Raw genomic sequence first — 72089 nt, 5'->3', positions numbered from 1 at the left:
GTAGCTCTTGCCACTGTTGATGTCAAAGTGCACGAGTCTACCATTAGAAAGAGGATGCACAAATTTGATCTACATGGGAGGTGTGCCAGGAGGAAACCTTTGCTGTCCAGAAAGAACATCAGGGCAAGACTAAAGTTTGCCAATGAACACCTCGGCAAAGACCAGCACTTCTGGAACAATGTGCTCTGGACAGATGAGTCAAAGGTAGAGCTATTTGGCCACAGTACCAGAAGACATGTTTGGCGAAAACCAAAAACAGCATTTGACCACAAGAACCTGATACCAACTGTAAAGCATGGTGGTGGAAATATTATGGTTTGGGGCGGCTTTGCTGCATCAGGGCCTGGGCAGCTCACCATCATAGAACCCACTATGAATTCTTCATTGTACCAGAGGGTGCTTGAGGATAATGTGAGGCCATCTGTCGGAAAGTTGAAGCTCAACCGAAGGTGGACCTTGCAACATGACAATGACCCTAAACATACCAGTAAATCCACCAAGGAATGGCTGAAAAGAAAGAAATGGAGGGTTCTGGAATGGCCAAGTCAAAGCCCGGATCTAAATCCCATCGAGATGTTGTGGGGGGATTTGAAACGAGCTGTGCATGCAAGAAACCCCTCAAACATTGCACCGTTGAAAGAATTCTGCATGGAGGAGTGAGCAAAAATTTCTCCCAGTCAATGTCAGAGACTGGTAGACAGTTATAAGAAACGCCTACTTGAGGTTGTTTCTGCCAAAGAGGGCAATACCACCTATTAGAGCGAAGGGTGTACTTACTTTTTCCACATGCGAAATTTGCATTTATGTTTATATAAATTATACAATGGACTACAAAATGTAAATGTTTCATGATATTTGTTATATTATATCTCCTTCATCTATCAATATTGTTGAAATGAAGATCAAATAGCTGTATGTTGAAATATGTTGAAAAAGTCAAAACTTTACATGGGGTGTACTTACTTTTTCACGTGACTATAAGTTACTAATAGATAGAATCATGACTACTGATGATTCATCAGAGGCAAGCAAAATCCAGGTTTGTGTCATTATATTGTATAAACAGAACGAATACAGTATAATGATACTATAAACACACAGGTGCTTCACCTGGAGTGTTCTCATCTGAACATTTTCTCATGATGCAGGAAACCCAGATTAAAATCCCATATACCACATGTGTTGTTGTTTACTAACTAGACTCCTTATAAATCATGTTAAATGAATTGATTTCTCCTAATGTCTTTGTCTTGAGTGATTTATTTATAAGCTCTCCCAAGGAGCCTTGGGTCAATGTTGAAAAAGAAGATGGATGTAAATTAATGGTGTTTGGAAAACAAAATTCAAATGAACAATGTTTAAGAGGAACTGTAAGTTGACTGTAAGTGTTCACATCAGGCTGATATTTCACCAGTATATCTTATATCTTTGCATTTACTGTGATTCAGATATGCCGAAAAAACGTTTTGCCTCGTGTGTCTGAACTTATTGTTTCAAAATGTAGGTATTTATGGAGAATCGGGCTCGAGGTGTCTTTAGTACAAAAATTGGAAATAAAAACTGGACTTTCATGTCATAAATCTTTATAAAAGGTCCTCAAAATGTTTTCAGAATGAGATGCAGAGAAGAAACAGCAACAATTTATATTACTATAATTCACCAAATGTCCGTCCATCCGTTCGAATGCACCGCAAAAACAGCTCAACCGATCGCAACGATATTTTGGGTGGGTATTCCTGGGACCCCTGGGAGTAAAATAGGCTATATTGTTTTTCCAATTTTTCCAAGTTTTCCAATTTTCCCAAACACGATGGAATAATATTTACCGATATGAACAGTGATGTGGCTTTTGTTGAAATTCTACAAATACTGTTTAGATTTTGATGAGAATTATGAGCCTGCTGCGAATGCCGTGACGGGTTCTACTTTCTAAACGTGAATTCGCGGATCGCCATATGCAGATTCGCCATTGACTGGGTATGGAACAAACGTACCCGTTTGCCACGGGTACGTTTTTCATGGAAGTCCTTCATGAACTTGCTGTCCATGTCTGACGTGCGACTGAAGGTGCTACAGGAAATTTGATATGTGGAAATTATTGGTTTCATGCTTTAGCTTTCGCCGTATCTGCATCATTGTCTGTTTGCTTCTGGCCTCCCACCCATGCGTAGCACGGGTACCTCACTAGTATATAAAATTACATCTAATATATAAAGCTATTTCTAACGAATGACTGACTGACTGATATTAATGTTGAGTGCCTTCCGGGTATCGTAGAAAGCTGAAATTTGGGATGCCAACGGACATTGAAGCCGGTGTACAGGGAAAAATCACAGAACCTTCATAAATGAAAATTTACGTCAACAAAAAAAAGCAAAATATATATATATATATCCTGAATAACTAGCATTTGAAAATTGAAATTTCTCTAACAGTAAATGTGAAATAAAGAACACAGGACCATCATAAAGCATCCGTAAATGAAAATATACATTTAAAAAAAGAAGAAAAAAACCTCAATATCTATAGCATTTCAAAATCTAATTTCTCCAACTGTAAATGTGAAATACACATGACAATCATTTCTGTAAATTAAAAAAATAAAAGCGCCTGCAAATGAAAATTTACGTTAAAAAAACCGTGAAGATGTCCGTAAAAGAAAACCTCAATCGATATCTAGCATTTGAAAATTGTAATTTTTATGACTGTAAACTGTGACATTAAAATCTCACTGAAAATTTACGTAAAAACCGTAAACACATCTGTAAAATAAATAAATAAATAAAAGAAAAAAGGCGCCGTACAAAGCATGGTACTGTACGTGCAAAAAACACCCCCCCCCCCCCCAAACCCCAAAAAGGTTGGCATGGATACATCAAATTGTCCATTTCATTATGATTAAAATTGACAATCTTAATCAATGCTCAGGTCATTCGGATGTAAATAGACGATTTTTCAGATGAAAATTGACGATTTTAGAAGTTTGACCTTGAGTTGACCTTTTGAGCTCAAAAATAGTTACTTTCTCAACTCACCAATTGAGTGATTCGATATTCAAATCCTGTTCAACTTTAAAGTCAATCGAATGAAAAATTACAATTTTAGAAACTTGACCTCAAGATGACCTTGACCTTTCAGTTCAAAATCAACAGGCTTCTCAGTTGTGACTGCCTCTACAACCTGGTAACGTTTCATGACGATCGGTTTGGAATTGTGACCTGTAGGTGATTGACATACAAACAGACAGACAGACAGACAGAATGAAAAATCACTCATAGAGTGACTTGGTAAAACAGAACAAAGTAGAATGGCACTCGGTAGAGTTACATCTTTTGGCCTCACAAATAATTGGTGGTTGAATTCAGTGACCTGATATGCAAAGCGTATTCAAATGTTAAGTTAATCGGATGAAAATTGACAATTTTAGAAATGCGGCCGATGTTGACCTCAAACATAATTGTTGGTTGAATTCAGTTCGCCGATATGTAAATCCAAATTCAAATTTCAAGTCAGATGAAAATTGAGGATTTTAGAAATTTGAAAAGGTTGTTGGTTGACCTCCGGCCATGTTGATCTTTTCGCCGACAATGACCTCAAAAATAGTTGGTGGTTAAATTCAGTTAGCAGATATATAAAACGTATTCAAATTTCAAGTCAATCAGATGAAAATTGGTGATTTTAGAAATTTGAAAAGGTTGTTGACATTTGGTCTATGTTGACCTTTTGGCCTATGCTGATCTCAAAAATAGTTGGTGGTTAATTCAGTTAGCATATATGTAAATCCAATTCAAATTTCAAGTCAATCAGATGAAAATTGAGGATTTTAGAAATTTGAAGTAAAGTGGTTGACCTTTGTCCTATGTTGACCTTTTGACCTAAATATATATGGGATTCTGTCGGACCACGAACTTTTTTTTTTTTTTTTGTATACTGAATCGAGGCTCGTGAAAGAGCTAACATTTATTTCACAAACAAATAAAACGGACAAACAAAATATATAAAAAGAGGGAGCGGAAGACAAGATGGGGAGAGAAGGGGAAGCACACAAACACAACATTTGAGAGCAGGGAGATGTGTGGGAGGGAGAGGGCTTGGGGGGAGGAGGCGTGGGAGGGGGGGGGGGGGGGAGAAGCATAAAACACAAGGACACCAAGGACACCAAGGACTTCCAGGACAGAAGTTGGTATTTCAAAAAAGTGGAATCGGGGTGAAATTAGCGGGGGTAGAAAAGATCAAGGTTTTGGATGGGGGAAGATAAGAGATGGTGGTGAACAGCTGTTTTAAAGACCTGGAGGGTGGAGTGGGATTGAAGAGAGTGAGGGAGTTTGTTCCAGAGGCGGGAGAAAAGAGGAATGAAGGAGTGAAGATGAGCAGAGAGTCTTGATTTTGGCAGTTTAACCATAAGAGGGTTGCAGGCAGATCTTGTGCGACCTGTAGGAATATTTGGGGGACAGAGCCCAGAGAGAGCTGGGGGGGGGGGGGGGGGGCAAGGCCAGAGAGGAGTCGGTAGAAGACGGAAAGACCACCAACCTGCCTGCGGTGAGTGAGTGAGAGGCCCTCAGAGTTAGCTTCATCGCGGGAGATTCCAATGATTCTGAACGCTTTGGTTTCAACAGCGTGAAGACGAGCCAGGTGTGAGGCAGGAGCACTAGCCCAGAGGGGACCATTTGGTGAAGGACCTCTACCATTGGTGAAGTTTCGTGAAGATTGTTTCAAAATTGTGACCTGTAGGCAAGTATAAGTGAGCGGACAGACAAACAAACTCACACACAAACAAGCACACACACACACACACACACACACACACACACACACACACAAACAAACACACACAAATCGGAGTGATCAACGTACCTGTTAAAAAAAAAAGTTTTTGCCAAGTAACAATGCACAAGACCAACCAATATACAGACTTGGCATTTAATATGGAATTTTTTTTCTTTCTTGACTTGGGTTTACTTTCTGAACTCGGTATATCAATCTGGTGAGTTTCTTTTACGCTTCGGTGATTTCTTTGTTAAAAGAACCATGTCACTGATTGTCTGTCGCAGCAAGAAGTCAATAACAGGATTATATCACAGGTGGCGTGACAAAATGTACGGACAGGTACATTTGACGATTGGCTTCACAATCGGGTATATAAGGGTTGTTGCGTTCTGTATTAATGGAAAACAACTGCTGCACGTCTACAAAAGTTATTGCCGCTTCCCCTGGAGATGGTCCGTCAACTCGACAATGCTGTTTGTCATTTAGTGGTGGCTTTACGAAATTCAAGGCATGAAACAGCGTGATATTGCTCGGCAGTATGGCATCACTCAAGGTCAGGTGTCAAAGATCCTGAAACGAAATGCTCAGAGGTGTGTCCCTACTCCAATACCGAGGTCAGGACGTCCCCGCAGAACCACAAGGAGGGATGATCGCCAGCTGCACCGGTTAGTCCGCAATAGCCGTACCAAGTCAGCTAATCGGCTTAGGGCTGAGTGGCAGCAAACTGACAAATGTGCCTGTATCCAGAAGGCTTGTCAACCAACGACTGGTTCAAGCAGGCTATCGTGCCAGGCGTCCCCTGAGAAAGCCACGTCTGGCCAGCCAACACCGCCAGCGCCGATTGCAGTGGGCCAGAGAGCACCGTCAGTGGCAGCCAGGACACTGGAATCACGTGATCTTCCAGTGACAAGTCTAGATTTCTGGTCTATCGTCAATATGGCCGTGTCCGAGTGCGCAAACAAGTGCATGAAGCCTACAACGAAGATTGTATAGTGCCAAGAGTCCAAGCTGGAGGTGGTGGGGTGACCGTTTGGGCTGCTTTTCATGCAGGGGGCAAAACTGACCTGGTTGTTCTGAATGGAAACCTGAACCAGTTCAAGTACAGGGCCATTCTGGAAGAAACATTGCTTCCATTTGTTCGTGCAGACTTTCGAGGAAACTTTGTCTTCCAAGATGACAATGCACGGCCTCATCATGCTCGCATGATCCAACACTTTCTTGCTGACTGTGGTGCAGAGCATATGGAGTGGCCTACCATGTCCCCGGATATGAATCCGATAGAGAACTTGTGGGCAGAATTAATGCGTCAAATCGACAACTTGGACCATCCGCCTGCCTCTGTGTGTGAATTGCAGCAGGCTATTGTCACTGCATGGCACACGATTCCTGTCCAAACCTTGGCAAATCTCGTGAACAGCATGCCTCGACGTGTACGTGCTCTCCTGAATGCTCGTGTGGGTTACACGAAGGACTGAACTGTAATTTTACTGTCCGTAATCCCAGTCGTAATTTAAGTTTTGTTAAAAAATTTTTTTGGCTAATGTGCAAAATAAAGAGATACTTCTGGAAAACGTACAGAAGTTTAACACAGTACTGTCCGTGAATTGAGTTCGATATCAGTTTACATCACTTTCAAGGATCAATTTATTTGCTTCGAAATGTCAAATGTGGTTTTTGTTTCTTTTAAAGGTCACATTAACAAAATCTCGAATAATTTCAACATAATTCCAATGAACTTTTGGTTCTCAGTCATCTTGAAAAGTAAGTTCACCCCCACAAAAAAATATTCCATATTAAATGCCAAGTCTGTACTTGAAAAATCTTGGAATTTGCAAGGAAAAACCTAAATTTATATCTCGCGGCAGGTCGGTGATGCTCGTCCATAATCATAAAGCTTCCATTTAGTATGTACCTACTTTCTATTTATTATGTACCTTCTACGTATTATATACTACATATTATGTACCAGCATGGTTCGTTATTGCTTACACCATGTGTAAACTATCCCACTAGTATGTATATTGTTACAGACGTGGCTTGGATGTTATTTACCGAGCGGTTTTATGGTATGACCATGTCTGCACAAGTTACCCGATTGTGCCCGAACGTTGACTAATCGCGCTATGCTAGACCAATGAAGGAAAAAGAAGACACACGGCTGGAATTAATACGACACGACACCAGGGATACGGTTCTCAAAGGTTGTTATTACAATAATGCGGAAGGTTTAGATTACAGGGACAAGAGGGAAACATAGGAAGGTGGGCACTTAAACACACTTATATTAACCCCAACGGACGACAGATAAACGGGACAAGGCTCACTCACACGGGGTTTGATGCAAAGGACAGGCGGGTAGCGATCGCTCCAGGTGCACCTGGGCTCAGGGCAGGATCACGTACGGTCCAGTTTAAGAGATGCGGTGGAGGTATTGCAGCGCTCGAGGGGTGGCGACTTCTCTCTCCAGGCTGGGGGCGCATCTGACGTCACATCCGGCGCGGGGCCGCGTATATCCGGCGGGGAGTGACACGCCCTCGGCTCGTTAGCTCCGCCTCGTGGAATCGGCACGTTGCTTCTCATTGGGTGCGTGGGGGGGTTACTGGCTCCGCCCCTGACGAGGAGCTGACAGCCAGCCCCTTCGGGGTAACGCCGTGGAGCGTATGGTCATGGCGGGTAACCGAGCCGGTGTGAGGACGCACACTCCCCGCCCCTCTGTTGTTGTAGTCGTAGTTGTAGTTGTAATTGTTGTTATTGTTGTTGTTTGGGGAAGAAGATGGGAGGAGGTATGGGAAAGGTCCTAAACTCACTACTGATGCCATATAATCACATTCTGGTGCAACGAAGAGTCATAATTAATGGAGACGAGGCCTTAACTGACATAGAATAAGAATAACTAGGAAGATGTCCGAAAGTTGTCTACGTGTGGTGCGGTGGACCTGGGCACGACATTTAATGGGGGAATAAGGGGAAGGTCGGCTCTACTGATTGTTATTTACATGCAATGGGACTAGGGAATGGGGGATCGGGGAAAGTTGGGGAGTATTGGAGAAAATAGGGGAATATTTACAAGCGGATATGGAGGCCAAATTCCATATTCGCAACATTGCACCCTTCTCTACCCTCGGGGCGTCCCGACCCGATAAATTTTTACCTACTTTAGTGTGGCACGCAATGTAGTTCCCTCTACTATTAACTCTACCCTGAGTGCGACAGTTTTACAGATATTCACAAATGAGTAATGTCCCCCTGCGACGTTGCACCCTTCTCCTCACAGAAACACACCCACAGGATAACCGAATCCGGAAAGAATCCTCAAACTAAACATACAGCCGGTAGGGAGCATTATTTACACGACTACGCTGCTATTTACACTACGATCCAGGACCTGTTTTTGGAGGAACACATGCAGATGTTATGCATAGAGAGAGCGCGCTTGCCAACATCGATACACCAACCCACGAGTGCTCTGTGGCCGACGGCCTTTAATAACGTGCAGAGCACCCTTCCCGAGCATCAACAGCACCACCCCACCACCAATCGGTGCAGTCACTGGTGTTCATTGGAATAAAAATAAATTCGACAACCCCTAACCCTGCAGGTGTCTCTTGCTCTTCTTGTGGTGCACTTGGTGGTAACTAAAAGTGGTTCACCTGTATGGCATAGGTGCCACGTTGACCCATAGGTCCATCCCCGGGTGGTGCTTGGCCGCAAACGACTGCGGTCCATTGTGGGTGGCCACAAACATTGCGGTCCATATGGTGTATCGATCCCGGCAGCAAACAGCGAAAGTGCAGGCCCACAACTGCGCAGCCAGCACCTCTCTCTCCTCTCTCTCTACCCCAAAGCCAGATCCTCGGAGGTGGGAGACAAAAGAAGCAGACAAGTGAGTAAGGTGGTAAGGGCGCAAAAGTGCACGCAATGTAAGGTGATGCACACTGGGGGCACATGGGAACCAGGTGAGACAGGTACGTTCCTATCGTACGCCCCCCCCCCCACCAGGTAACCTACATGGCCCCTCCCTTACCCCTTACTGCATCCACAAAACACAACACTACCCATAAACATCTACTTTACCAATCAACAAACATCCCTACTGTCTTCCCCGTTCCTCCCATATACCAAATTCGTCTTCTCTCCCTCCTAACCAATCAAATTTGCCATTTTCAACTCTCATCAAAATTTGCCATTTTCAACTCAACATCAAAATTTGCCATTACCAATTCAACATCAGTCCCTCCTAGGGAGGGAGAGATGGAATCACCCCAATGTCTCATCCACGTCGTGATGCGTCTCACAAATCCTCACAGCAATTCTCATTTCCTGCACAAAACAAAGAAAACACAGGTGTGGAGTCATCATCATCACCACAGGTAAGTGGCTGCGTATGGTGCGACAGGTTCATCAATCCTAACTATCTCCTAAATGACTTTAACAACTTTACACCACCCGGGGTCTTCCTCCGGCCAAACCATTGGCCCTCTTACACTATGGGTTCTAAAAACCAATTCCCATTGGCCAAACTGTGGTGCTCTTCAATTTGGGGTCTCACTCCCCCGATTCATCTCCCGGTGCCCTCGTACAATTTCTGGGCTGTGGCGTGTACCTCTCCCAGTGGGTCTACCCACCTGCACCCCTCCACCACTGCAGTTGCCTCCGAGCTTACCTGCTCCTTACCCTAACCTATCTACCTGGGGAAGGCCCTCTGGCGCTCTCCCCACTCCGTGCCCTCTCTGGCACTGGGCTGCCCGATCCACACCCGGGATCCTCAGGCACCCACTCACAACTACCGGCTCCCAGAGCCCACCTGCGGCCTCACCTGGCCGACATCCTCACAGTGGTGGAGTGCCCAACCAACTACACACACTAACAGGCTACACGCCCAGCCATTTCCACAACACTAATGCACCCATCCACAACACCATTCTGCCACCGCACCACAAATGCCAATATCCAACCACAATTTACCTGCACCCTCTACCTAACACTTACACTACCCGCCCCGGGTACTCGTGAAAGGGGTCCACTCTTCCCCCATCCACACCTTCGCACCACGCACACCACTCCATACCACTTACTCCAACTCTCTCCACACACCTGTACTTGCACACCTGTGCTCTCACACCTGGTGCCACCGGCACCCTTCTCTCCCCAAGCGCATTCGCGCTGATCCACACACTCACTACTCATACACTGCTCCACACACCTGTCCAGTTGCACACCTGTGCAATCACACCTGTTCAATTCTCACACACACAGCATCATCTCAGCTAACTACTCCCTTCTGAAACTTGCGCTTCCCAGTCGTCCCTTTAAACTATTGCGCTCCCACGTCATTATCATCCATACTAATCTACCTGCGTCCCCACTACAGGTATCAGTCACTAACTAAACTTAACGTTACCTAATGTCATCTGCTAGATCCCTACACACAATATCCTAACCCACCCGGGCTAGTTTTCACTGCCATACACCCCATAAACTATTGCTCCTTTGCCCCCCTTGTGAGGGATGGTGGATTTGCCATCCCACCACATCGGGGGTCTCTCACTACCAATTTTGCACATCAAATTTCAACAAATTAAAAATTTGCCAATCACTGCCCATCATCTGCCAATCACTGCTGCCAATCCCTTGCCAATCATCAAATTTTGTTTTTCTCTAATTTTGGGTCCAAAACACTAACCTCATCACCCAGTCGACTCACTAATACCTCTCGGTGCGCCAATTCCTGTCCAAAGCCCGGCTTCGTAAAGCCAAGCCATGAATGCTGGTTGTTTTGTGCCAGCGGCTGGATGCGTCCGGCACTCGGTGCAGGGACGGGGGCTTACCCGGGCCGAGATCCCACGCATCACCTCGGCGTGGAGCCATCCAATGTCCCGATCTCGACCTGCCGGAATGCCTCAACAAAAAGTGGTCGCCATGACGACCCTTCCTATCGGGCTGCCAGCTCCGCCTAGTGGAGCCTGGACACGGCCGTTCAAAGCGAAGCCCGGCACGCACCGAGGGCCTGCTTCGGCTAAAAGTCGCTCTAACCTCTAACCCGTGTAACGTCGATGCTTCACCTGGACGCTTACACCCCGCAGCCCGTTCCTTGCTCACACATCCAGCTGTGCCCATGCTCCTCGTACCCTTCCTTACACACCCAGGTACACCCATTCCACTCACAGCCTTGGTCACACACCTGACCACCGAACACTTTGGCACACATTCGTTGCTCGCACACCTCACCAATACACCGCTTCGCGCCCCCTCCTCTGTCACCTCCTCTGTGACAATCACAGGTGTGCCCTCATTCGCACACCCAACCACGTGCCTCACCACCAACTCCAGCGTGCATTCCCACTCACGCTCTACCATTCCAGGTGTGCATCCTTCCATCCCAGGTGTACATCCTCGCTCACCTGTCACAACTAACTCACGCTCCATGTCACTCTCACTACTTTCACCTCCACTCGTGACAACGCACTCACCCTTACTCTTGACAGCACACTCTTTCCTCATGCACCTGTCCGTCACACACCTTTCTCGCGCACACTCTCCCGTTACACCCTCTGTAACACTCACCACAGGTGGACACTCTTCCTTACTTCTGACAGCGCACTCTTTCCTCATGCACCTGTCCGTCACACACCTTTCTCGCGCACACTCTCCCGTTACACCCTCTGTAACACTCACCACAGGTGGACACTCTTCCTTACTTCTGACAGCGCACTCTTTCCTCATGCACCTGTCCGTCACACACCTTTCTCGCGCACACTCTCCCGTTACACCCTCTGTAACACTCACCACAGGTGGACACTCTTCCTTACTTCTGACAGCGCACTCTTTCCTCATGCACCTGTCCGTCACACACCTTTCTCGCGCACACTCTCCCGTTACACCCTCTGTAACACTCACCACAGGTGGACACTCTTCCTTACTTCTGACAGCGCACTCTTTCCTCATGCACCTGGCCGTCACACACCTTTCTCGCGCACACTCTTGCGCACACTCTCCGGTCACACCCTCTGTAACACTCACCACACCACGCTTCCATGTGCTCCCTCGCACACGCGCTACGACCGACTCACTCCCGCCAGCACACTCACTCCTTGGCACGCACTTTTTCCTCACACACCCCAGAGTCGGACTTTCTTGCACACCTCCATTTTCGCACACCAGACCTGTCGCACACTTCACCAACGGCCTCTCACGAACACCCGGGTCTATCTCGACCCCCAAGCTTCTTAAATCCCCTGGCGCATCATACGCACGACCATATTGGTCACCACTTACACCGGGTCCTCTTTCTCTTCGCTTCTCCTCCATCACCTGCGAATCCCTCATCCGGTTAATGAGCACATCATCACGATCCAAACACAGACTTTGGACCAATTCTTTTATCTCCTCTTTTATCTCTTTCTTATCCCCTCTCCGTCGCTTCTTAATTTCGCTCATCCCTTCTTCCACTTCTTCTAATTTGTGCTTCACCTCTTTTATTCCCCGGTACGTCTCCTCAAGCTCATCCTCTAAGGCTACCTTGACCGTTTCCATGTGCGTCCTCACCTGCCGGTCCGTCGTCTCCATTACCTCTATCACCTCGTCCAACCTCGTTGTCAGTCCCTCACGTACCATCTGACATTCCCTCTTTGTCGCTATCAAGTCGTTTTTTATGTCGTTTTGTGTCGCTTTCAACCCTCCTAATACCGCAGTGTTCCTTTGAACCTGCTCCACTAACTCCGTCTGTCCCACCGTCAGCTGCTCCACCTCCTGCGTCAGGTCCTCTATGCCCCCTTGTAACTTTACAGTCCCCTTTCTCACCTCCTTCTCCATGTGCTCCTTACAGTGCCTCACCTCCTCGCGCACTCCTCCGACCTCCTCACTCACTCCTCTTCTGATCTCCTCTCCCATCACTTGCATCTCCTGCCCAGATGCCACCCTCATCTGCTCCATTTCCTCCCTGTGAGCATCCAGTTTGGTTTCTACCCCCATTCTGACCCCCTCTATCTGCTGCTCCATTTGTTTAACTTCCCTTTCCGCTTGGTCCCTCATGTCCCTCAATTTGCCTTCCATACTGTTTTCTAACCCCTCTAACCCATTTTTCACTCCCTCTATCTGATTCTCCTGGGCAGCCATTCTATTTTCTACCCCCATTAACCCATTTTTCACTTCTTTTATCCCGTTGTCTAACCCCTCAAAATTATTGTCTATCTTCCCAAATTTCTTGTCTAACTCCTCAAAATTATTGTCTAACCCCTCACTGGTACCCCTCGCTTCGTCCCTCATTACCCCCATTTGCTCACTCTGAGCCCTCGCTTCGTCCCTCATTACCCCCAATTGCTCACTCCGAGCCCTCGCTTCGTCCCTCATTACCCCCAATTGCTCACTCCGAGCCCTCGCTTCGTCCCTCATTACCCCCAATTGCTCACTCCGAGCCCTCGCTTCGTCCCTCATTACCCCCATTTGGTTTCCCATTACCCCCATTTGGTTTTCCAATCGCTCACTATTCTTTTCCATAAGGGCCGTCATTTGTATAAAAAAAAGTTCCAATCTTCCCAGCGGCGCTACTTCGGTCGCGGGCACGGTGACCAGCGAGGCGCCATTTTGCGCGCCCGCTTCTTCGTGCATGACGGCGCTATTTTGCGAACCTGCCGCCCTCACTGCTTCGCTCTCCTCCTGTCCCTCATTTTGGTCCTGGATCGACCCTACCTCACTCTCCTTTACCGGACCCCAGCTGTCTTGATCCGCCATAGCGCGACTTTCAAAATTCGGTTTTTTATTTTTATATTTTCGTAAAACAAATTCAAATTTCGCCGTTATAATTTCGCGCGGGAAACGCGCTCCGAATCGATTCGGTCGAGCGCCGTACGCGCTCCGGCTCGATTTTCCCTCCCAAAATTTGGGCCTAACTAATTTAGTCCCGGGTTCGAATTCCACTCCTCGACACCAATTGTTACCGTACTAACACAATTGGTGTCCAAAATTTGGGCTAAATAAATTTAGTCCCAGGTTCGAATCCCACTCCTGACACCAATTGTTACAGACGTGGCTTGGATGTTATTTACCGAGCGGTTTTATGGTATGACCACGTCTGCACAAGTTACCCGATTGTGCCCGAACGTTGACTAATCGCGCTATGCTAGACCAATGAAGGAAAAAGAAGACACACGGCTGGAATTAATACGACACGACACCAGGGATACGGTTCTCAAAGGTTGTTATTACAATAATGCGGAAGGTTTAGATTACAGGGACAAGAGGGAAACATAGGAAGGTGGGCACTTAAACACACTTATATTAACCCCAACGGACGACAGATAAACGGGACAAGGCTCACTCACACGGGGTTTGATGCAAAGGACAGGCGGGTAGCGATCGCTCCAGGTGCACCTGGGCTCAGGGCAGGATCACGTACGGTCCAGTTTAAGAGATGCGGTGGAGGTATTGCAGCGCTCGAGGGGTGGCGACTTCTCTCTCCAGGCTGGGGGCGCATCTGACGTCACATCCGGCGCGGGGCCGCGTATATCCGGCGGGGAGTGACACGCCCTCGGCTCGTTAGCTCCGCCTCGTGGAATCGGCACGTTGCTTCTCATTGGGTGCGTGGGGGGGTTACTGGCTCCGCCCCTGACGAGGAGCTGACAGCCAGCCCCTTCGGGGTAACGCCGTGGAGCGTATGGTCATGGCGGGTAACCGAGCCGGTGTGAGGACGCACACTCCCCGCCCCTCTGTTGTTGTAGTCGTAGTTGTAGTTGTAATTGTTGTTATTGTTGTTGTTTGGGGAAGAAGATGGGAGGAGGTATGGGAAAGGTCCTAAACTCACTACTGATGCCATATAATCACATTCTGGTGCAACGAAGAGTCATAATTAATGGAGACGAGGCCTTAACTGACATAGAATAAGAATAACTAGGAAGATGTCCGAAAGTTGTCTACGTGTGGTGCGGTGGACCTGGGCACGACATTTAATGGGGGAATAAGGGGAAGGTCGGCTCTACTGATTGTTATTTACATGCAATGGGACTAGGGAATGGGGGATCGGGGAAAGTTGGGGAGTATTGGAGAAAATAGGGGAATATTTACAAGCGGATATGGAGGCCAAATTCCATATTCGCAACAATATATTGTTGTGGATATGAGGACTGTATATATATTTTTTTATTGTGTGCTGTATGATTATTATTATTGTTGTTGTGCTGTGCCTCCTGCCTCCGGAGCTGTGTAAGATCAAAAGGGCGTCCCATAGTCCACAAGCATACACGTCAGCCAATCATAGGATATTCATGTTCGATAGTTATATCTTATTCTGTGTTTTAGGATAAGGCTGTGTCTCCCATTAATTGAAATACTCCATTGCACCAGTGAAAGAGAATAGATCCCCTTCCATTCCCATCCCCAAAAATCCCCATTTCCTTCACATCCCCCTTTCGTGATTGCCGACCCTCGATTGCCATATTACATCCCCTCTCGTCATTGCTGAGCCCTCGATTCCCAATCACCTCCCCTCCAATAACCGCCATTGACCACGAGGCTCGAGTCAGGGAAGAAAGGCGTGTCTCCACCTCGTCAGAGGAGGGGAGGGGCGCGCCCGCCCGTCGTCGTCCGGGGCGGAGCCCGAGGGTCGTGCGACCAGCCAGGGCCGAGGTGAGCGCCCCGATGGGCGTGTCCAAAGCGCCGGGGGCGTGATCGCTGGGGGCGCTATAAAAGGGCGCAACCGGAAGTGGAGAGGAAGAAGAAGAAAGGGAGATGCACTCTGGGTTGGTCGGAGAAAGAGAGAGAGAGGAGGAGTTGGTTGCACCGAGAGAGAAAGAGAGAGAGAAGAGTTGGTCTGAGTCGGGTGCCAAAAAGGAGGGTCAGTGGTCACAGTTGGTTGCGGTGGTGAGAAGTCGGTGGTGAGAAGCGAGTAAGACAAGGCCTGGCAAGGCAACTGCAGGCCGCCGCAGCAGCGACACCCGGCAACCGCAAAAGGGGGCAGGAACGGCGGCTGCTGAACGCGCCGGTTGTGCGGCGGGACCCCCCCTTGGACCTCTCCCTCTCCCTCCAGCCATCCACATCCTGCGATTCCTGCAATTCCCCGTGTGAGTCGTCTTTGTTTGTTCTGTCCTGGGTAATAAGTTAAGTCTGTAGATAAGCTAAATTTGCACTGTGTCACCTGCGTCTTGTACTTGTAAATAAACTGAATTGCTTTTTGTTGCTTGTGTGCAAATAGTAGAAATAAATTCAGTAGTAATATTTCAAACCTTTTTTTTGTCTCCGTTTTCCTCTTGCATTGCGTCGCTTTTGTCTTTTCCCTCATTGAGCAGCTAGGGTGCGATACAACCAACGTTCGGGTGGAATCGGGTGAGTTTTGTTAGGTCGCGGTTTTAAACCACCGCTCGGTCTATAACATCCTAACCGCGATCTATAACAATATATATATATATATATATATATATATATATATATATATTATATATATATATATATATATATATATATATATATATATATATAATCAGTAAGCAAATACTTTTCCTCCTAATGTGTATTCATATATCGAACACTATAAAAACATTGACGTTTATTGGACTATTGCGAATACCTGGTCTGTTCTGAGCTAATCGTCCAGATGAAATTTTATGTGCGGAGTAATATTTAATATTCTTTCCACCAGACTGTTTCTCGATTCGATTCCCAAAGGAATCGGATCCGACTGCAAGCGTTCTGTAGGCAAGGTGTTGCATCAAGGAGTGTGATGTTCTTCGGAGGCAGTATTAAGCCGGCTGCATCGTCTGCTAGCACTCAAACCAGTTCAGCATATATGAGGATGAGTCGCCACATACTTCTGCATAATTGCTCAGACGTCACAACTTCGATGAGCAGCCATGAATCATCATCGTGAATAAAGGTAGCTAGCAGTATGTGCTCCAAAACATTTGCATACCAGGTTACGTGCCCACTCACTTGACAGATGAGATAACGACTTTTTTTTAATGCTTTCAGTATTGTTATACATGGAGTAGCATCTGGAGAGTCCAAATCGTTAAAACGCAATTCATATCTCAAAGCAAATACAACTGTTCGGTGACATGAATAATGCATTCTAAGCTTCTGTAATTTCTCTTTTTTTGTTTGTGAATTCCTGCGGTATTTTTAATAGGCAACTGTAGACTGTGTGATGTTTGAGACTTCAGTGACAAAACAAAAAAACACGAACACCACCACCGAGTCATAAATGCAATTGTGACTCATGTTTGCTGCAACGAGGGAATAACAATCGTATTATGTAAATCGCTGAATGAAACATGACAATTTTGGGAAGTTCATGTTTTTTACTTTTTATTGAAGACTATATGTTGTCAACATACATTTACACTTTTGAAAGAGATAGATTTATAAACAAACCATGAAAGTCGCAAATAGAACAGCACTCGGTAGAGCGCATTCCTCCGTCAGGCTGAAGTTTACGTTTTGTATCCACTGATAGGCCGGATCTGGATTCGGACCTGAACCAAAATCTATTCGGCTTGTTCTTTTCCCCTAACCAACTCGTCCACCAAGTTTAGTCATAACTTCTCTGGGAGTCTCCCACCATATCCCCAAGTTTGTTTGCAGACCTAGAGCCCTTTGTCCGTATCCTGCATGGGAAACCGAAGCAGACGTCCGTCAATACTGCCAGACACATCCTCTTGCAACATTTCACAACAAAGCGCCAAACTAATCCTCTGTGGAAAATCAAGGGATCATACCTGAGCATTCTGCCTCCATGCATGTGTGTTCTCTCCGAGAAAGTGAAGTGAAGAACCCTGGTTGTTTCCACGTGGAAAAGGACAACATCCGATCCCGATGCCTGGGAGCCCGAGGAGAAAGGATGGGGATGGATACTGGAGAATGGGCAATCCACCATGAAATGGTTTGAAGGTAGAAAGGTTCCAGAAGATGTTTGTCGTCAGATTGATAAGGACGCAGACAAAGATGATGAGTGATGGCAAAGATGATGAGTGATGACAAAGATGATGAGTGATGGCAAAGATGATGAGTGATGACAAAGATGATGAGTGATGACAAAGATGATGAGTGATGGCAAAGATGATGAGTGATGACAAAGATGATGAGTGATGGCAAAGATGATGAGTGATGACAAAGATGATGAGTGATGACAAAGATGATGAGTGATGAGAAAGATACGAGTGATGACAAAGATGATGAGTGATGACAAAGATGATGAGTGATGACAAAGATGATGAGTGATGGCAAAGATGATGAGTGATGGCAAAGATGATGAGTGATGACAAAGATGATGAGTGATGGCAAAGATGATGAGTGATGGCAAAGATGATGAGTGATGACAAAGATGATGAGTGATGGCAAAGATGATGAGTGATGACAAAGATGATGAGTGATGGCAAAGATGATGAGTGATGACAAAGATGATGAGTGATGGCAAAGATGATGAGTGATGGCAAAGATGATGAGTGATGATAAAGATGATGAGTGATGGCAAAGATGATGAGTGATGACAAAGATGATGAGTGATGGCAAAGATGATGAGTGATGAGAAAGATACGAGTGATGACAAAGATGATGAGTGATGACAAAGATGATGAGTGATGACAAAGATGATGAGTGATGACAAAGATGATGAGTGATGAGAAAGATACGAGTGATGACAAAGATGATGAGTGATGACAAAGATGATGAGTGATGACAAAGATGATGAGTGATGGCAAAGATGATGAGTGATGGCAAAGATGATGAGTGATGGCAAAGATGATGAGTGATGAGAAAGATACGAGTGATGACAAAGATGATGAGTGATGACAAAGATGATGAGTGATGACAAAGATGATGAGTGATGACAAAGATGATGAGTGATGACAAAGATGATGAGTGATGAGAAAGATACGAGTGATGACAAAGATGATGAGTGATGACAAAGATGATGAGTGATGACAAAGATGATGAGTGATGGCAAAGATGATGAGTGATGGCAAAGATGATGAGTGATGACAAAGATGATGAGTGATGGCAAAGATGATGAGTGATGGCAAAGATGATGAGTGATGACAAAGATGATGAGTGATGGCAAAGATGATGAGTGATGACAAAGATGATGAGTGATGGCAAAGATGATGAGTGATGACAAAGATGATGAGTGATGGCAAAGATGATGAGTGATGGCAAAGATGATGAGTGATGACAAAGATGATGAGTGATGGCAAAGATGATGAGTGATGACAAAGATGATGAGTGATGGCAAAGATGATGAGTGATGAGAAAGATACGAGTGATGACAAAGATGATGAGTGATGACAAAGATGATGAGTGATGACAAAGATGATGAGTGATGACAAAGATGATGAGTGATGAGAAAGATACGAGTGATGACAAAGATGACGAGTGATGACAAAGATGATGAGTGATGACAAAGATGATGAGTGATGGCAAAGATGATGAGTGATGGCAAAGATGATGAGTGATGACAAAGATGATGAGTGATGGCAAAGATGATGAGTGATGGCAAAGATGAGTGATGACAAAGATGATGAGTGATGACAAAGATGATGAGTGATGGCAAAGATGATGAGTGATGGCAAAGATGAGTGATGACAAAGATGATGAGTGATGACAAAGATGATGAGTGATGGCAAAGATGATGAGTGATGGCAAAGATGATGAGTGATGGCAAAGATGATGAGTGATGGCAAAGATGATGAGTGATGGCAAAGATGATGAGTGATGACAAAGATGATGAGTGATGGCAAAGATGATGAGTGATGGCAAAGATGATGAGTGATGACAAAGATGATGAGTGATGAGAAAGATACGAGTGATGACAAAGATGATGAGTGATGACAAAGATGATGAGTGATGGCAAAGATGATGAGTGATGACAAAGATGATGAGTGATGAGAAAGATACGAGTGATGACAAAGATGATGAGTGATGGCATAGATGATGAGTGATGGCAAAGATGATGAGTGATGACAAAGATGATGAGTGATGGCAAAGATGATGAGTGATGACAAAGATGATGAGTGATGGCAAAGATGATGAGTGATGGCAAAGATGATGAGTGATGGCAAAGATGATGAGTGATGGCAAAGATGATGAGTGATGGCAAAGATGATGAGTGATGGCAAAGATGATGAGTGATGGCAAAGATGATGAGTGATGGCAAAGATGATGAGTGATGACAAAGATGATGAGTGATGGCAAAGATGATGAGTGATGAGAAAGATACGAGTGATGACAAAGATGATGAGTGATGACAAAGATGATGAGTGATGACAAAGATGATGAGTGATGGCAAAGATGATGAGTGATGACAAAGATGATGAGTGATGGCAAAGATGATGAGTGATGACAAAGATGATGAGTGATGAGAAAGATACGAGTGATGACAAAGATGATGAGTGATGGCAAAGACGATGAGTGATGGCAAAGATGATGAGTGATGACAAAGATGATGAGTGATGACAAAGATGATGAGGCGCAGAATACTTCTCTGATGAGACATCCGCTGATCTGGAGTGAGAAGTTTTCAATGAAATTTAGTCATTAAAACAGAATTTCGGCCCTCAGGCCTCATCCCTTTACGAGAGTAATTCTCTGCAGATTACTGTAATTATCCTGTCCATGCACAGCAGGAGACGGAGTATTGTAATCACGTGTGTGTGTGTGTGTGTGTGTGTGTGTGTGTGTGTGTGTGTGTGTGTGTGTGTGTGTGTGTGTGTGTGTGTGTGTGCCTGGCCGGGCGTAACTTTTTTTAGCTCACATGGAACGAAATTCAGTTCGGTTCGCTATGCTCGACTCCCCACGCGTCATTGCAGAGGAACGGGCTTGTTTAACCTGAGGATAATGACTGTACCTGAGTTGATGTGTTGTCATGATTTACACCAATCATAATACAAACAATTATTTTGCACAAATTTATTTGCAGTGTTTGTGATATTACATTTTTATAGGCAATTTAGGTTGAAAAAAAAAGAAAAAAAAAAGAGAACCCTTCAGCACATACATATGGGAGGGGAAGGTGCAGACTGGAAGTTTGGGATTATTACACCTTACCAGCACGTAATTCAAAACACCTCACCACCACGTAATTCAAAACACCTCACCACCACGTAATTCAAAACATGTCACCACCACGTAATTCAAAACATGTCACCACCACGTAATTCAAAGCACCTCACCACCACGTAATTCAAAACACCTCACCACCACGTAATTCAAAACACCCCGCCACCACATAATTCAAAACACCTCACCACCACATAATTCAAAACACCTCACCACCACGTAATTCAAAACACCTCACCACCACGTAATTCAAAACACCTCACCACCACGTAATTCAAAACACCTCACCACCACATAATTCAAAACACCTCACCACCACATAATTCAAAACACCTCACCACCACGTAATTCAAAACACCCCGCCACCACATAATTCAAAACACCTCACCACCACGTAATTCAAAACACCTCACCACCACGTAATTCAAAACACCTCACCACCACGTAATTCAAAACACCTCACCACCACATAATTCAAAACACCTCACCACCACGTAATTCAAAACACCCCACCACCAAGTAATTCAAAACACCTCACCACCATGTAATTCAAAACACCTCACCACGACATAATTCAAAACACCTCACCACCACGTAATTCAAAACACCTCACCACCACATAATTCAAAACACCTCACCACCACATAATTCAAAACACCTCACCACCACGTAATTCAAAACACCCCGCCACCACATAATTCAAAACACCTCACCACCACATAATTCAAAACACCTCACCACCACATAATTCAAAACACCTCACCACCACGTAATTCAAAACACCTCACCACCACGTAATTCAAAACACCTCACCACCACGTAATTCAAAACACCTCACCACCACATAATTCAAAACACCTCACCACCACGTAATTCAAAACACCCCGCCACCAAGTAATTCAAAACACCTCACCACCATGTAATTCAAAACACCTCACCACGACATAATTCAAAATACCTCACCACCACGTAATTCAAAACAACTCACCACCACGTGATTCAAAACACCTCACCACCACGTTATTCAAAACACCTCACCACCACGTGATTCAAAACACCTCACCACGACATAATTCAAAACAACTCACCACCACGTTGTTAAAAACACCTCACCACCACATAATTCAAAACACCTCACCACGACATAATTCAAAACAACTCACCACCACGTTGTTAAAAACAACTCACAAACACGGAAACAAAAGTTTGAGGGAGTAGTTCAGTGACAACGCATACACTGCCCACATATGTAGATAAATAAATAGATGACTGTACCTGAGTTGCTGTTTTGTCATGGTTTAGACCAATCATAATACAAACAATTATTTTGCACAAATGTATTTGTAATATACGTGATATTATATTTCATAAACAATTGAAGTTGAAGATTGAAGTTGGGGGGGAAAAAACAATTTTTCAAAAAAATGTATATATTTATTTAAATTTAAAAAAGAATACCATTAGGACATACACACAGGAGAGATAGGTGCATACCAGACGTTTGGTACGATTTCACAAAAGTTGGAGGGAGTATTTCAGTGACAACACAGACACTGCACAGATATTCATACAACAGAAAATTCTTCAAATAAAAAGTAAAACCTCATTCTTCACCACCCGTGATGTACCAAACTTCGTTCCCCTGGAACAAAGGTCAAGGGATGTTATGCGATGGGGGGGGGGGGGGGGGGGGAGAGGGAATTTTCCTCCCAAAATAGGTATTTTTTTGTTTGTTTGTTTAATAGTCAGGTTCACTATGTCAATAAATTATATTTCGTTCAAAATCATGGTAGATTAGCAAACCTATACATTTTTGGAAAGGTTATAGCATAAGGAAACTAAAAATCAATGTTTACATTTGGAGAGATACCTGTATGGCGGCCATTTTGGATTTTCAAAATGGCCACTGTAAAATACATATTTTGTTCTGTTTCTGCCTCTAATTACCCTAAAAACTTTTAAAAATATACTAAACCTATATTTTCAGGGACAAGGAATCCAATGAAAGTATCAAATTAGTGCTATGGGGAATGGTAAGACACGAATCAAAGGTTTTGAATTGCAAAATACTGTCTTTATATTCGCGATAAGTTGCATAATCAAATACATGTTATCATTTTGTACAGGCAGTTAATAACATCAAAATGTGTCACAATAATTCATATCACCAAACATACACAGGCAGTCAGCAAAATCATATATACACATGCAGTCAGTATAACTTCACATCTACACAGGCAGTCAATGACAAAATATACACGGGCAGTCAATGGCATCAAACATACACGATTACAGAATATGCCATTTAGAGTTCGTCATCACTGTCCTGTGTGTCGTATCCGACAATATAGTCCGCATCGTTTTCACAGTCCGTTCCACACAAGCAAAGGTCGGTCAAATTGATTGGCAAATCGAATTGGTCGAACGAATCGAATTCGATGAATCGAATCGAATCGAATCGATCGAATGGTCGAATTGGTCGAATGGAATTGGTCGATTGGTCGAATTGGTCGAATCGAATTGGTCGGAATTGGCAAATGTAAACATTGATTTTCAGATTTTCCATGTAATAACGTTTCCAAAAATGTATATGTTTGCTAATCTACCATGATTTTGAACGAAAAAAACATAGTGAACCTGACTATAAGGTCTTATGATTGTGTTAGTATGATTCTACCTGCTGCCCTGTCTTCTAGCAAACATTGGAATTGGTTTAAAATAGCTTTAGTCAGTGCAGTATACTGTTTGTTCTACCAGGTGAGCGCCAGGGGTATTGCCTCAATGTTTACCATTTGAGCTATTGTCATCATATGTTCACCAAACCTTAATTATGATAATATAGAGAAGGCAAATTAATAATTTTGTCAATAATATAGACAATTAATAATCAAAAGGTCAAAGGTCAGCATCACATAAAATCATCACTTTTCATCCGATTGACCTGAAATGTTAAAATTTTTTGCATGTTGGGTCACTAAATTGATTCACCAATCAAATCCAAGAAGCCAATTGTTTTTTTTTGATTAAAAAGTCAAAGGTTGACGCAGACGGCTTTGTATTTTTACATGCTTTCTAATTACCTCCGCCACCAAAGGTGGATGGAGTTTATGTTTTCACCCCTGTCTGTCTATTTGTCTGTCTGTCCGTTTGTGAACAAGATGTCTAAAAAAGTTGTGGACGGATTCGGACGATTCGTCAGAGATGTAGCATGTGTGACAAGGACGAAATGATTAGATTTTGGTGAAGATCCGGATTCGGATCCGGCTACGAGAATTATTTAAGTGATTCTTCACCATTGGGAGATCGGGCCAAAAACGATACATAGCAGGATATCTCAAAAGGTTGTGGAAGGATTTGGACCAATCTTGGTGGACAGGTTGGGTGTCTGACAAGGACAAATAGATTCAATTTTGGTGAAGATCCGGATCCGGATCCAGCTCGTAGAATCTTTTAATTTTTAACTGATTCTTCACCATTGAGAGATAGGGGTGAAAAACGATACATAAAATGATATTTAAAAAAGTTATGGACGAGTTATGAATAAACTTGGTGGACGAGTTGTTTGGGTGACAAGAACAAGCCGATTAGATTTTGGTTCAGGTCCGAATCCAGATCTGGCCTATCATTGGGATACAAAACATAAACTGTTCAGTTCCCCAGGCGGAGGTATGCGCTCAACCAAGTGCCGTCCTCGTTACCGTGCGCTCGCGAAGCGAAAAGCGAGGTTAAGCATTCGTGTTTGTACGTGTGCCATGTCTGCATTTTTAAAATTCATTTTCTTGGCAACCGTTGGTCCGATTGACACGAAATTTTACCATAAAAGCGCTTCTGCCTGTTGAAATTTTTTATTCATAATTATGACGTCATAAAGCACGTGGTACGGAAGACATCTTGGAAAAACGTTACACCTCTATATCTCCAAAACTGCCCAATTGAAAAAATGGAAACATGGCTCATTGTCAAGTACTCCCCATGTGGAATAAGATATGTTGATGATGATGTCATCGGTGCCTTAATTATGACGTCATAATTCGACAAGTACAATGCTTGATCTGATCAGTATGAAAAAAAAATGCCTCTGCAACTGTTAGTCCGATTGGCACGAAATTTTCAGAATATGAGCGGCTCCTCCTGTGGAATTTAAAAAATGATAATTATGGCGTCATATGTCACGTGGTACAGGCGCCATCTTGGAAAAATCCAAAAAGGTTGCACCTCTATATCTCTGAAACTGCTCCATGGAAAAAAACTGAAACATGGCTCATTGTCAAATACTACGCTTGGCGAATAAGATATGTTAATGATGATGTCATCGGTACTTTAATTATGACGGCATAATTCGACAAGTACAACACTTGATTTGATCAGTATGAATTGATCAGTATGATCAGTATGAAAACTGAAACATGGCTCATTGTCAAATACTACGCTTGGCGAATAAGATATGTTAATGATGATGTCATCGGTACTTTAATTATGACGTCATAATTCGACAAGTACAATGCTTGATCTGATCAGTATGAAAAAAAAATTCCTCTGCAACTGTTAGTCCGATTGGCATGAAATTTTCAGAATATGAGCGGCTCCTCCTGTGGAATTAAAAAAATGATAATTATGACGTCATATATCACGTGGTACAGGCGCCATCTTGGAAAAATCCAAAAAAGGTTGCACCTCTATATCTCTGAAACTGCTCCATGGAAAAAAACGGAAACATGGCTCATTGTCAAATACTACGCTTGGCGAATAAGATATGTTAATGATGATGTCATCGGTACTTTAATTATGACGTCATAATTCGACAAGTACAACACTTGATTTGATCAGTATGAATTGATCAGTATGATCAGTATGAAAACTGAAACATGGCTCATTGTCAAATACTACGCTTGGCGAATAAGATATGTTAATGATGATGTCATCGGTATTTTAATTATGACGTCATAATTCGACAAGTACAACACTTGATTTGATCAGTATGAATTTTTTTTCTCTGCAATTCTTGGTCCCATTGAAACGGAATTTTCACCATAGGAGGCCCTCCTCCTGTAGAATATTTTAATGATTATTATGACGTCATAGGTCACGTGCTACAGGCGCCATCTTGGAAAAACTTCGCACCTCTATATCTCTGAAACCACTCCATGGAAAAAATTGAGACCTGGCTCATTGTCACCGACTCCCCATGGGGAATAAGATGTTTATGATGATGTAATCGGTGCCTTCGTTATGACGTCATAATTCGACAAATACGACACTTATCCATCCGGTCATTGTAATTTTTTTTGACCAACTGTTGGTCTGATGGACACAAAATTTTGACCATAGGAGTGCTTCCTCCTTTCGAATAATTTAATGATAATCATGACGTCATATGTCATTTTGTTACAGGCGCCATCGTGGAAAAAACTAAAAACGTTGCACCTATATATCTCCAAAAACCGCTCTATGGAAAAAATTGAAACGCGGCTCATTGTAAATAACTCCATATGGAGAATAGGTGTTGCTAACGATGACGTCATCGGTGCCATAATTATGACGTCATAATTCGACAGGGACAACGCTTAGTCTGATCAGTTTGAAATTTATAGAGCATCACCTATGCAACAATTATTTAGAGAATATAAATTTATGATGTCATCGCTCACGTGGACTGGCCGCCATATTGTATCAAAGAAAAAGAAACGTTCAAAAACATAAGAGTTGGCTCACACCAAGTTGAATGCGCAGGGTAAGTATTCTATGAATACCATCTAGTTAGACAGGTAATCACTTCAATTACTGGCAATCCTTACTACAGTATACTTAAATCACAATAGAGTTACCTATAGTAATTCTCAGGTTTAATTTAAGTGCCAGAAAGTATTTGAGTGTACAACTCCTTCTAACTACCTGTATATCATTTTCACCTGGGGTACGTGCCATAGGCTAGGACTTGTTTTGGCATAATTACATATAATAACATGTGCTAGTTTAATAGGACAAGTAATTTATATGTGCCTGGTTTTCATAAGCAGTTACTTCCTAATAAAATAAAATGGGAGTAGGGGAAACAATGTGTCAATTTTATCCACAATAACTATGTTTCCATGATAACTATCTAATTGAACAAATGAGGTTAAATGTACCTTCGCCAACTTTCTGCATGTATAAAATACAATTTATGATGACAATAAGACACCTGCTATGAGATTCATGCCAAGCACTGTACAAATCGTAGGAGCGACTTTCTCAATTTTCAGATTATATCATCTCCAATAAATCGTAATGTTCTATTCCATATTTATTTTTAATATTCGCCCATATCCATAAAGAGGGGGGCTTTATCTTAACTCACACACACCGGCATGCATTGGTAATTTTCGATAAATTTGATTTAAAACATTTTTTGACATTTTTAGGTGAAAAAGCACAATATGGCGTTTTCACCAAAAACTCAGCAGCTGCGGAAATTAAGAAATTGTTTTTTGTCATCAACACAAAATCCTGATTCAGAAATCACCCTCAAACCTTTTGGCCTCAGACACGTGACTAAAAGTGCCGTAGCTCTTTGACTAGTAGAGTAGCGTGCATACCTCCTCCAGACAAAACAGTTCACATTCTAATTACCCCTGTTTTACTGTTATTCAATGTTTTTGTCCCTTCATTCATTCATCGTTAAACCATTTGTTATGTATTCGTTCACTTATTACACCACGCACATGAAGCGAAAATCGGGGTTAAACAATTGGGTCACTTTATCTGTCTGTCTACAAACATCAGTTTATGATCGAGGAACAACTTGATTTCGATTGAATGATGCATTTTGAGCACAAATGTTATATTTTGAACAGGAACATAAATAATTATATATTTCTGAACATGAAACATATCTATAACAATATAAGGCAGTGTCCGTCCATCTGTCTGTCTTCTCCATAACTCCAAAACCATGAAACCTAGCGGCCCCAAACTTTGCATGCATACACCTGGACCTCCAAGAGATTACAATGATGAAAACTGGGTGTTTGGGTGTGTTATAACACCCTTTTTGAAGATGATTAACGAGATGCTCCTAAGAAAAAACCCTAAAAAGGCTTACCAATATGGCGGCCCGCCATCTTGGTCAGCCCACTGCATCTCACTGGGTTCTTAAGCCGCCATTTTGTTTAGGCCTATTTAAACGTGCCTTGCCTTGGAAACACTATCGATTTATCATTACATAATTGAAGCATATCATCAAAATCTGGATTCGGATATGAGGATTGGACGCTGTAGACTAATTGAGTGTCAAACTCTGGAGTGAAATCAGAAAAATTAGCATTACCCATTCTCATAACTAAAAAAATAAAATAAAAAGCCCTAATTAAGGCCATTTTCCCTGCTAGAGTGGGGGTTAGCCTTGTGGGTCCCATGACAATCATCATGGTTCCCTTTTTGAGGCAATGTTTTTATGGCCGGATGCCCTTCCTGACGCCAACCCTCAGTCGCCTCTTACGACACGCAGGGATACGGTGTACCTATTCTAAACCGGGGCACACTAAAAACATATAATCATGACTTGGCATTTACTGGTATTAAGATTCATATTGTTTTTAAATGACCATTCTTGGAGACAGTCAAGTTGCTGCTGCATACAACTAGTTTGTTCAGTGTCACTATAAGTTTGACAAAAGGTCACGTCATCAACATACTTGTGCGAAACTTCAGGATAACCGGAAACAAAGCCATTTATCATGGCTAAGAAAGCAACCGGACCGATTTTTGTGCATTGAGGAACCCCAGCATTGGTTATTTCCCATGTGGAAACTTCCCTGTTGTACTGTACAGCCAGACTTCTATTATATAAAAAAAACCTACAAATCCATGGGATAATAGATGGTCAAACACCAAGATTAATGAATTTATAAACAACGATGTGGTGGCTTACACGATTAAATGCTTTAGAGAAGTGAGTAGCTACCAGAACTGAAGAATGTTGGAGTTTATCAGTTCTCTTAAAAATATCATCCAGTATTTGAACTAAACAATGAGTTGTAGACAAACCCTTAAGAGAGCCAAACTGTTGAATGTCAATATAATTCCTAATGTCCTCACATCCATTTTACAACAAAATTCTCAAAAACTTTAGAAAATATGCATGTGAGTGCAAATTGGACGCAGATTATCAAGATTTGGTGGTTGAGAATGTTTGGAACCGGTATAACTTAAGCAGATTTCCAAATGTCCGGTTATACACCTTCACAGAGTGAACAATTGAATATTTCAGTAAGTGGGAAACACAATTGATATGCAAATTCCTAAATAATAAGAGGTTGAATACAGTCCGGTCCGCCACTCTTATTAATATTCAATTTCTTAAGTTTCTTAAAAATGTCCTGCAGAGACACTGAAGTGGAGCAGCAGAAGGTAGGTCGGTAGGCAACTGGTTAAGATAAAGTTGTGGAATATCCTGCGGAGACACTGAAGTGGAGCAGCAGAAGGTAGGCAGGCAGGCAGCTGGTTAAGATAAAGTTGCGGAATGTCCTGTGGAGACACTGAAGTGGAGCAGCAGAAGGTAGGTAGGTAGGCAACTGGTTAAGATAAAGTTGCGGAATGTCTTGCGGAGACACTGAAGTGGAGCAGCAGAAGGTAGGTAGGCAGGCAACTGGTTGAGATAAAGTTGCGGAATGTCCTGCGGAGACACTGAAGTGGAGCAGCAGAAGGTAGGTAGGTAGGCAACTGGTTAAGATAAAGTTGTGGAATGTCCGGCGGAGACACTGAAGTGGAGCAGCAGAAGGTAGGTAGGCAGGCAACTGGTTAAGATAAAGTTGCGGAATGTCTTGCGGAGACACTGAAGTGGAGCATCAGAAGGTAGGTAGGCAGGCAACTGGTTGAGATAAAGTTGCAGAATGTCCTGCGGAGACACTGAAGTGGAGCAGCAGAAGGTAGGTAGGTAGGCAACTGGTTAAGATAAAGTTGCGGAATGTCCTGCGGAGACACTGAAGTGGAGCAGCAGAAGGTAGGTAGGCAGGCAACTGGTTGAGATAAAGTTGAGGAATGTCCTGCGGAGACACTGAAGTGGAGCAGCAGAAGGTAGGTAGGTAGGCAACTGGTTAAGATAAAGTTGCGGAATGTCCTGCGGAGACACTGAAGTGGAGCAGCAGAAGGTAGGTAGGCAGGCAACTGGTTAAGATAAAGTTGCGGAATGTCTTGCGGAGACACTGAAGTGGAGCAGCAGAAGGTAGGTAGGTAGGCAACTGGTTAAGATAAAGTTGCGGAATTTCTTGCGGAGACACTGAAGTGGAGCAGCAGAAGGTAGGTAGGCAGGCAACTGGTTGAGATAAAGTTGCGGAATGTCCTGCGGAGACACTGAAGTGGAGCAGCAGAAGGTAGGTAGGTAGGCAACTGGTTAAGATAAAGTCACGGAATGTCCTGTGGAGACACTGAAGTGGAGCAGCAGAAGGTAGGTAGGCAGGCAACTGGTTAAGATAAAGTTGCGGAATGTCTTGCGGAGACACTGAAGTGGAGCAGCAGAAGGTAGGTAGGCAGGCAACTGGTTGAGATAAAGTTGCGGAATGTCCTGCAGAGACACTGAAGTGGAGCAGCAGAAGGTAGGTAGGTAGGCAACTGGTTAAGATAAAGTTGCAGAATGTCCTGCAGAGACACTGAAGTGGAGCAGCAGAAGGTACAGGTAGGCAGGCAACTGATTAAGATGAAGTTGCAGAATGTCCTGAGCCACCAAAATGAAACGTTGATTCACTTCGTTGGCAGCATCCTTCATAGTTGTTGGCATAGTTGGAAAAAAATTATCGATGGCCTTGTGCAACACCTCGTAAAATACGGAAGTTTTTTACCTGCGCAGTTTCAGCAACTTCAACCTTGCTCCATTTGTGGTTAGGTCAGGCCAATAGGGGTAGATACCTTGTGCTCATGGTAATGGTGTTTTAAATTCGTTAAAATCTTGTCCAAGGTAGCTTGACCCCTGGAGTCGGGGTTTCAACAACTTGGACTAAGCCAGTTAATTGACAAATTAATTCAGTGTCCACCTTATTGAAATCACCGAGAATAACAACTCCTGCGCTAGGGTACCGAGTCTGCAACGTATCTAATGTGGATAATATATGTTCGATGAGCAGAGCATCGTGTGGTGAAGCAGGAGGATGATAAACAGCACATACAATCAAACCACTTACTGTCCGAGGTAAACCGCCGAGGGAAAGCCCACACAAATTACTTCAGGTTAATCTGGCACACATATTTCATTCAAAGCTCTTACTTCAATGCTCTCTCTAATATATATAGGGCTACACCTCCACCTCGTCTATTGCAGCGGGGTTTGCTAACAAAGCAAATTTGGAGATTGCAAACACACCGGAATCAATTTCGGAGGGGAACCATGTTTCACTGATAGCAGCAATTTCAATATGATTAATGTTCAACATAACCTTGAGTTGATGAATGTGTTGAACCAGGGATCTTGCATTTATCAAGATCAAAGATGGAGTGGTGATAAAGTGCTGGACTGGTCCTATACAGTTCAACTTAGACCCACAGTTAACTGAGTCTTGCAGTTGCACGTAGACAACATTCGATTTCACCACACCATGGTCATGTTGCAGGCATGAAAGACGTGCCCTTAGTAGGCTTAACAAGACAGTGATCTTCCTTCTCACATGTTGACCAGCTCTACAACCGCGCTTGATTCTGACTTTGGTTATTTGAAGGTTTTCAAGGTCTTCCACACCTCATCAGAAAGATAAGGAACTGACTCAACAGGTGGTTTTAAATCAAGAAGTTTGGTTCTGGAATACCGCTGTTGCAGAATTCGCTGATCACCGCGTTGGAATGGTCCCGCCCGGGCAACTGCACAAAAAGCGAGTAAGAACAGCTGGGCACCAGCAACGCTTCCAAAGCCTGTAGGAGACAATCGAAGCACCATGGCCAAAGACCCTCTTCCCCATGGGACGGCACACCAGCAGCCCAGACAGCACGGATGTGTAAGGAAAGAATACCGCTCCTCCAGTAAGAGAAAAGTGGTTAACGAAGTAGAATTCTGCAGTCGTAATCTTGGAGTGGTCCTGCCCAGGCAACAGAGCAAGGCCCAAGCCTGGATATCTCGGTACCTGTGAAGCTGCTGGTACTTGTAGGAGATGGTACAAAGCAGCATGGCCGTTGTCCCTCTCTTCTTTGTGCTGGTGAACCAGTCACCAAATTTACAGTTAATGCAGGTGTGTGGGAGCCCAACACTGTTCCACAGGTAGGAAGAAAACTATTGCTCCAAGGGGTATCCAAAAATGAAGTCTCTGAGGCCCACAAGGGAGGTGAAAACAGTCAGGACAAAACAAAAATGGCTGCCTGTAAGGCGCACATGAAAAACAGGACGTGATGTCATCCAAAAATATGTCTTGTGAAATATGAGTCATCCACAACTTTGTGAAATACCATACTATATATCGTTTTGCCCCCATCCTATCCCAATCCTATCCAGGTTCCCCCGATGAATGATGACCATCTTTGCTCTTTGCTTATTTGGTTTCCTTCTGATGACTCCAATGGAGTATTTGGTCTTCCATTTGATCAATAAATTAAATAATTGGTGCATCCGGATCTTTACCAAAATCTAATCAATTCTTCCATGTCACACACCCAACCTGTCCACCACGTTTCATCCAAATCCAAAATGTTTTGAGATATCGTGCTACATATTGTTTTAGCCCTGTCAATCAATCGTAAGGAATCACGTGAAAACTCTCGGATCTGGATTCAGGTCTTCACCAAATGTGGAGCAATTCTTCCTTGTCACACACCCAACTGGTCCACAAATTTTCGTCCAAATTCGTCCGCAACTTATTGAGATATCCTGTTCACAGGCAAACAGACAGACAGTGGTGAAAACATAACCTCCACTCACCTTTGATGGCGGAGGTATGAAGCTGGATAAAAGCTCAAAGACAGCAAGAAAAGTAAGAGAAAATATGGGGATTAAGCATACTATAAATGAGATATAAACTTAAACGAGGGTGAGGAACTGGTAACCTGGAAAGGGGTGTACTTGGGTGGGGTTATTGATGGTAGGAAAATTACGACTATGAATTGGGGGTGATGTGAGGAGGAGGTATTTAGCCATATTTGAGCCATGGCGGGAAGTATGATGATGAATAGACTGAAAGTTGGTTCCACAGGTATGAGAAGGCGGGAGGAAACTAGAGTAATTGAGTATTGAGGTTTCACTACAAGTGTGTTACTGGCAGACCCCATGCACCCTGCAGAAAATTGTAGGAGAGAGATGGATGAGGAAAGTGCGGAGGGTACTAGACTAGAAAGGATGCAGTAGATGGCCTATCTGTGATAGGGGAGTAATAGACACAGTCCGAGAGACTCGGCTTCATCGCAGGAGTATTCAACAATTTTGATGGCCTTGTGTTTCCACGGCTTCAGGATGTGCAAGGTATGAAGCAGGGGAGCCAGCCCAAAAGGGAGAGCAGTACTCCATCGAGCTACAGATGAAGACCTTGTAAGTTGATAACAGTTCAGATATGTCAGATGAAGACCTTGCAATGAAATGGAGAAGGTACAGTCATTGGCTGGCTTTGGAGGCCAACCTGGATATGTGGTTTGCCCAAGAAGTGTCATGGCTTCTAGTGAGGGCCAAAAAAAACTTCTTCAAACGGTTTGTTAAGGGAATAGATGGGATGGGTTCACCAGACAATCCTCTCAGAGACAAGAGTGAGATTTGTCAGGATTCAAAGACATTTTCCAAATGTCTGACTAGCTTCTGATTCAATGAAGATCGACAGAGCAGGAAGAGGTTGCTGTCTGGGTATCTGAAAGATTAGAGATGCTACAACAGTGTGGTCACCCCCAAAGAGATAGGGAGGATTTTCCCGAGAATCAGAAAGATAGTTGAAGATGGAGAAGGGGGTGAGGCATACCATAGTGTCTTTCGCGAAGAGTAGCGGAGGCATCACTGCTGCACCAGAACAAATTCTAAGTAAAATTCCTGCACTAATCAGCTGTAGTTGAGTATCCTGCCACGAAATGGTGATCGGTACAGAACTGGTTCTTGACTTTTAATGTCTCTTAGCTTGTCATGAATGCTCTAAATCCCTATCAAGAGTATGTGGCTCGATTATTATTCTTTAAAGGGGCAACATTTCTGGGAAAATAGTAGTACCGCTAACATCACACAAAGCCACAATTGTACAATAACTACTTACAATTTTCCATTTGTTGAAAATTGATGACAAAGAATCATTTCTGTTACATTCAGAGTTGCCAATTGTATTCCGAACAATGTAATGTTTCGATAATATCTTCCACGTTCTGTATCATTTGTCTTGATGCATTTTGCCAAATACGCCTTCCATATTGTGAGGCGGACTTGCTTTGTGACGTACTGGGTACAAAGTTAATTCCTCTTGGAGAGAGAATCTCAGCACGGCTTCCCCGCGAAAGCTTTAGGGTGCTTGGTTGATTCTTCAGGCGGACAGCAGCAGCAGCAGCTGATAAGAGCTCTAATTACTGTTCTGATTTTTTATTTTTTATCTGCAGCTGCCTTGGGTTTCTGGGGTCCTCGACACCTTCCCTTCGGCGAAAATACACTTGCTCTGGACCCTTGAGCTTGTTCATTAGAACTGGGCCTTTGGTTGTGGATTGTATAAGAGGGGCAACTTAGCGATTCAGGAATAGGTGGGACGTATCGTTTGATTTCACAGTTGTCCAAGTTGTCCCATTTGAATTCCACTTGTTCGGCTTGCAAATAAAACAAACCCAATTTTTTTTTTTTGAGATGTGTCCACTGTGATGATCTGATGTATTGTGTTTCAAGTGTATAAATTATGGTGGGCAAGGTGCAAATGATACAAATGGAATTGTGGATATCTATTGATATCAAAATGGATATTGGGTAAATGGAAATGATAAAATGGATAAAAAGATATAAGTTTTAGGGTGACATAGTCACAATTTCGGTCTTCGAGGCCGGCCGATAGCCACAGTGTGACCAGAAGGGACGAGGTTCTCCTGACCACGTGGCCCTCGACTTGGTGGGGTTTGTCCGCACAATGTGGGCGCTTCCAGGATAACTTTAGCCGGGGAGCGTTTGGGCGCCCCGGTCTGATACTGCCGCCCACGCGCAGAACAACTTGTGAGTGTACGTGGGTCCCGGCGGTCCCACTCTTCGTCTTGGCTCAGAACGTAAAGGAGGGTTTACCGTGGGAGTTGTTGTATGCAGATGATCTGGTGTTGATTGCGGAAAGTATGGAATATGGATGGACTGAAGGAAAAGTTGAACAAGTGGAAGGAATGTATGGAGACAAAAGGTCTGAAGGTGAATATCGGAAAGACGAAGGTGATGGCAAGTGGTAAAGCATGTGGTGAGGTGGAAAGAACTGGGAAGTGGCCGTGTGCTGTGTGCAGGAAGGGTGTCGGAGTGAACTCCATTCAATGTACAATGTGCGCTGAGTGGGTTCATCAAAAATGTAGTGGTCTGAGAGGGTCATTTACCAGTGTGGCAGCTACATTCAAATGTAAGGTGTGCACAGAGGGAGCTGCAGATGGAGGAAATGTTGAGTTGGATCTTGGAGACGGCGTGAAGCTGGAAGGTGTGAAAACATTTTGCTACCTCGGAGACATGCTGAATGGAGAAGGTGGATCAGACTCGGCAACGGTTGCTGGAGTGAGATGTGCATGGAAGAAGTTTCGGGAACTGAGTGGCGTGCTGATGAGAAGGAGAGTGTCGCTGAAGCTGAAGGGAAAGGTGTATGCTGCATGTGTGAGAAGTGTTATGATTTATGGGAGCGAGACATGGGTAATGAACGTAGAGCAGCAACGAAGGCTGGAAAGGGTGGAAATGCGAATGGTTCGATGGATGTGCGGAGTATCGTTGAGAGAGAGGAAGACAAATGATGAATTGCGAAAGATGATGGGAATATTGCCTGTGATTGATGCTGTGAAGAGGAACAGGCTGAGATGGTTTGGTCATGTGTTGAGGAAGGATGAAAGTGACTGGTTGAGAAGAGTGATGGAAATTGATGTAGAAGGAAGTAGAGGACGGGGAAGACCGAGAAAGACTTGGCTAAAGATGGTGGAAGAAGAAATGCGGGCAAGGGGGTTAACAAGGAGAGATGCAGAAAATAGGGCAAAATGGAGAAGATTGTCATGGGGACCGCAAGGCTAACCCCCGCTCTAGCAGGGAAAATGGCCTTAAAATGCATGTTGTTGTTGTTGTTGTATTGATAATAACAATAAATGAACTATTGCTGCATTACCTCTGATCAAAGGCTGGTTCACCATCCTGTTTTGTTGAACTTTTTGGATCGGTAAATTCACAACAATAATTGATCGGTGTATCATTAAACTAGTTGTAATAAATTAGTACTTTTATGAATTTAAGATACTAGCAACAGTACCCTAACCCTACGGGCAGGACTTCAATTGGGAGGCCCAAATGAAAAGGCAAAATATCAGAAAATGAAGGCTTTTTTATTTTAAACGATTTATATAAGCATCCGTTAAATCATATCATACGCAAATCATCAAAATCTAAGCATTATTTATAGAATTTCAATAAAAGCCACATCACTGTTCATATCGGTACATATTATTCCATCGTGTTTGGAAAAACTGGAAAATTGGAAAATTGGAAAAAATTGGAAATTGGAAAAAGTGGAAAAACAATATAGCCTATTTTACTCCAGGCGGTCCCAGGATTACCCACCCAAAATTTCGTTGCGATCAGTTCAGCCGTTTTTGCGGTACCTGGGAACGGACGGACGGACAGACAGACATTTGGTGAATTATAGTAAGATTACATTGGTATCAATCAGCATTTCTCACAACAAGATATAAATTTGAAATACCCTTTGTAGCGCACAAAGCCCTACATGATGCGTCTCCAACTGATGTCATGTGATTTGAAATGACTGCAAAATGAGGTCACATTCCCAATGTGAGTCACCCAAAATAAGCTGTTCACCAAAGAACACTAACAAAAATTTTAAGTACAGAGAAAAAAAAAGAAATGTGTAAATAAAGCCAAGGGTGAATAATTAGCTATTGTGCATAGTGGACTAAATCTCCATTAACCACTTCTCTTGACGTCACACTACCGCACCAGGATGCACCACATCATCCACTTTAGATATAAACCACAGGATCCATGACCACCAGTTGCAACAGGTTGGTATTCATAGAATACTTACCCTGCACAGTCAACTTGTTGCGAGCCAACTCTTCTGTTTTTGAACATTTTTTTTCCTTTGATCCAATATGGCTGCCAGACCACGTGAGCGATGACATCATACATTTATATTCTCTAATATAATTGTTGCATAGATCATGCTCAATGCATTTCAAACTGATCAGATTAAGCGTTGTCCCTGTCGAATTATGACCTCATAATTATGGCACCAGTGACGTCATCATTAACAAAACCTATTCCCCATATGGAGTTCTTGACAATGAGCCATGTTTCAATTTTTTCATGCAGCGGTTTTGGAGATATAGAGGTGCAACATTTTTCGGTTTTTCCAAGATGGCGCCTGTACCACATGACCTATGACGTCATGATTATCATTAAAATATTCGACATGAGGAGGCGTTCCTATGGTGAAAATTTCGTGCCCATCAGACCAACAATTGCTGGAAAAAAAAATTCACAATGATCGGATAAGTGTTGTACTTGTCGAATTATGACATTATATCGAAGGCACCGATGACATCATCATTAACATATCTTATTCCCCCAAGGGCGGTACTTGACAATGAGCCATGTTTCAATTTTTTCCTTGGAGCGGTTTCGGAGATATAGAGGTGCAACTTTTTTTGATTTTTTCCAAGATGGCGTCTGTACCGCGTGACCTATGACGTTATAATGATCATTCAAAAATTCTTCAGGAGCCGCACATATTCTGAAAATTTTGTGTCCATCGGTCTAACAGTTGCAGAGGAATTTTTGTTTTATTCATACTGATCAGATCAAGCGTTGTACTTGTCGAATTATGACGTCATAATTAAGACACTGATGACATCACCATCAACATATCTTATTCCGCATGGTGAGTACTTGACAATGAGCCATGTTTCAATTTTTTCCATTGAGCGGTTTAGGAGATATAGAGGTGTAACCTTTTCCAAGATGGCGTCCATACCACGTGACCTATGACGTCATAGTTATGAATAAATAAAAAAATCTACAGGCGGAGGCGCTTCTATGGTAAACTTTCGTGTCAATCGGACCAACGGTTACCGAGAAAATTAATTTTTAAAATGCAGACACATACGGCGCACGCACCCAACTGAATGCTTAACCCCGCTTTTCGCTTTGCGAGTGCAGGGTAATAACTATTTAAGCACAACTATCTGGGACGCCTCTTTGTGGTGGTTGTACCACTCAATGCAAGTCGGGGGCCAAATCTTCCCCATTCTTCCCTGCTGCACGGATTTGTCAGGGCAGCTGTCAGACTGCAGATCGGTCCTCATGCACCGACCCTTTCTCTCATGTCTCTGTTTCTTTCTCTGTCTCTTTTTCTCTCTCTTTCTCTAACTCTGTCGTGGCCCTGACTTTGTGAAGGTGAGGTACACCATTCTGGATGTGGGGAATCTCTGGGTCGCTCCTGTGAGATCGATCGGCTGTCTCTTTCAGGGGCTATACAACAACAACAACAACAACAACAACAACAACAACAACAACAACAACTGTTTAAGCACATTGCTTGTTTAAGCACTTTAAGAGTCCAACCCTCAAAGGTGGTGCCACATGCCATGGCCAGACATTCACCCGAGGGGAAACTATGACGAATTGGAGATAACTCACATACTTATCATAGTAAGACACAGTGGGGTCTTTAAAATTCACCAACGAATGCTAGCAGAGGAGACGCCCAGTTGAACGTCGATCGGAATGACGGCGCAATCTGTTATGCGACACCCTACCTGCAAAGCACCGCTCTGACAGTTTTTTGTCACATCGGGAGTCGAACCCAAACTCAACAACTCAAAGGAGAACTTGCTTCCTTTGCACCATCATTTAGCAACAGCTAAACAACAATTCTGGCTTTCATTTACTAGTACACCCGCTCACTATGGGAGTGGCAAGAAGGGTCATTCATTCCTCTTTGGGGTATATAGATTACAGTCGATCAATGGTCGGGTCTCAAGAACATTGGGTGTGTGTTCATTTACCAAGTTTCTTGTAGAGAGATCACCAAGTGGTTTAAGCATTCGAGCAAGCACTCCATTCAAAACCGTTGAGGAACGGCTGGCTTGGCAAGCACTAGCAAGCTGCTTGGTAAATGAGCACACCCCGGGCTTCCTCCCTTTCAGTGTCGTGTCAAACAGCAGGAGCGAGTTTCAAACGTTCGCTACGTAGAATGCCATGGTAGCGGCAGAAAGGGCCATGTTATTAACGCAACATATGTGGGTTATATAGAGTACAGTAGATCTTCGCTCAGTTCTGTAAGTAAAACTTACCTCACACATGTCGGGATTCCTCCAAATTTCTTCATTTAATGTTATAAACAGCATTAGCGACTGTTTAAAAAGCTAATCATGCGTGTTTGTGGTTCATAATATTCATTACCTCTGGTTCTGGAAAAGGCCGTTGCTCCCACGAAAACGCCATGATAAGCTATTTATATACGTTGACTCACCTAAAAAAAACCCTTGGGGTAGGTGGGATATTATTGGTATTAATATTGTTTTGTAATAACATTAATACTAGTACCGACTGCAAAGCCGCAATGAGCCGGCGAAGCCAAAGCCTCTTGCCACTATTTTTACCCATCACTATGGCATCAGTAGGTTAGGTAGTTGGTAGTAGGTAGGTGTAGTAGGTACCATACCTGGTAAGACTTGGTAAAAGAGAAGAGCAGACAGTCCTCAAAAAAACATGACCCATCACCAGGGACATCTACTGCAGCATATTCCCAAAAAGAAGACAATGGTGTCACATCCGATGGCTTTACTTGGTGCAACGTAAAAACCTCTCTCAAGTTACCACGGACTGTTGTCGAATCATGTTTCAGTGATGATAGCACTGGTGGAGGTTGTACCATTTTTCCTTTCATTTCGGTTCTTGTTCTTTCTCCGTAACAGACAACAGTGCCCAAAGCAATGACGATTTAGCTTAGGAAATTTGAGCATATGATGAGAACTATTTCGAGCAGTATATGCTTACGCGTGATTCGGTTGTTTTGCACCAACCTCGTTCCCGGCGTCGCAGACGTGTCGAGGGCGCTGGTAAGATGTCCTGTGTCGAGGGCGCTGATTGGCTGATTCGGTTCTCCGACGGCCACGAGATTTCTAAAAAATAATTTTTCGTCAATGTGAGAATATTTGACGCCGTTTTCACCGTCCGAAACGCGTAATAAGCTTGTAAAAAAATATTTTTTCAAATGCTCGAATCTCATTGGTTCTGGTCTTTGATGACGATTTTCGTTGAAGATAACGAGGTTGGTCTTAACGTATTCTAATTACTAATGAGAGGTTTCATTAGATTATGAATCAAAGAACGACCGGTGAAACAAACTCCTATTGAACTTTTTCGCAATTGTTTTATGCAAACTTCCGCATCCGGTCGATGGCTGTCTCCAGCACTCCATCCAGTGAGTGATTTCATTTTAGAAATATTTTTGCAAATGCTCGACTCTCATTGGGTCCGGTGTTTGGTGACGCATTTTGTTGAAGATAACCAGGCCCGTGCGGGCCGATGTTGGTCTTAAATTATTTTATTAATACATCGGAGGTGCATAAGATTGTGAATCAAACGACGACGGGTGAAAGAAACTCCGAATGAACGTTTTAAATTTGTTATGCATACTTCCGCCCACGCAAGATGGCTGCGCCCACTGCGCTTCGGATTCTCGAGCCAAGGCATAATCAGGTTTTCAACATAATACGTACTCGTTTATTGACAACACCGGCTTCGCCGGCTATTACGCTATTATCGTTAGTTTTGTTATTTGAAGCGACCTTGGAAAAACGCCATGATAAAGCTAACTTAATATGGCTATACACCTCAACACGCAACCCCATTGACGGCAATGGCGGGGAAAACCCGCTCGGGGGAGAAAGCCCCCTTTGAGAGAGGGGAAATTATTGCGCTACAACCTTCATTATGTAACCCTTGGTCATCCTGTCAAGTTTGGTTGACGATGGAATGTATTGGCGTAAAAAATCATCAGACAGACAGACACCACGTGGCGTATTTTAGTATGATGATGATAAAAGTAGAGTACATACTTTTTTGTATGATTGAAATAATTTGTTGTGTTGCTTGTATTTCCAACAATAAATGAACTCACGTTGGAAAAATAAAAATCGAATCGGTGAGCATGTGAGGGGAATCTACCTAAGGTAATAAGAAAGAGAATGAGGCAAAAGTTTATCTTCTGTAAAACAAATATACTCCAGAAGCTGCCATCATTATCCAGTTCCAGTGCTGGTCTTATTGTTTTTTCATAAGCTCTTGAGCACTGAATCCCCTTATACCATCTTCATATAAAAAGAGGCCACTCCAAAATCACTTTTTCCCAGACACAAGCTGGAATAGATTCACTCAATCTGCTGTGTCTATCTGGGAAAAAGAAGGCCCTGGAAATGAAATACAAATCACTATTTTATTAAAACTTAAGTGCAGTCCACGTGGAAGCATCTGCTGAGTACATATTGCTTGATTCTGTTTCCTTCTATCCGCACGGTGCATACTGCATACGCCGCCATGTTTCACCGGACTGCTCTCCTGGATGAGTATGCCAGGTGAAGAGCTGGAAAATCCTCTAAATTCAGGATGCCGCTTGCAATTGCTTTGAGGCAAAGTTTGTTTTTCTTGCACTGTGTTTTCTGAGATGTGCTGCTGTAATTTAATCCATTCGGTGCTCCTCTCTACATCACCAGCTAAGCTCCAGATTACAGTTTTTGTGAGGTTGACATCCAGAGTGCTTGATCAAAAGTTGCCCCAGAGTTATTTAGTCACCTTGACATTGCGTTTGATCCCACAGACTGATTGTGTTGTACGTGGCGTAACTAACAATGGAAGTGACAAACCGCCAAATTGTCTGCTCTCCTGACATTGTGCATGGCCTTTGCCATCACATCAACTTATTCCGTTGGAGACCGATTGATCATGCCAGGGTACCTAAGGTTACAATCAGCTCCATCTGGAAATGTCATTTTGGTCATTATGGTGCTCTTTAGGAAGCATCTCCGGCCTAAACAAATGCCATTTTGTGAAGCTAGATATGTCTTCAGTACATGATGTTCCAGTCATTCCACCAGCACAGCAAATTGGATTGGGTTTCCTCATGCGCTGTATACATTTCCAAATGCAAATAATGGAGGGATTGAACAGGCATATTTCTCTCTTTATCTGTCTCTGTCTCTGTCTCTGTCTCTCTCTCTCTCTCTCTCTCTCTCTCTCTCTCTCTCTCTCTCTCTCTCTCTCTCTCTCTCTCTCTCTCGCTCTCTCTCTGTGTAATATGGCCAAATGGCCTCCTACTTTATAAAATTTCCTTGTTCCTTTGTGGTGTGATAACACAATATGTCACTCATTAAAAAGGTGAAACAACAACAACAACAACATGCATTTTAAGGCCATTTTCCCTGCTAGAGCGGGGGTTAGCCTTGCGGTCCCCATGACAATCTTCTCCATTTTGCCCTATTTTCTGCATCTCTCCTTGTTAACCCCCTTGCCCGCATTTCTTCTTCCGCCATCTTTAGCCAAGTCTTTCTCGGTCTTCCCCGTCCTCTACTTCCTTCTACATTCATATCCATCACTCTTCTCAACCAGTCACCTTCATCCTTCCTCAACACATGACCAAACCATCTCACCTTTTCACCTTTTTTCTAAAAAATGTGAAAGAGGGAACAAAAACACAGAGTGATAATATATATGAATGAACAGGTATCACACAACAAAGTGGGGGAGTGGGAGGTAAGGGGAAGTAGCAAGGAAAGGAAGAAAGCACGCCGTTCACTCCTCTGTAGTAGTAATAGGCAGAGTGGTTTTGGGGGTGTTTTTGCCTTGTGCAGGAAGGATGGAACCTGCAGGTTCATTACATGATGCAGATATACAGAATGGAGCGACACATAATGCAGGCTGATATGCAATTCCGGCCTATTCACAACAAACTGAAGCAGAGGTTGCACATTAATGTATATTGAGACTGGTACACATAATCTAATCTGATATTCTGTGCAGATTAATACACAAAATGCTGACTTATACGAGTCAGAAATATAATTTGTGGGATGCTGAGTTGAAATACGTGCTAAAACTGATACCCATTGTAAAGCGATAAAAAGTCAAACAAAACAACCTTCAAGGCCTTTATTCATAGCTTAATGGAGTGCTGCTCTCCACTTTAGGCTGGAGCTCGTGCCGCACAACTTCCTCTTCTTGATGCAGTGGAAAGCAAGACCCTCAAATCCCATCCCCTACCTCTGGACTCCCATCCCTTCCTCCTTCCACCTCCTCTAACCCCCCTCTCCTCCTTCCAGATTCCCGCCCCATCCCGTCCCTCCCTCCAGACTCACACAAATAAAACTATTTTACATAACGAGGCGGCTTGGAATTAATACTGTAATGTAGCACAGGTGATTGAACGGTGTATATACAGTGCCTTGAGAAAGTATTCACACCCCTTGACCTTTTCATATTTTGTTTTGTTGCAGCGCAGCCTGAATTTAAAATGGATCAAATTGAGATTATTTATCACTGATCGACCAAAAAAATACCCCATAATGTCAAAGTGCTGTTCAGGCAGGAGTTCCCCAAGGTAGTGTTCTGGGCCCAGTGCTTTTTCTGGTCTTCATCAATGATCTCTCTCACTTTCTTGAAAATCCTCTCTATCTCTTTGCTGACGAATCCACTCCCTGCCGCTCCATTCCTCATCCCTCAGATCGGCAGTCTGCAGCCTCCTCACTCTCTGCAGACCTGGACAAAATCACAGACTGGTCAAACAAGTGGCACAGGTCTTTCAATCCTGACAAATCTCACACTCTTACGAGTAGAAAAGTAGAAAGTAGAAAAGATCAAGGTTTTGGATGGGGGAAGATAAGAGATGGTGGTGAACAGCTGTTTTGAAGACCTGGAGGGGGGAGTGGGATTGAAGAGAGGGTGGGAGTTTGTTCCAGAGGCGGGAGAAAAGAGGAATGAAAGAGGAAAGGTGAATAGAGAGTCTTGATTTTGGCAGTTTAACCATCAGAGGGTTGCTGGCAGTTCTTGTGCAACCTGTAGGAATATTTGGGGGACAGAGCACAGGTAGAGCTAGTGGAGCAAGGCCAGAGAGGAGTCGGTAGACGACAGAAAGACCACCTACCTGCCTGTGGTGAGTGAGTGAAAGGCCCTCGGAGTTAGCGTCATCGCGGGAGATTCCAATGATTCTGAAAGCTTTGGTTTCTACAGCGTGAAGCCGAGCAAGGTGTGAGACAGGAGCACCGGCCCAGAGGGGAGAGTAGTATTCCATTGAGCTGCGGATGAAAGCCTTGTATGTGGTGAGGAGCTCAGGTGTGCCAAGGAAGGACTTCGCACGACGGAGGATGCCCAGTCGGCGACCGGCTTTGGAGGCCAGATTGGAAATGTGGTTTTCCCAGGAAAGATCATGGCAGATAGTGAGACCCAAAAGCTTGAGCGACAAAACTTCTTGGAGAGGATTGTTGAGAAAGTAGATGGGAGGGTTGTCCAGTCGGTCTTTTTGGAGAGACATTGTAAGATTGTGAGATTTGTCAGGATTGAAAGACATGTTCCACTTGTTTGACCAGTTTGTGATTTTGTCCAGGTCCGCAGAGAGTGAAGAGGCTGCTGCCTGCTAATCTGAGGGTTGAGATATGGAGCGGCAGAGAGTGGAGTCATCAGCAAAGACAGACACGTAATATTTCCTTCTGTGCGTCAGGAATATTTCCTACCTGAGTGTGACTGGGTGTGGCTTTGGAGAGAGAGAGGGCGGAGTGATGATAATCTCCTGAGGAGGGCAGAGTGTGATCTGGAGAGATGGGGAGGAGCTTGAGTGTCGGGTGGGGGACCCAGAGGGGAGGAGGGGGAGGGGGGTTGCAAAGCGCGCTCTGAAGGGAATTTGCATCGAGCCAAGAAAGGAATTCGCCTGAGGAGAGACAGTTTTTGAAAGCGGGTTCTATGGACTGGGATATAGTTTCAGAGAAAGCGTTGCCCTGCCTGTTGTGCCTGCTTAATAGCCCTGCCTGCGTGCCCGTATCCAAGCCCTTTGCCCTGTGCTGGTTTTCATATGCCTGCTTGTCTTTTCATCGTCCTACCTGCCTCATCAACGCCTACTCATCCTGCATGTTTGAGACTGCTCAGCCCAACATCCTCTTCCATTACCACAGCAGAACTAATCCCACCAGGTTCTCGTTCCCCTACCCGTCTGTGCTCGAATCTGGTGTGTGATGCCACAAGTTTCATAGTTCTTTTGTACATTGTTATTTATTGAATTTATGTTGCCTCGTTATTTATAAAAGAAAAATGTTCTCGTGTCTCTCCTCACATTCCCGCGTGCGTGCAAATCCGCTAATATTTGACACAGTCTGAGGAGTTAAAAGCAGTTCGGTCCATCCGTTCAGTGGTCTGTGTTAATGGACCACTTGAACTCGACATTATTTTAAATGCTCCACTTTCACTATCTCACCGTCAGGAATAAATCACGAGTTCTTCTTCTTCACCTGAGCTATCACACGTCTTTTTCTTAACAGAGATTATTTTGTTCCTTTTTTTCTGTTGCGTCCTCATGTGATCTTTGTTTTCGGTCTTCCAGGAGCTTGATTATGCATACCAAAAAAATTAAAATTCAATGATGGGGGATTATGTAGGATTAGCTCCAGTCTGGACTGATGATGCCCGCTTTCTGCCTTTTGAAGATCTTGCTTTAGGTATTCCATAATACTACATGGATTTCCCTCTCTCTTTTAAAAAAAATCTCAGAACTGCCTTGCAGAGTTGGCGATGCTTCTGTTTCAAAATGGCCGAAAATGTTACGCAAACCAACTTGCCAATCCCCACCTCTTGATCATACTGTTACGAACTGTGCGTGGCTCAGGAGAGTCCAGGGATTGATTCAACAAGGATTTATTTGACTTCACAAACACTTCAAGTGACTTTCACCTCCACAGAAACCACAAACAAATGCACTGCAAGCACCACTTCCCTCGCCTTCCTCTTCCTCTCACCAGCTCCTTCCACCTCATTAATAAATTGTTCATGCAGGAATTTCAATACTTTAAAAATATACTCAATCTGGATCTGTCATATAGAGGGGATTTCTAAAAACAGATGGTTCAAATCTTCAGGTTTCCTACAAATATCGCAGATCCTAGTAGAGTGATACCCTATCCTATGGAGGCATGAATTAAGATAACAGTGCAGAAGGAGGGATGACAGCCTTGCTTACATAAATACACTTATTTATAAGACTTGCTGATTTCTTAAAATTTTCAGATTTCACTCCAAATTTTGACACTCATTTAGTCCACAGGATCCGATACTCAAATCCTAAGCCAAATTTCGATTATAGACTTCAATTCGTCCGTGAGAGGTCATCATGATTCCAAGGCAAGGTATTTTGAGCAGGCCAAATAAAATGTGGCTTAATAACCCAACAATGTGACAGATGGCAGACCAAGATGGCACACCACCATTTTTGTGAGGCTCATTTAAAAAAAAATTTTTATTGTGATGAGCACCCCCTACATTATCTTCAAAAGGGGTGTTTAAATTTACTGAAATACCCAGTTTTCATTCGTGATCTCCCTTTGAGTTCCCTCAATATGCATGCAAAGTTTTGGGACGCCAGGTTTCATGGTTTTGGAGTTATCGAGGAGACACACCAACTGACTGACTGGCACATTCTCTTTTATCATTATAGATAGATGTACAGACAAATTACAGACATGAATATTACAGACAGATGTAGTCTGTAATATTCAGTGTGATTGACCTCACATTGAAGCAATGTGTTATGATTTATGTTCTTTGCAGGGCAGACTATCTTCCTCTTTCCTTACCATCATCATCGTCATAATCATCAATGGACCATACTCTTTACAGAATGTCGGAGCTACTATTGCCCTCCCAGCAGTCATTCAGGGGAGGAATTTGTAATTTGTTTGGACCAACTCATCCACTCTTTGTGAAGGACATTGTGGTATATTTAACGGCAACCAACTAATGCTGGCAGACAGGACGTGGGTGTGTGCCTCATCCATGAGAAGGACGGCACACACACGCTAGTGTACAGGATTAACCTGCCTGTGAATCCCCCGGAATGACAGTGTATAGCTGCGATGAGATTCCAACTCAGGCTAGACATCAGAAAAGCCAGTGTGCATACCACTAAAATATCCTGCCAGTGTGCATCTTCCTCTTTACTACATCAGAAATGGCCTCGACACTTTCACCTGAGATTATACAATTTGTGTTGCAGTATGGCATTCTATTATGTGGCTACTTGTTTTATTTAGGCAATTTTGCTCAGTTGAAGAGGTGACCGCATAACATGGCTGTGATGATTATTTTTGTTTTACAACGTTGGCTCTTTCTGTCCAGGTTTATCGTTACATCTTCATGTCCTCCGAATACATGATGCGTTTTATCAACTGGCGGTTGACAACGGCACGCCATGCTCCACAGGAAGCAAAGTAACGCTTTTGTCTCCTTTTTATTTCGTAAGCATTACTTGTCTATGAGTAGCATGATTTTTCTGAGACCATGCCACTGATGCAGTGCTCGCTGTAGGTTCGAGTAGGCATTTGGCATTTCAGGGTGTCAGCGATAGCTTCTCCACTCTATGCAGAGGATTTTAAAATGTCCATCGATGCAGGCCAACACTTGCAATGACAAAGTCTACTATTCCTCTGGGTTGACAGGATGGCCTAGAGGTACTCTCACTCACCTCTAAGCCATATAGCTTGGGTTTGAATCATGACCCAGCTATAAACGGTCATCCCGGTGTTTCACAGGCTGGGTGAATCAGCAATGTGGATGGATGTTAAACTGGGCGTCCCATCTGCCAGAATTAGTCAGGGGATGATAAAGATCCCACAGTGTCCTTCGTGAAGAGTACGCAAGCTATATGTTAGGACCTAGGTGTGGGATTACTGTGAATATCGGTGTAGGCAGGGCCGGCGCTACCATTAGGCCAACTAGGCCGCCGCCTAGGGCGCAGACATCAGAGGGGCGCATTACTGAACCTTAAAAGGTCACTGTTTCATACAAATTATTTTATACAGTATCAGTGGCAAAACATTACAAACAAACATTATAAAAACAAAACAGTATAAAAACATTGCCTCAAACAGGGAACCATGATTGTCATGGGGCCCGCAAGGCTAACCCCCGCTCTAGCGGGGAAAATGGCCTTAAAACGATCATTCATTCATTCATTCAGTGGCAAGTGGTGAACGTAGTTTCTCAAAGCTCAAAGTTATAAAAACTTACATATGCTCTACAATGTTGTAAAAGAGACGAGTTGGCTTGGCAACTATATCAATAATTGAACATGCCCGGGCATCAGCACTTGATCTGGTTCAATTTGTGACAAAATTTGCAAAGGAAAAGGCACGCAAAGTGAGATGTTGATGTGTCTGAAATGGAAACTTTTATGAGACATTTTTAACTCTGTTTGTCTGTTTTTCTGTTTGTTTCTCTGTCTGAGTGTAAGCGAAATATTGTGGTGACATGCCGGGTTGGTTACGCCAAGTATCCTTAAATGGTATATATACTTAAAGGTGCGTGAAGTAAAAGGTTTGAATGTTGTGTTGCCAATGGCTGAGGTTTGCATTACACCGAGTGCCCTTTAGTTCAAAATGATTTGTGTGCCAAAATATTTTCTTTTGTATTTGCGAAAGATAATCAAAGATTGATTATTTAAAATTTTGATTTTGCATATCTAAAACTTATTGCTCAAACCAAAAACTGTTTTGTTTATCTGTAATTTCCATTCACACACTCATAAAGGGACCACTTTCTTTATTTTGCATTGCAAACCACGTGCAGTGTCATATTTTTTTTAAGTGAAAAGCCCATTTTAAGTGAAAAGCCCAACCCTAACAGGGCCACTGCCATATTAATGGAGTTTGCACCTTTAATATTGGTGCTGTTGGCATCTTACGGTACTTATTCTTGCAATTTAATTTTTTTTTAGCAGTTTCAAGTTTTCTGCTTTTTATTTTTTCTACAAAACATCTGTTTTTAATAATCGAAGTTGGCAAAAAAATTTTTTGCGGGGGGGGGGGAGGGATGCAAGTAGCTTGCCTAGGGTGCAAAATAGTCTGGCGCCGGCCCTGGGTGTAGGATTACCGAACTGACTTACCCAGGAAGTCAATAAGTTGGCATAGTCAGATTGACAGTATCTGGATTCCGGTGCTACATTAGAACATGCATGTAAACTTTGCGTGCACATGGAATCGAATGCCATTTATTTACTTGATAAATCAAGAAGCAGGGTACACAGAAAGCAAAGGATGCAACAAGAAGACAAGGAATGCACTCAACGGCACAACCTGATGGAATCCCGATGATTGAAGAAACTGACCGAACAACTAAACACAATAGGCCACGAGTTTGACGGATGGCCAACAGATGCACTCTACATAAAATCAGCTATCTATCACAGGGGAGAGAATGGAAAGCAAAATAAAAACAAAAAATTGCAAGGAATAAAAGGAAAACGAGAGTTGTCAATGAGTTTACTCTGCCTGAGGACAGGCATGACAACAGTTAAGACAGGCAGTTCATGAGTTGCTCTAATTCTGAGCTTTCAAGAAGCTTGTGTGAGGTGACTTTATGGTCCTGCCGCTCAAGGTAGGAGTCCTTTTTCTCAAACACGATCCGAGGGACGACACACACATTGATGATTCACCCTGCACGTGAAACACCGGGATGACGGTTTATAGCTGGGCCGAGATTCAAACCCAGGCTGGACAGCTCAGAGGCGCATACTTCTAGGCCACCCTGCTGGCCCTCCACAAGATCAGCAACCACAAAATGGGTATGAATACAACTGTAGCACAATTTCGTCCCTAATTCCCACTGTTATATAGCCAAACCAAATGGAGGTCGATTTCCCGCACTCTTTTTATGATATGCACCCCATACTAGGCCTATCTGCGCATTCGCTTTAGTCAGGTCGTAATAATCTAGATAAGCTGGTCGGTGGCTGCTTCACTTCTCTTTTCTTCTCTTTCTGCTCCCTTGTTCCTCCCGAGTCCATCGGCTAACCCAGCCACCTGTGGTATACAGGTATTCACATCTGCCACTACCTCACCAGATCTAGCCAGGTGGGTAATGTTTCCTATCACCTTCTTTCAGACTGCTCGAACCCACTTGGGTATGGAGTCTCCATAGTATTCCTTTCGCCTGACCCGGTGCAAAACACATGCCACACCTCGATGACCTTGATGCACCTGATAAATGACATCATTTTCCCACTTCAGTACTAAGCATGGACCCTGCCAGTGACCTGAAAACTTTCAACAGAGTCATCTTCGCAGCCTCCTGTTGCTCACCCAGACCAGATCTCCTGCCTTAAACTGCTTTCCTCTGACTTGTACATTGTACCTTGTCTTCATGCGGTATCCAGCACATTCCTACCAGTCCCGAGCAAAACGATGTGCCTGTTCAACATCGTTTTGTAGCTATTCAACATACTCCGACCTGTTCTGGGGTTGTTGATCAGGTGATCTTCCATAAAACAAGTCCAATGGTGCCCTTGGTTTATGGACTTGATTTATGGAAGATCACCTGATCAACAACCCCAGGACTGGCCATCTCTGATCCAACATTCAAGAACAACTGGTGGAAATTCAACTTGTAGCCATTTTCGGCCAGAAAGTTCAACCCAATGTACCGTGGAAGGTGTTAAGGATTCCATGTCTACAAAAGCAGTTGGACATCTGTGTCAGGCAACCTGGTTATAACAATCATTCAGAGCATGTTATCTTCAATAAATACTCTCTCTGTATTCAAGATGCACCAGTCTTGGTGATGTAATGGTTAGAGAATCTGTTCTGAGTCTGACTAAAAGGATAGAGCTTGGACAAACAACGTTGGGAAGGCAATGGCAAATCACCCAGTATAACCCTTGCCAAGAAACTGTTTCAGCAGCACCAATGCTTTGTAAAGAGTATGGCAAATCAAAATACATGCTGCACATAGCTGGAATTTAACTGGGAAATAAAGAAAGATCACTTTGTCCCAGCAAGATAAACACTGATACAAGGCCGTATCTTTGAAAATCCTCGAAAGTCCAGATCAAATTGCCAAAATCAATGATCCAGAACATCAAAAGATAAAATAATTTTCTTATTCCCTGTGGATTTGCATCACCTTGGAGGTGAAATACACTGCCCAGGGCACCACAGAGCAAAGGGGACAGAGTCATTCAAAGGGGCGAAGCTTGCTTGGACACGTTTGGAAGGGATCCATTCTTTTTGGTTTGGGTGGGGTACAAAAAAATTACATTCCATCAAAAAATATAATTTTTGTGGGTGTTTCTGGTTGTCCTAAATTATAAAGACTATTCTAAATATAGACATAGAACGCTCCAATACACTTGAAAATAAGTTCTCCAACGAAAACAACTTTTGCTCAAAACTCAACATTTATTTTAATTATGTCTCATCATAAAGATCCAATTGAATGAAAAGCAGACATTGCATGTAATGAAACAAATGATGCAATGATCAAAACAAATCAATGTCTCTGACTTATTGAACATGGTTTGACATGGAAGTGACCTTCAATCAGAATTACAGTTTTGCCATCAGCTGAACATTTGCCTTCATCATCTTGACTTTGTGAATCACTTAAAACAAAGATTTATTCTCCAGCACATCTCCAGCAGATTTCTTCTCTATTGTATACCCTGGAGAATTTCCCACGGTCAAAAAGCAACACAGACTGAGTGCCAAAATGATAGGAACTCTGCATTAGCTGATATTTGGTATACCATTCCACTTCTTGGTTCATGAATGGTTAGGAGAAAAGAAGACTCTCCAATGGCAAATCAATGATTCCAGCAATTCATTAATTATCAAGTATTCGCTGCTGGAATAAGCTGAATGGTACAAATAAGTTCCATGCTGAACGTGCGGTCAACATCAACTGTGGTCTGAGAAATATCAGGTGATCCCACATTCCAAGACTACATCTTCGGTGAAACACGTTAATACATATGAAAACAAGAAAAAGAGCAATCAGAGATTGCAAACCCTCGCCAGGATGTATTTTCAGTGGTTTTTAAGGCTTTTGTGTTAAAACAAATATGGCGGCCGAACCACGTGACCGATGACATCATCATCATTTTTTTTCTCCACCGATTTATGCCAGGATGACGCTCAATAACTTTCATCTTGATCGGATGAAGTTTTGTACTTGTCGAATTATGACGTCATAATGGAGGCACCTATGACATCATCATTAACATATTTTATTCCCCATGCAGAGTTCTTTACAATGAGCCATGTCTCAATTTTTTCTATTCTGTGCTTTTTTCGAGATATAGTGGTGCAAATTTTTTCGATTTTTCCAAGATGCCGGCCGAATCACGTGACCTATGACGTTATAATTATCATTAAAAAATTATACAGGTGGAGTTGCACCGATGATGAAAATTTCCTGTCAATCGGACCAACGGTTGCAGAGAAAATCATATTTATTCTATGCGGACAAACAGACAAACAAACAGACAAACAAATGGACTCAAATGCAATACCCTCTCCTCTGGCGAGGGTAAAAAGAAAAAGAGCAATCCGAGATTGCAAACCCTCGCCAGGATGTATTTTCAGTGGTTTTTAAGGCTTTTGTGTTAAAACAAATATGGCGGCCGAACCACGTGATCGATGACGTCATCATTATTTTTTTTCTCCACCAATTTATGCCAAGATGACGCTCAAGAAATTTCATCTTGATCGGAGGAAGTTTTGTACTTGTCGAATTATGACGTCATAATGGAGGCACCTATGACATCATCATTAACATATTTTATTCCCCATGGAGAGTTCTTTACAATGAGCCATGTCTTCATTTTTTCTATTCAGCGCTTTCGGAGATATAGAGGTGCAAAGTTTATCGATTTTTCCAAGATGGCGGCCGAACCACGTGACCGATAACGTCATCATTTTTTTTTCTCGATCAATTTATGCCTACATGACGCTCAAGAAATTTCATCTTGATAGGATGAAGTTTTGTACTTGTCGAATTATGACGTTATAATGGAGGCACCTATGACATCATCATTAACATATTTCATTCCCCATGGAGAGTTCTTTACAATGAGCCATGTCTCAATTTTTTCTATGCAGCGCTTTTGGAGATATAGAGATGCAATTTTTTTTGTTTTTTCCAAGGTGGCACTCGTACCACGTGACCTGACGTCATAATTATCATTTAAAAATTCTACAGGTGGAGTTGCACCTATGGTGAAAATTTCCTGTCACTCGGACCAACGGTTGCAGAGAAAATCCTATTTATTCTGTGCGGACAAACAGACAAACAAACGGTCTCAAATGCAATACCCTCTCCTCAGGTGAGGGTAACTAGATGGTATTCATAGAATACTTACCCTGCGCAGTCAACTTGGTGTGAGCCAACTCTTCTGTTTTTGAATGTTTCTTTTTTTTGGATCCAATATGGCTGCCAGACCACGTGAGCGGTGACATCGTAAATTTATATTCTGTAATATAATTGTTTCATAGATCATGCTCAATAAATTTCAAACTGATCAGAAGAAGCGTTGTCCCTGTCGAATTATGACGTCATAATTATAGCACCAATTACGGCATCGTTAACAACACCTATTCCCCATATGGAGTTATTTACAATGAGCCACATTTCACATTTTTTCCAGAGAGCAGTTTTGGAGATATATAGATGCAACGTTTTTCGGTTTTTCCAATATGGCGCCTGTAACACATGACCTATGACGTCATGATTATCATTGAAATATTCTAAAGGAGGAGTCGCTCCTGTGGTGAAAATTTCATGTCCATCAGACCAACAGTTGCTGAATTATTTTTAAATAATGATCGGATGGATAAGTGTTGTATTTGTCGAATTATGACGTCATAACGAAAGCACCGATGACATCATCATTAACATATCTTATTCCCCCATGGGGAGTAGTTGACAATGAGCTAGGTCTCCATTTTTTCCATCGAGTGGTTTCAGAGATATGGAGGTGCGAATTTTTTTCCAAGACGGCGCCTGTACTACGTGACCGATGAGGTCATAATAATCATTAAAATATTATACAGGAGGAGGCCCACCTATGGTGAAAATTTCGTGTCAATCGGACCAAGAATTGCAGAGAAAAAATTTCATACTGATCGAATCAAGCGTTGTACTTGTCGAATTATGACGTCATAATTATGGTGCCGATGACATCATCATTAACATATCTTATTCCACAAGCAGGGTACTTGACAATGAGCCATGTTTGCATTTTTTTCCATGGAGCGGTTTCAGTGATATGGAGGTGCAACTTTTTTTAGCGTTTTCCAAGATGGCGCCTGTACCACGTGAGCTATGACGTCATAATTATCATTTTTAAAATTCCACAGGAGAAGCCGCTCATATTCTGAAAAATTCTTGCCAATCGGACTAACAGTTGCAGAGGATTGTTTTTTTTCATACTGATCAGATCAAGCGTTGTACTTGTCGAATTATGACGTCATTATTAAGGCACCGATGACATCATCATCAACATATCTTATTCCCAATGGGGAGTACTTGACAATGAGCCATGTTTCCATTTTTTCCATTGGGCAGTTTGGGAGATATGGAGGTGTAACGTTTTTCCAAGATGTCTTCCGTACCACGTGCCCTATGATGTCATAATTATGAATAAAAAAATTATACATGAGGAGGCTCCTATGGTAAAATTTCGTGTCAATCGGACCAACGGTTGCCAAGAAAATGAATTTTAAAAATGCAGACAGGGCACACACACGTACATACTGCACACGTACGAACCCGAATGCTTAACCCCGTTTTCGCTTCGCGAGCGCAGGGTAAAAACAGTTGCTTTTTAAGGAAGGGGGGGGATTGTGGAGGACGCGCACAGGGTGCGTCCCCGAGGGGTTTAGGAAGGACGAGCGCCAGGTTCGCCCACCCTCCAGGATCCGCCTCTGGGAACAGTCAAGGAAAGAGGTTCAGACAGACGCATTTTAGGTTTTTTGGGGAAAATAAATTTCTGCTTTGCAGCAGAAAATTGTCTCCCAGTAAAGCATACCTTCTTCATCATCTATTAAAAAGGTGCAAAATGGTTGATACACTGTACTTTGACCTACTGTTTTTATCGTTGGGTCATGAGGCGCATGCGATTTGGTCTCTTCCGAAGACAGAAGCCTCTTCCGGAAGATTGCTTTGCGCCCAACAGGCAGAAGAGAAGCAAGATGGCGGCCAAACATCTATTACTCGCGCTCATGATGGAAGAATTAGACAAAGATGACACTACATCACAAGTTGATGCAAATATCCAGATTGTGTTTTCACTTGCAAGTTTTGCTGGAACACTACTAGGAATTTCACTACTAGGAAAGTTGGAAAGAAACTTTCAACTCTTTCAACCTCTTTCAACTTTCCTCTTTCAACCTCTTTCACCTCTTTCAACTCTTTCAAACTCTTTCCTCTTTCAACCTCTTTCAACTTTCCTGAAAGTCACTTTCAGGAAAGAAGTTGGGGATTGAAAGAGGCGGATTTGGGGTGTTTTAACGGGGGTAGAAAAGATCAAGATTTTGGATTTGGGAAGACAAGAGATGGTGGTGAAAAGCTGTTTAAAGACCTGGAGGGAGAAGAGGGATTGAAGAGAGAGTGGGAGTTTGTTCCAGAGGCGAGAGAAAAGAGGAATGAACGAGTGAAGGTGAGCAGAGAGTCTTGATTTTGGCAGTTTCACCAGAAGAGGGTTGCTGGCAGGTCTTGTGCACCCTGCAGGAATATTTGGGGGACAGAGCACAGACAGGGCTGGGGTGTGGGGGGGGGGGGGGGGCTCGGCCGGAGAAGAGTAGGTAGAAGACAAAAAGACCACCAACCTGCCCGCGGTGAGAGGGGCAGAAAAGCCCTCAGAAACAGCTTCATCGCGGGAGATTCCAATAATTCTGACTGCTTTGGTTTCAACCGCGTCAACCCGAGCTAGGTGTGAGGCAGGAGCACTAGCCCAGAGGGGAAAGCGGTATTCCATTGAGCTGCGGATGATAGCTTTGTATGTGGTGAGGAGCTCAGAAGTGCCCAGAAAGGACTTTGCATGACGGAGGATGCCCAGTCGGCGACTCGGTTTGGAGGCGATCTTGGAAATGTGGTTTTACCAGGAAAGATAATGGCAGATAGTGAGACCCAAAAGCTTGAGTGACAGAACTTCTTCAAGAGGATTGGCAGAAAGTAGATGGGAGGGTTGTCCAGACGGTCTTTTCGGAGAGAAAAAGTGAGAGTGAGATTTGTCAGGATTGAAAGACATGTTCCACTTTTTTGACCAGTTTGTGATTTTGTCCACGTCTGCAGAGAGTGAAGAGGCTGCAGCCTTCCGATCTGACGGTTGAGATATGGAGTGGCAGAGAGTGGAGTCATCAGCAAAATAGGGAGGATTTTCCAGAGTGTCAGAGAGATCATTAATGAAGACCAGAAAAAGCACAGGGCCCAAAACACTGCCTTGAGGAACTCCAGCCTGAACAGGAAGGGGAGAGGAGAGAATTCCATTCAGGGCCACACGTTGACTGTGGCCGGTGAGGAAGTCCGCAAGGCATGCGTGGAGGTTTCCGTGGATACCATCATAGGAGAGTTTGGTGAGCTGGGCGGGGTGCCAGACCGTATCGAAGGCACGTGATATGTCAAGGGAGACAGCACTGATTTCCTGTTTGGCATTGAGGACCTCCATCCATTGTTGAGACAGCAGACGCAGCATGTCCAAAGTAGAGTGACCTGTTCTGAATCCAAATTGATGATCCGAGATCAAGCCATTGGAGAAGAGGAAGGATGGAAGGATTTGATATCCGAAGCAATGATAGATTCCATGACTTTGCTGATAATTGGGAGCAGGCTGATTGGTCTGTAGTTGCAAGGAAGTCTTGCGTGAGCCCAGACAAACGAGTAAGTTAAAAATAAGTTCTGCATTGTTTATTGTAGGTATAAGGATAAGGTACAGCGGTAAGTCAGAAATGAGTGAGCTTGGTTAAAGGGGATTTTAAAGGCTACTTGATACTCCTGTACAAAATACCTAAGCAGACAAATTAAAAGGACAGGATGGGAAATAAGCAAGGAAAGAATGGAGAAGAGGAGCCCCCCTCTAAGGGGACTCCTGCAGGCTACATGCTTAACCAGCATTGAGTATGTGTGATACAATCTTTAAAATTGTGGAATGAATGGACTATTAAATTGACTGTGGTATGCCCAGAGGAAGGATCCTTTGAGAGGAAAAGGATCGAAGCTTTACGTAAAGAATTAAACACGCCGAAAAAGAAACAAGGGGACAAAATCGACTGGGAAGCATTTGGATGGTGGGTAGAGGAATGACTCCGACGGGAGGAAACATCAAAAACCGCCAGATTAACTGGCAGCTTAAAAACAGCACAAGAAACAATACAGGGAATGCAAGCGGTTGTACCGGCTGCCGTAAATGTGGCAATTAATAAAAAGGAGACAGGTGTGCCACCTAAACAACCAGTCCCAGTGAAGATACCGATAAATACATTGAGTGAAACAGGGGGCGAAGTATGTGGGCACCCTTACCGGAACCTCCTGGCAACAATGCAACAGCTAAGCGAGGGGGATTCTCCCCAGGAGACTGAACGACCGGAAAATATCATGCCAGTAATACAATCAGGAGTGCACCGAGATGCACAAGGACGTCTCTTGGCGTTAATGGTATTCCGACCGTGGGGTGAGACTGAACTGACATCCTTATGGATGGCAATAAAAACGATGCTGGATGATCCGTACCAAGTATGGCAAAAACTGGAGGACACTATATTACAAAATAGAATCACACACGGTGACGTAGGGGTTTTATGCTGAAACGTTTTACCACATAAGACATGGACAAAAGCAAAACACTAGGTGCATTGGCAACCAGACCCACCGGCAGGGGAAATGAGACAGGAATTCAACCAATGACTACGTCGGTTGCTAGACGCTATCACAACGGCCCTACAACCCCCAGACATAGATTGGCTGAAGGTGCAGCGATGTATACAGAGAAAGGAAGAGGACCCAGCGGATTACTTGGAAAGATTATGTAAAGTGATCCGACAGCTAGGGGGAATAGGTGCGTTCGGCCTACCCGATGCATTAGAAGTGAACCTCTTTGTAGCAGGACTACTACCCCTGTTGAAAAAGCAGATCCAATACGTTAGGTTGGGATGGCAGGCGGAGCCGATCAACCAATTGGTAGCAACCACTTCCACCTGCTTCCGGAACATGGTAAAATAAAAAGACATAAAAGAGGAGGCTCTCCAAATGCTTATAAGGGAGAGATGACGAGATGGAAGGAGATAATGGAAGTCAGCAACACCGTCAGCCCCGCCACTAGATGAGTCTGACGATGATGGGGGTATATACACCATCTCCCGGTTTCCCGCCTAGGGACTTCGGACCCGGGTGGCAATTGGCCATAGTACGGGAAACGAAACCAATGTCAGGTTGGACACAGGAACCCAAACAAAGAAGGAGATTACCGCCTCCCACGGGGTACCCGATGATACCCAGAGATGTATGTTTTAATTGCAGACAACAGGGACACTTGAAAAGGGAGTGTCTGATGAAAAACCAATGACGCAGAGGGGAGAAGGGGAAGAAAGGCCCTCCCCCACAACAATCTACCTATTGACAGGAGGAGGGCAAGACCTCCACCGTCCTTCCCTTGCTAACCAAAAGACAACCAGAGGAGCCCACCTACACTTTGGTGGTGGAAGATAAATCATTATCATTCTTAGTGGACTCTTCGTGGAACCGGAGCCACTCGCTCGACAATTAGAAGTGAGGATTTGCCAAATGCGATAGAATCAGGGGATAGGTTCAAATACTGGGAGTGTCAGGTCAAACAGAGAGCGTTCCCCTTTCCGAGCCATTAAAAACTCAGTGCGGACCATTGCAAGCTGAACATGCATTTTTATTGGCCACAAATACTCCCGTTAATTTGTTAGGGAGAGATCTGTTGTGTCGGTTAGCATGCACTATGCGATGCAGTCCTGAGGGGGTGTTCTTTGAAATACCACCCCAACAGCATGAGGAAGTGTTAGCAGTGTTATTAACCCCAAATCCGATAGTCTATTGGTGGAAAAAAATAACCCCAGATTTCACCACTCACTTGGGGAAAATAGCGACCTCTCTGTTGGAAGATGATGAGTTATCTGCTTGGATGTTTAAATATGAAATTAATCCTCACCATAGGTATGACCCACTGCACTGTACCGCTTACTATGATGCCATGAGCTCAGACTTAGAGTACCTCGGAAATGCCGAGGAACAAATAGACGCAGATACTGAATTAGAGTTGGGAAAGATGCACATAGTAGGGATTAGGGTCCACCTAACAATACGGCAGAAAAAGTGGACATGGTACCCGGGTGGAGTAACCGCCTACATAACCATAGCAACATAACCGCCTACATAACCATTACCTCTGGGTATTTTTATGCCTCCGCTGACAAAGTCGCCGGAGGAATTATGTTTTCGAGTTGTCTGTCCGTCCGTCCGTCTGTACGGTCTAAACCTCGTTTTTCTCAGCCACATATGTCTGATTGAGACTAAACTTTCAGGGTAGGCGTGACACCCATGCAGAATGTTTTCATGATAATTGTGATGTCATTGGTCACGTGGTATGGCAGCCATCTTGGATTAAAAGAAAATAATGGAAAAAAAATTATCGCAAACCGCTGAATGGGAAAATTTTAAACTTGGCACATTGTCAAGTACTCCCAATGGGGAACAAAAGCATGATAATGATGACATCATAGATGAAGTGGTATACCAGCCAAAAATGTTTCAATCAAATTCCTTATCCTAAAAATCTGAAATAGCATGCGTATGATCTTTGACCCATTTGCATTAAAACATTCAATTTATGACATCATTGGTCACATGGTTTGGCAGCTGTATTGGATTGAAGGAAAATATTAAATTATATCTCTGAAACCGCTCACCCTATCGATGCGAAATTTTATAAATATCATCTAACAACACTGTTGCATATAGTTCGAAAATGATGATGTCATAGGTCACGTGGTTTGGCAGCCATCTTGGATAGAAAAACGAACCTTATCCGATCAAAACGAAACTTCACAAACGTGATCCCTTACCCATACATATGCAGAGTGATGGCATCTACCCGTTGTGGGACTTTGCGGGGGCATATTGGAGACACAGTCGCATTGTTCTCGTTTTAATTATTTTATTGTGTCGGTATTTTTCTTAATCTGTTTGTTTCATTAATTTTGCCGTATCATCAGTCCTTCTACCCCCTGTATGAGTCCTTCCACTTCCTTTACGTTCCCATCCCTCCCGCCAGTCTGGCTCGGCTATTCTTCAAGTTCAAGTCTTCCCAAAGAGGCGCCATTTCCTTGCACATCGCTTCGCCAATCTCACGTTTGATTTCCCCGCTCATCACGTCCATTCTAGTGCCCATAATTTGCATTTCGCCGCCGATTCTTTCTCTCATCAACTCCATTCGTGATTTGAACGGGACCATATTATCGCTACCCTATATACCATATTATCATGTTGTTATATGACCATATTATCGCTCTATATCGAGCGGTATTGGCGCTCTACCCTGTGGTACAAGTTCCATGGATGCCAAATTTTCCTTGTTTCGGTTCTTCTCACGCTAACCTTGTGAAATCACCAGGTGAGCACGTACACTTGTGTGCTGATAACACCATTTATAACACAGCGCTAACAGGTGATTGATTTAATTAATTAATAATTGTTCGGAACGGAATCCCTTTGTAACCCCGGGATTCTCTGTTCCTACATTTTCATACTGTACACCGCTCCTTTCCTATGCCATCTCCAGGCGCTGCATGATGTCATTGCAGAGCACCGAAGGGGGCCCGGCAATGACGCACGCTGAAAGGGAGTACTCGGTTTTCACTCTGGTTGTTTGTTTGTTTTCTTGCTTTCTTGCTTTCTTGTTTGTTTGTCCGGACGATATCTCAGCCATCCTTTGAGCTAGGAAGCTGAAATTTCGGCACAGTCGTGAGCAAGTCCTTTGTCAAAAACGGTATTTTTTGTTTTTTGAATAATCAATTAATTAAGGAGTTATTTAATTATTAGCGATTAATTAAGTACTTATTTAATTAATTACATTTCATTTCTCCTCTGACCATTAACTCAGGCACTTTTTGAGTGAGGAAGCTGATATTTGGACATGCCAATGACCAGGTGATTTGGCTGCAAAGGCTATTTTTGATTTATTAATTAATCAATTAATCAATTAATTATTTAATTATTCGATTAATGACTAAATTTTTATTTTTTTTAAGTTACAGATTCTGATGAAATGGTGGTGGTTTATGTGTTCTCTGACCGAATTGATTAATAATTAAAAAAAATTATGATTATTATTTATTTATTTTCATTATTAATCATTTCTTTATTTTCTTTCTCATTTGGCCAATATCTCAGGCACCTTTTGAGCTCGGAAGCTAAGATTTGGACATGAGTGACCAAGTGATGTGGCTATCAAGGATATTTTTGATTTATTGATCAATCAATTAATCAATTAATTATTTAATTATTCGATTAATTACATCAAAAAAAAAAATCAGTTCCAGATTCTGATGAAATGGTGGTGGTTTATGTGTTCTGTGACCGAATTGATTAATAATTTAATTTTTTAATGATTATTATTTATTTATTTTCATTATTAATCATTTATTTATTTTCTTTCTCATTTGGCCAATATCTCAGGCACCTTTTGACCTGGGAAGCTAATATTGGGACATGATAGTGACCAAGTGATGTGGCTATCAAGGATATTTTTGATTTATTGATTAATCATTTCATCGATTAATTATTTATTGATTAATCGATTAATTATTTATTGCTTAATCAATTAATTATTTAATTTTTTATTAATGACTTATTTAATTAAATTTCTAGAAGATACATCTTCGGATGAAGCACTAGTGGATTAGTTATGCTATTAGCCAATTGATTATGAAAATATTTTGTGATAATCTTTTCTTGATTTTAATTATACAATTAATCAATCAATTAGTGTACACCTCTCCCTCCCAATTCAGCCTCAATGAGCTGCACTGCGGTATTGCCGGGCGCCGGAGGCGCCCCGGCAATGCCGCGCTGTAGGATATTGAATTATTTGGCATGGGGGCGGTGTACTTTGAATGTATCTGTACTTGTTACTTTTATTTTTACCTCAATGAGGGCTATATATAAAGTCCGTGCTTGGAGCCTTCAAGTTCAACATAAAGTTTTTTCATGAAAAATAATGCAGATGTATAACAATCCACCAATGCAAGTTCAGAAATGAATGCAGATCCTTTACTTTGCGATACAAACGCAATTCCCGCCATTTCCACTCATGATCGAGGCCTCGACAGTGACCGGGCTGACCGTGCCTCTTCTTCCTCCTACAACTTCGCCTCACTTCTTTCACTCAAAATCCACGAAATTCTGCCGCATGAAATTATGTAGAGGCCTCGTCGGGGGGATATAAGGTAGATAAGGAAGGCGTTGTATCAGAAGAATCAAAATAAATGTGGAAGAACATAAGGAAATGGGAGCTATTCTGGACCCACAGCCAAACCCGACAAACCATTGCAATACACCCCGAATGTCTAGCGCCGCCACAAACTACACCATGGAATTGCAGCTGGCGCGGTTTTTTTAAACCATTGATATTAAAATAAAACGTAGCCTAAAGCCACCGGGATTTTATGCTGATTCCGAATCTGTGTCCAAAACATTTCTCCGATGTGTCGTTCTTGAGTTATAAGCGGACATCCAGACAGACACACACAAACACACACACACACAGACACTCCTCCTTTATATATAGATATATATATATATATATATATATATATATATATATATATATATATATATATATATATACAGTGAAACCTTGACTTACGAGTTTAATTCGTTCTGTGACCGAGCTCGTAACTCAATTTGCTCGTTTCTCAAATCAAATTTCCCCATTAAAATGCATTGAAATGCTATTAATCCGTTCCAGCCGTCAAAAAACCACACCAATTTTTTTTGTTACGTGTTTTTAAATAAGAAAAATGTACTTTATAAATAACAAATAATGTATAAACAAGCACGACCTCGTATATACTGTACATAATAAAAGAGAATGTAAAGAAATAAACTGGTTTTATTAAGTGTATTTACCTTGAAGATCAGACGAAGATGCTGGCGGAGGTGGAGGAGATAACTTTTGCCTTTTTCGCCAAAGCGAAAGCAGCAGCGATATACGGCAGAGATGCTTGCACGGCAAGATAACCACGTGACCGGAACCCACCTGGTGGCGGGTGGCGTAAGCTCCAAAATAACCAAAATGCGAAAACAAAGCAGCAGCGATATACGGCAGAGATGCTTGCACGGCAAGATAACCACGTGACCGGAACCCACCTGGTGGCGGGTGGCGTAAGCTCCAAAATAACCAAAATGCGAAAACAAAGCAGCAGCGATATACGGCAGAGATGCTTGCACGGCAAGATAACCACATGACCGGAACCCACCTGGTGGCGGGTGGCGTAAGCTCGTAACTCAGATCTCAGCTCGCATCTCAAAGCAATAAACCGCCTGAGCGATGGCTCGTATCTCGGAAAACTCGTAAGTTGGTGCACTCGTAAGTCAAGGTTTCACTGTATATATATATACATATATATATATACATATATATATATATATATATATATATATATATATATATATATATATTGTTGTGGTTCTGAGAATGTCAGTAGTGTATATATGTTGCTTCTGGGACACTCTCATTTTCCCATTGACTTACATGTTAATTTTTCCCCTCCCTCATTGCCCCTAAACACCTCTATTTCTCTCACCCTGTTCTTTACGAACCTTCTAACCTTTTGACATGTTATCCTTATTCATTAGACCACTTAAACAATGGTCCTTCTGTGTGAACCTGTGATCCTTCTGACCTTATGGACCTTTTAACCTTTTACTCTTAATATCATCTGGTGAATCATCTTTGGCCCACTCAAACAACGACCCTACAAATATTTGTTTATGCGTGGGAAATAATTTAATTCTCTTGCCACTCTCTTCACCATCTAATATATTAACAAAAAATATGTTTGAGTTTGGTTCTTTATTAAGATATTTTAACTGAGCTAAGATAAAATGGTAAACCTCCCTCAATGTTCTTGTTTGAGCACCTCCAGTGCCACATACCATTTTTAAATTAAAGTATATATTTTCCTGACAACCATCAAAGTTTTCCGTCCACTCAAAAATATTTCCATCTTTTTTACCCAATTCACCGGTATTTAAATTAATTCTCTTATTTGTTTTGTAAATTGTTTTACCAGTTGTCTTTTCAATTATACCTATTTGATATTTTTCACATTCGTTATGTTTACCATTTATATACCAAGGTTGATTACACCTCCACTCTTTAGTCTGGTTGGTACTTGGTTCTATCATTTATATAATAGTAAAAAAGGCGGCGGTAGCCCGTTAAAATCCCCAACCCCCCCTTTTTAACTTATCACTAATATATGGATGGTTGTTGTTTAATGGCTTATCAGTTTTGTTTTTTGTAATTCTTGTGAGTAAAATGAACCCAAGATTTCTTCCCCATTCATATCATATAATTTGTAAGTCCAAGGGACTGTATCCATTACATCAATGATTTTAAATAATTCACGAGTCCATTTTTGTGTATAACCTTTTTCAAAATGGCTTTTCCATTTGTATATTCTTACCATATCACCAACTTTGAACTTGGGTTTTTTCAAATTAATCCCCATTTCATATTTTAATTTTGTAAATGTTTCTGATGGTTTTGATTTTGTTGATGAATGAACTGTATTATTGTAATTATCAACAATATTCTGGATTAAATACACCCATTGTTGAGAACCGAGTTGTGTGAATTTTTTATATAATTTTTCTTTTAAAGTACGATTAAAACGCTCAATAACAACTGCTTTTCCTTCATTAAAGGTGCTGTATAATTTAATACCCTCCCCCTTAAGAAATTTCATAAATATTTTGTGATAGAACTCTGTTCCCTCATCAGTCCATAACTTCTTTGGTTTCCTTTTATTCCTATCAAATATTAGCTTAAAGGCTAACATTAAAGTATTACCTCTCTTGTTTTTCAAAGGAACAACCCAGGCAAATCTACTCCTCAAATCAATAACGGTTAAAGCATACCTGTATCCCTTATCATTATTTAGTTCGATTAAATCAGCGGACCATATGTGGTCGGTGTATTTAGAATAAACTTTCCTTCTTTTAAACTTTGTGATTATAGGTTTGTGTAATTCATTAGCCAAAAGCTCCTCAGCCTTGATGACATCATTGGAGTCTAATAGTTTTTTGAGGGTGAATAACCAAGACCAAGTTTCAATTTGACACTTATCATTTTTTTAACAATAAACCGATCAACTTTCTCTCTCAATGTAGGATTTTGTATCAAAGACAAATTATATAACATTTCTCTGTCTGCTTCATGTTTTTCATCCAATGTAGTGGTATTCCCATAAGCAATATCATGCTTCATACACACTTCATCAACCCTATTTATAGGTTTAGACCAAAGTTTAGGATTGTCAGCCTCATCTAATCTTTTATCCAAGTTTGTTCCTGGACCACAGAAAGAATACCCTGGAAGGTGTAATTCCCCTGGAATTCCAGTTGTTGTAAATTTACTTCCTGAGAGAAACTTTTGTATGTCTCCTCCACTTTTAGGAGAGATGAATTGGCACTTTTTAGAGCCACACACTTGACATATTCCTTTTTGATAAACTCTATTATTTTTAGCTTTAACATAAGAGATATTTTTAGATTTAGTTTTCTTTTTACATTTGAGACAATAACTCATATTTATTTATCAGAAAAATTCCGACAGAGTATCAAAACCTTTTTGGTTTTTAACATTTACATTTCTATCTTAATTTTTAAAACATAAAGAATCCTAAGGAATGCCTTCACTCTCTCCTCCATTTATTCACAAATAAAAACTAACTAAAGTCAATGACACCAACATCATCAATCACATAATCTTTTCCTTCTTCTTCTTCTTCTTCACCACTTTCACGTTTAAATCTCCTCCCTGAAATTGAAGACATTGACGTTGTTATTTTTGAAACCATTATCTTCATAAGAGTTGTTAATTCTTTAATTTCCTCTTCGGTGCGTTGAGATTGATTTATTTGCTGTAATACACTCAATCTTTTACGAATCTCACTGATTTCCATCTTTTTATATTTTTCCTCCCTCTCTCTTTGCTCCCTTTCCTCCCTCTCCTCCTTCTTCTTTTTCTCTCTTTCCTCCTTCTCCCTTTTCTCTCCTTCCTCCTTCTCCTTTTTCTCCCTCTCCTTCTCCTTTTTCTCTCTTTCCTCCTTCTCTTCTTCAACTCCTTCCTCATCCCTTGCTACCCTTGAGTTTGAACCCCAAAGAATATTATACATATACTCATCTGGATTTTGAGATATTCTTGTATCTATAATTATTTTTCTCATAATAGGATACCAATAAGATTTGTTGACGATTTCTAAAAGAGTTTTATATTTCATAACTTTGAGAAGTTCATTTTTATTTAATATTTTAAACAAGTCTCTATTTGTGGGTTTAACAATATCAGTATAAGGCCAGTTTTTAATGACAAAATTCCCATGTATATGCTCCAAATCATAAGGTATGTAATACCGAGCACCCTTTTCTTGTAGGTATCCTTGAATTCAAAAATTATAATTCTCTTGTAGTCTTCTTCCTGCCATTTATGTATCAGAAATATATGTGAGATTAATATTATGACAGGTAATACCACCCCATCTTCCCACTACCAAATTGGTTTGTATCCCTTGGCTTTCTATCCTTATCTCATGACCTTCCTTCTTTGTCATGCTAACCATCGCTATACTATCATATATTTTTCTTTTCTTAAAACCATGTATTTGTTGTTTATTAATTGTACTTCCACATAAATCCTTATCCTCACCAAGTGGATAATATTCTTCTTTACGAGACTGATTAAAATCATGTAGGTCTTCTATGTTTATTGAAAAAGACCAATTATACCCTAAATCAGGCATATCATACCCCCATTTATTAATTCGCATATTAACTATATGTCCTTCTTTATAAAATTCAATTGTAAGCAGGTAGTTAAATTCAATGAGGAAAGGTGTATGGTCAGTATAACCAGGTGTTGTGGTTGTAAATTTTACTTGTTTAACAAAACGTGCTGTTTTCTTTAAAAATATATATTGTGATAAATCACTTAATCTAATTAAGTCATTCGCATCTGTAGGGTTTGGATAATTGATTAATTTATAAGTATTCTTCATATTAATATTTTTACTTACACTATATTTTTGTCGTTCAGCCTGTGCCTTTGTATAATAATTTGATAAATCAATATCCTGAGAGGATTTTCCAAAGATAGAACCATCTTTTCCAACATAAGTCATTTATATTAGATTTAAAATGATATCATAAAAATTTTCATTATTGTTGAGTTGAAATAATACATATAAACATAATTGACCACAACATTTAGAATTAATTTCTTGAACTTGAAATGTTTGATAAACACCATTCTGTTAGAATTGTATTACTTCAACAGGTGGTGGCATACCATAACTATCAAAATAATATTTATCCTGACTATTATGAATACAAACCCAATGAGAACCATTCTGTGTGTCTAAATTCATAATAATATTCTTTGTATTCTTATTTATATGTATTAATTCATCTCTCATACAAATAACCACATTATCAATTTTTAGTGTTTTACAATACTTAGCTAGTTCTATATTTGACGTTGTATTCTTTCCAAATTGTTTAAACCATTTATCCATTTATTTATGAGAAAGATACAATCCATTACCCCGTTTAGTTAGTTTAACACCCGCTTGAGCGATAGAGGAAAGCATATCTCCAACCAACAATCTAGCTTTATCAGGTAGACTTTCAAGTTTTTGAGCAAAATCTACAATTACACCACTTCCACTAATTTGTTTCTCCAACTCCTTGTTATGTCTTTCCAATTCTTTTTGAGCTTTTAGTTGTGCCTTCCTTTCGTTAGCAGTTTTTACCGCTGCTGAAATACCACCAGTCAATGCTCCCGCCGCACTTAAACCAGCAAATAAAGGAATTAGAAACGGGAGAAATCCTCCTCTTGACTCGTCTATTGAATATTTCTTTAACATAGGTTTCGTCATTTTAATTTTAAGAGATCCAACATCATTTAGTGTTTTTACTTGTGTGTGTGTGAGTAAAACATCAATTCTTACAGCTCCTTTTCTTTGAATTGTATTAACATTAATAATACAAGGCTTTTGATTTTGAATACAAGATGTTAATTTAATAAGATTGATTTGATTAACATATACCCCAACCATTTATTTATGAGAAAAAACCTATGTGATATTAATCATAACACCATTATCTGTATTAATCTGTAATTCTGTTTCCTCCAAAAGCAAACAATATGCATTAACCTCTTCACTCTCCCCTCTTTTAATGTATAGAGAAGTATCCACTCGATTAGATTTTATAGTTTCCTTTTGAGAACTCAGGTCAATTGCGTAGATTGTATAAAGTTTTTGAAACGCAACCATATCCAAAATAGGATCATTATTACCATTACTTTCACACACCTTTTGGTAGGACTTGTAGGCTTCCGCATAATCATTTTTTTCCCAATCAATTTCCAATCTATCTCGCGGATAAAATGTGCCATCAAGAGAAACCCGAAGTTGTTTCACTTTAGCATTATCACTCAGCGCATTATTCTTATTAGTACCGTCCTCTCCATCTGGTTTTTAAAAAATGAGCCAGAGGTATCGTGGCTTTCCTTGAAGAACACCCAAATTCCAAGTGTAGGTAGTGTGTTCCAGTTTAACGTGTTGACATCTTCTTTTAAGGTATGATACATTTAGCGGTTTCTTTGAGTTAAGTCTTCTATTTAACATCTCTTCTGTTTTAAGATTAGGAGTATATTCACTGATATACCAACACAAATCATTAATAACAAATTTATTATTTTCTCCAAAAGCATTTTCAACCCCAAAAAGCAATCTATTTACATTATCATTCCTTTGTAGTTGAAATCTAATTTTAAGCCCATACAAAACTTTATCATAATCACAAAATCCAAATATACCTTTCAGAGGTACTGCTACGGTAAAACTATTCTCAGCTTTTGCGTCATCATTATACATTGACTTCCTTTGACTATAACCGGGGTCTGCGTTTGTACCCGTTGACATATCAGGAATAAAACCTTCAACAGCTCCCTTACCCATTCTATCACTAAACGAATATAGTGTAAATTTCATCATTTCAGATGTAGCAGAGATATAATCAACCGCTTCAACCTCTTGTGTTCCAATATACAGGCGGACACTGTCAAACATTTTCCAGAAGAAATCATTTACGAGTGTAGCATTAGTATTATTCGCAGCCTTAGTGAATTTAAATTTACACAGCAAGAAACTATCAGCTATATTCAAGTAAGTTTGTTGATTATTTATTTCAAAACTTTTTGTTCCGTTTGAATTCCAGTCTGTTCCTGTTATAGCATTTACCTTAAAATAGTCTTCCTTTTTAGTGGAGTTTGAAATGATAATCGTATCATCCAAATCATAGATACTATCAATCGCTTCCATACTTGTATTTATAGAGCATTAAAATTGTTGAAACCCTGACCCAAGTATTTTAATGATTTTTTGTCGTTCTTGTGAAGATAGTTGAGTTTTACCTTTTTTTATTTCTTTGATTGCTTGTAATTTATGAGACTCCTTTTGAGCATCTTTTATACTCTTTATAGCACCCGCAACGGAGCCCACGGCAGAAGCAGTTGAACCAATTAGGTCTTTATGTTTAAGGATGGTTGAACCAATACCCATTAGAGTAGCAATTATCCCATCTCCTTTATTTCGAAATTGATGACCTACACCTCGTTGTCTCTTAGGTTTATAGTATCCTCTACCCACATACCTTGTATAGTATGGTGAAAGGTACATGCCTTCCCCTGTAATTATTTTATATTTTCCCAACTCGTGTTTTCTCACAATAACCATTATTTATTTATTGAAAAACTTCACGTAGGTGAATTCTGATGGATATAATTTCATCATTAAAGGATATCATACGATTATCTTGGTCGGTTATCCTAAAATTTACTCTGTATATGGTTTTTCCTGACACAGGTAAATAGACAAGATTTTTTGGTTCCATATTAAATTTATAACCAATCGGGGTTGAGTATGCACTGAATGAAAATATTGTATTTGTTCTTATTCCATCGTTATAAGCACCATCAATCAAATCACAATGAATTAATACTGAATTTATACCGGAGGATATTTGGATAACATTATCACTGTAAAACGTCCCGTTATTTTCAATCTTTTTTGAAGAGAAACCCAATAGCTCTCTAAACGAATTTTCAATCGTGAAATCAACTTTATAATTATTTTTAAGTTTAATAGTTGATTTTGAAGTGTGTTTTTGAATATCTATTACAATATTTTTTGGTTCATCACCTTTTTCTTTCATAAGGCGAGAGACTTCTGAAGATATTTGAGAAATCTCGTAAGCTCCAGGTGAAACGGTTATAGTTTTATATCCACTTCCTGGATTATAACTAAACTTGTTGTTTTTCTCTGTGATATTAAACAAGGTATTATAAGTTTCCATCGACAATAAAGATGCCTCATATGAGGTAAGGGGGTCAAGTTGTAGTGGGTAAGGGAATGAAGCTGTGTAATCGCTCGTTGTGAAATTAAAACTAAGAATTGTGCTTCTCATCTTATTTAATATCTAATAAAATATCTTTGTATTGACATTTATTAATTATTTTCATATTCATCAACTGATCTAAAATGGCTGAGGATTCATTAAAACAATTGTTGTTTCCAGCCTTCTTACTACCTAACAACAATAATAGCCTATTAACTAATTGTGATGGGTCATTTGGAAGAAAACTAACAACCGAACCAAGCTTACTTAAAGCATCAATAATATGTTTCTCCTTCTCATTCTTCTTACTTTTACCAGCAACAGAAACTCCATAATCAAGTGCATTTAGCAACTCAATATATACCCTATCTTCCTCTCTTTCCATATCAAGTGGTTCCTCAAAATATTTTGAACCGCTGAATCCGGGGTTTGTTAGAAGAAACATTAATCTTGGAGTTAATTTAACATTTGGTTGAGTAGAACTCAAGAACATCAATTCATCATTAAATATCAATACCTTTTCTTTCACAAGATGGAACACTGCTGGTTCTTCTGTTGGAATGAGACCTGCTCTGGTTTTTGAATCTGCCAAATATTCATTGTTTTGAAGAGCTTCCACTACATAATTAGGGGGTTGATTTACCTCCTCAAGTTTCTGAAATAATTCTTCATCATTATATTCTAATTTTCCAAGTTCTTGTTTTGTTATCTGACTAAAATCTTTGAGCATTTGAAGTTTTTTCGGAGTAAATTCTACCGTGGGAACTGTAGGGTGTTGAGTTTTTAAAAGCGGTTTAAAAAATTTCTCTTGTTTTCTTTCAAAGGCTTCTTCATCAGTTAGTTTCTGTCTCCGTTTCTTCTTTATCTCTTCCTGTTGCTTTACAACTTTTGAAACCAACTCTTGATGTTCTTTAAACTTTCTTACTCTTTCTTCGGTATTCATTTTCTGTATTTATTTATTGAAAAATATCATTTAATGAATTGTAAAGGTCAATGGGAAAATTTTCCTTTTCTTTGTCATTATAGTAAATGTGTTGAAATAAATCCTTTTCTTTAAATATTTCATCAAATTCTTTATTGGTATTAATACGAGTTGTTATTTCTTCTTCACTAATACTTGTATCTCTGCTTTTCATACGTTTGCGTTGAGTCTCCTCATCGATATCAAAACCGAATGATAAAATCTTAACTCCATCACCACACAATTGTTTAATAATTTGTCTCATTCCTTCAGGATTAGTTTCTAAAATCCCAAGACCATTAGATTTTACTTTATTTAACTCACTCTTACAATGTGAATATTTTGTAGAACCAAGAGAGACCTCCTCAAATATTTGACCTTCGTTCCTCAATCGCATATGTTCCTCCATTGAATGTAGTAATAATCTTTCCCTTCTACTTCTCCTGGTCG

Source organism: Myxine glutinosa, chromosome 2 (assembly GCF_964187855.1).
Source record: "Myxine glutinosa chromosome 2, kmMyxGlut1.1, whole genome shotgun sequence".
Classification (NCBI taxonomy): domain Eukaryota; kingdom Metazoa; phylum Chordata; class Myxini; order Myxiniformes; family Myxinidae; genus Myxine; species Myxine glutinosa.
Note: the sequence above shows the minus strand (reverse complement) of the source record.